At 56.7% G+C, this 68,895-nt stretch overlaps 1 protein-coding gene across 1 annotated transcript; it reads right to left on the bottom strand.

Moving 5' to 3' along the window:
• Nucleotides 1-22,731: 22,731 nt before the first annotated feature.
• LOC128916729 (fibrous sheath-interacting protein 2-like) lies at nt 22,732-64,555 on the bottom strand. The gene is made up of 5 exons (XM_054218746.1): nt 64,079-64,555; nt 63,802-63,945; nt 63,012-63,173; nt 62,761-62,850; nt 22,732-22,842 (listed from the first exon to the last, which is right to left on the bottom strand). Exons 1-5 carry the CDS (start codon nt 64,148-64,150, stop codon nt 22,732-22,734), a joined length of 579 nt encoding a protein of 192 aa, XP_054074721.1. The 5' UTR covers nt 64,151-64,555.
• Between the last annotated feature and the right edge of the window lie 4,340 nt (nt 64,556-68,895).

The following is a 68,895-nucleotide window of genomic DNA, read 5'->3' as shown; positions in this document are numbered from 1 at the left end:
CACTCAGGCTTTCGTGCTTCCCGGGGTGACACGGGGGATGCCCGCACTGTGATGGAAGGGGAAGGATGAGCGCTCTCACTAGGGAACTAATTCTTTTTTGCGTGCTCGCAAGTGCACGAGTGAAGGGCTGTAAGTGACGAAAGCTCCTGACTTCTGAGCGGCGGAAAAGCGAATTCCCGGGACAGACGAGGCTGGGGGCCAAAGGAGAGCGAGCCCCGTTCGTCGCGTTCCCTCCCGAGCTCCTGAAATAGCGCTTTATTCCCGGAGCCCGTTGCCCTGGAACTCGGAAGCTTTCCCTCCCGCCCCGGCTTCCCCGTTGCCTGCTGGCGGCCCGGGCCCTTCGCGCCGCCCGTCGGGGAGGACAAGGTCCGGGAGCTCCCCCCGGGCACGTCGGCGTTTCGCCCCGGGCCGGGCCCCCCGCTCCCGCGGCAGCCCGGGCCGAAGCCGCAGCCTCCGGCAGAGGCTCCGGCGCTGCCGCCGCCTTCCCCGGGCGACGGCCCGTCCCCGCGGCCCCGGCTCTCGCCCGCCGTCGCGGGCCCCCCCCGACACGCGGCTCGCGGGGACCGTTTCCCCCCGCTCCCGCCCCCAGCGTCGGCCGGGGCCGGTAACGGTCTCCGAGCGGAGCCGGCCGGAGCGAACCGCGGCCGGAGCGGCCTCTTCCCCCGCGGCAGCCCCGCAGCCCGCAGGAAAGCGCCGCCGCAGAGCGGCCCCGAGCGAGCCCGTCCCTCCCGCCCCGCGGCTCCCGGCGGCGCCCGTCAGGCGGCGGAGCCCGGCCGGCGAGCGGGGGCATGGCGGCGCCGGGCCCGGCCTCCCTGCAGCGCCGGCTGCAGAGCTCGCAGGAGGCGCGGCACCGGCAAGCGGTGCTGGTGCGGAAGCTGCAGGCGAAGGTGAGGAGCGGGGGCGCCTGCCCGGGGGGAGCTCCCCGAGGCCGGGCCGGGGTGCCCGCGCCGTCCGCGGACGGGACTCGGCGGCGGAGCCCTCGGGGGGCGAAGGCGCGGCCCCGGCGGGGTCCTGCCCGGGCCCTGCCCTGCGCTGCCGCGGGCGGGACGGCGCCGAGCCCGGAGCTCGGGGGAGGGAGGGAGGGAGGCCCCGGGAGCCGCCCCGTCCCGTCCCGTCCCGTCCCGTCCCGTCCGCGGTCACCCCCGAGCCGCTCGCCGGGGCTTGGCCGGGCTCGGGGGAAGCGAAGCTTCCCGGTCCCGAAGGGACTCGGTGTCGGAGCGGCAGCGCCGTGGCGCGGGCTGAGCTCGGGCTGCAGAGAGCGAGAGAAAAGCCGGTGCCGGAGGAGCCGGGTCCGTCCCCGGCTGCACTCGCTCATCTTCATGCCGTGTCTGCGCCCAGGTCCTGCAGTACCGGACCCGCTGCCGAGAGCTGGAGCAGCAGCTGGAAGCAGGAGCGGTGAGTGCGCAGGGCGCGAACTGAAGAGAGCGGCCGTAGCGTTCGGGAGCGAAAAAGCTCCCCGAGCCGTGGCAGGGGAAAGCAAGATTGTGCTCCCGGAGGGTTTCAAGAAGCGCTGCGAGTTTGCCCGCCCCTGTTCTGCCCAGTTGCCGCTCTCAGAGCAGCCAGCAGTCCCAGAAATGCAGGATTTGAGTTGTGTGCAGGGGCGCTTTATTGGCGGGGAACGTTTCGTCCTGGGTCTCGGGAGAGGGCTTTGCTGCCTGTTCTAGGACTGTCTCTGAAATAGAATGGGTGGACAGACAGTGTTTTGGAAGGCGAGAATGCTGGCGTCGGCCAGAGAGAGCTGGCTCTGTGCTTTTCGTTCTGCTTGCCGTCTAAAGCAGAGCTAGGAAAGAAAGGGTGGGAGCGTAGGAGAGCATTCCTGGTCTTCAGGTGGAAGAATTGGCCTAACCATTCGCTTTCTTCTTCAGGGATGCCTCCCAGGCAGGTGGGAAGGCACGGAGGCCCTGGAGAAAGCCCTGCTTCAGGTGAAAGAGGAGCAGCAAAGGTACAAGGAAGAAGCGTTCCCTCCTACTCGGTATCCTGGATGCTCACGGCAGGGAGGGAAAACCTGTCAGTGGTAGGCAGTCTCTGCAAGGGAAGTGTTGGGGCAAGCCCTTTGGAAAGGAGAGAGGTGCCCAACCTGTTGTGTGGGGCAGTAATAGTGGTGTGTGCTGACCGCTTCTGTTTGGAGCGGGGCGTTCCTGCGGGTGAGCTCCAAGGGTCCCTTTCCAGCCTAAACGCTGCCCTGGTGCAGTAGGTGAGGGACTGGGGGCAACGCTAGAGAAAGGTGATGCGTCCAGTGATGAGGCAGCACGAAGGGGAGGCAGCCGTCAACTGTGGGCATCGTCCGAGTTGCAGAGGAAGGGGAAACCCAACCTGTAGGTGGAAATTGAAGGCTTAAAGCAAGGAGAAGCAAACGAGTTGGCCATCAGCGAGAGATCTTAGTTCATCCTAGAAAGCGCTTTTCCTGCCTCTCAGTTTGAGAACAAAGTCAGTGTTGGGGGAGCCGGGAAATCCCGGGGATGCTGCTTGTGGATCGGGGTTGTTCAGTGACCTCATGGCTGTTCCTCCCTTTGCAAGGTGCGAGGATCTGGCCGAAGCGAACAGTCTGCTGCGGGAGCACCTGGAGAAAGCGAAAGAGGTGAATTCAGCCCTCAAAGGAGATGTTGGAAAGCTGACGGCGGATTGGATGAGGGCGCGGGAGGAGCTGGAAGCGAAGGAGCGCGAATGGCGCCAGGAACGTGAGGTGAGGCTCAGCTGCGGGAATGTCAGAGGGGGTGCCAGCGTGGCATGAGAACGCGTTTTGTTTCTGGCCCAGAGAACTTGCTGTGAGAAGGTTGTGGCTCTGTTGAGGATGTGTTGGTGTTGACGAGCAGAAGAGAGGGGTTGTCGCGGATGGAGCGATAGACTTCACTCCTAAGAGAGAAGCAGCAATATATTTATTGATATAAACCAATGATTTGACCAAGTCGATAGTAGAGGCGACAGTTTTAAGGGGGTGCTATAGCAAGGTCCACTTGGTTTTTTACTGCACAGAGGACGGGGTCAGAGAGAGCTGTCAGGGAGACCCTCCCGTTGAGTCAAGGTTCAGAAAGGACCCCTGGCTTTCTAAAGGCCTTCTGAGAGAGGAGTCTGGGTGCGGCTGGACCCAATCCTAGTCGCAGACTTGGTCAGTGGTTTGTGGCTAAAGGATTATATGTGCACAAGCAATGCTTTCTATCACAGAATGTCAAAGTTCAGCATGCTATAAACCAATTTAGCGAGGATCTGTTGCAGCCCGGAATCTCTTAACCTGGAGGAGTAATCCTGAGCAGCGTCCCTGCTCACGGGGAGATCCCGGCCGCAGCCCGCTGCCGAGCAGGAGAGCTCCAAATGCCCTTGGGCTCTTGACTAGTTATGGGGGGAAGATGACGACTTCCAGTCGTATTTGCACATTGACCACAGTACCAGTATCGCGGTGAGGTGGGCGCATTGCTCGCGTCACCCCTTGGCTGTTGTGGTGTTATGCGTCTCCCTGAGACCCCCTGTGAGCCCCGGATGCCGCCATCACGACGAGATGCGCCCATGCTGACCTCCAGGGGTGGTTATCGCTTGGGCAGGGTTATGGGAGACAAAGATCGAGTTGGTGCATGGGAGGGGGAGCTCAGCGTGGCAGGGGTGGGAGATGGAGGAGTGTCAGCAAATCGTGGTGACGGAAGAGGCCCACCTGCTGTGGCCGTGCTGCTGGGTCCTGAAGGCAAATGCTTGCTGCTGCTGGACGCTGTAGGGCAGCGACACAGGAGCGCTCGTCTTTTTGATGGGTCTTAAATCTCCGTCTAGAGCCGTGAGAGCAGAGAGGTCTGTGTGTTTTGAGATTCAGAGCAGCCAAGGGAAGAAGAAGACAGGCCTCCGTCACCGCTAGCAAATGGGACGGTGGTCTTGGAGGGGCTTGTCTTTGTCTTCCTCCACCAAGAGTGTGAGACAGCTCTGCAAGGCGAGGTGCTGACTCGGGGTCAGCTTGCTTTGCTGATGTCCCCTCCCGCAGGAGAAGGGTGGATGTTGCCTTCTTTGAAGGCAGGTGGCAGGTCTGCTGGGGCTGCTTCTGCGGTGCCTCCTCAGTCCTTGGTGCCCTGTCGGAATAGTTATTCAAGGAGAGCTGGCGATGGTGGTTGTGCTCTCTGCCAGCGGAAAGACTCGTACAGTGATGGCGGAGGCTGAACTGGCATTTCTTTTTGTCTTTGCATCTTTAGCTCTATGAGAACTACTTCAGGGGTGACCGTGACCGTCTGCTCGGGCTGTGGCATCAGATGGTCACCTTCCGCCGTCATTTCCTGGAAATGAAGACTGCCACGAACCGGTGAGTAGAAGTTGAGGCCGATCTCTGGCAGAAAAGATGTACCTTCCCTTCACACCTCTCTGAGGTTCCTTTCTCACAGTTGCCTTCTACACAAACAAGAGCAGCGTAGCCGTGATAGTGTCTGCTGCTGGTGTCAGCAGGCGACTTCAGACTCTGGGTTACTGTCAGCCATTTATCTTCCTGGATTATGAACCTTCCTTAATGCGTCGAGCGTGCCTTGGTTCTTGTGTTCTTTGTGCTTTTTCGTTACGCCGTTTTAGGCTTATTCTTCCTCCACCTTCCTGAAAAGTTTATTATGTGGCTGTTGTCGTGAGCCTCTGAGCAGTCGCTCACCAAGGTGTGTCCTGACTCCAGAGTGTCAGGGGAATGATTTGTCCCCAGCCGAGATGTCATCTTTCCTGCCAGCTTTTCCTCTTTGCGCGATTACGTGCGTGAGAAGCGAGTCAGCTGATAGAGCTGGTGGTGTGAACGTTGGCTCTTCCTTTGTTCTTCTGCAGAGATTTGTCAGAGCTGAAGGCAGAGCAAATGAGGCTTTCTGGGTCTGTAATGGCAAACTGCTCCCGTCTAAACTGCAGCGTGATGTCCTCCCAAGCCCAGGGGGAGCTGGAGAAGAAGGAGCTTCAGGACAGGTAAAGGTGTTTTAAACTTTGCTGTTAGCACCGTTCTCTTCTGGGGCTGCCTCTTGCATTCATAGATGGGCTGTGTTCACATTGCAAACACACCCGTTCTGCACAGCCTTGTTTCTGTCCCGAGTCAAACGGTTGCCTTCAACAGAAAGGACGGCAAAAATCATCTGACTGCCAGAAGCTCCTCTGGGTAAGACCAGACTGGCAAAGAGGTGGCGTATTCCAGTGCTTTTGCTGTGAACTGGTTCTTGGTGAGCAAGCAAGAGCAGCCTAAAGAGAGCTCTGTCTCTGGTACAGCCCTTTTGCTCCCCGGGGCGGTGCTAGAGGAGTTGGCAGGAATTTGCCCAGCACCATCCTAAGCACTGTAGCACCTCTGTGCTGACAGTTCCTTGCGAGACTGAGTGCAGAAGGCCTTTGGGGCAAGAAGGGCCATTTTGCAACATGCAGCGTATGAACCGGGACCCTCCTGTGATCCCATGGTTATTGGATTGGACATTCGTAGCCGTCTCCCCAGACAGCTTGCAGGGCCTTGGATTCATTCACTGCAGAAGGCAAAAGTAATTGTGGGAGTCGTAGTCTGGACTTTCAAAGTCTGTTTTAGCCCAAGAAGAACTTGTGCAAGGCTTGTATCCAACGTATGAAAGAGGAGAGAGAGAACTAAGAGGCAGGAAGCTGTTGCCAGTACCTGAACGTTTTGGAAACGTTCTGTGATGTCTGGAAGCTTGATTTACTTTCTCAATGACGAACGTTTCATCCGTGACAAAGAGTGACGCAGCTCTAGTCAGGAAATGCCGGTGGTGTTTAGGTGTAGGTCCAAAGCCGTTGGAAATCATTCCAACTGCCATATCTGGGACACAGTATGTGCTCCTGGTTTTGGAAAGGAGAATGTTTTTACATTGACAACTTGTTTGTCTTTCCCCTTCTCACAGACTGAAGGACTTAGTGGCACTTGAAGACAAACACTGCGTGTTAGAGCATGAGTTGGTAGTTGCGAGAGAGGCGCTGGAGGAATCGCACCTTGAGAGGGATGTGCTGAAGGAAGAGAAGCATGAGCTTAGAGTGGCCCTGGAGAAGGTATGGCCACCTTGTGATAGCAAGACCAGCACAGATGCTTTTTTCGTGTCAGTAGACGCCAGGGAACGTGCTGTTCTCCTCCTTGGGAAATGGTGATGAGACCACGCAGGCTCCTTGGGGTAGTTTGTGGGCACATGCTTATTGGGAGCGCTGACCTGGGAGTATGTCAGCGAGACGCAGGGGATGTGGAGTTGCTGCTGTCCTCTTCTTCAGAGTAAGTCTTGCTGTATTTGATTTCCTCTGTGCTTCTGTGATTGCAGCTGGAGGAAGAGAATGAGGCTCTGTTGTGTAAAGTGGATGAGATGGAGAGAGCAAAGATCTCTGCCCAGGAGAAGCTGAGCTTGTGTGAAAGAACAAAGAGTGAGCTCTGTGCAGAGAAAGCCCACCTGGAGCAGCTGCTGGAGAAAGCAGAGGAGCAACAAGAGGAGCTGCGGGTAGAGCTGGGGGTCCTGGCAGAGGAGAAGGAAGAAGCCCAAGAGAAACTCCTTGAGGTGAGACCAAAGACCTGGTGCTTCTGGGTGGGCATGTGGCTGCTTGGCTGGGTGAAGCTGTCCGTGTTGGCCTCCTCTTTGGCTTCTGGTAAGTTGCAGAGAGAGGACTGCATCCACGACTCTACTGTTCTCCCATGTGGCAAAAGCAGCAAACTGTGTAGCTCTGGAGCCTTTGTCTGGGGCAAAAGCCAGGGCTGCACGCAAGGACTCTCACTGCATTTTGTCCCGCTTCCAGGTTTCCCGCCAGCAAGAGTCGTCTCGCAGTGGCCTGGAGCAGTTGCGCCAGGAGTCCTCTCGCCAAGGGCACGCACTGGCCGAGGTGTGCGCAGAGAAGGAGTTGCTGGTGCGGGAGAAGGCTGCCCTGGAGGTGCGACTGGCAGCCCTGGAGCGGGAGAGACAAGGCCTTTCGGAGCAGCTGGCAGAGGCCAGGTAAGGGCAGGGAGGAGACCCTGGGCAGGACATTCTTTAATGTCTGTAATGGTAAAGGTGACAGTGGTTACACGGGGATTGATTGCATCCTGCATGCTTTTCACATGTTTTCTCTTCCATGGACAGAAAATGGAAGAATTGCAAGGAAAAAAAAAAGTCTACCTTGATTTGAAGGTTATTTTTCTGACAGCTAAAGCTGGCAAAGCTCTCCTGAGCGTTGGGCTCATGTTTATGCCCCCTTACGTGTTCCTCTGTGACGTCCACAGCAAGCCGAGTGGGCTCTGCACGGAGCCATAATTAAACCACGCAGACGTTTCCCAGAACGTGAAGTTTCTCTCTGGTCTTGGATTCTTGTTCTGTGCATTTGAACATCGATCTTTCCTTGTCACGCAGTTTGAGGTGGGATCTTCAGAATTGACGGCTATTGCTTATGGAGGTTGTGAGCAGGACGCTGCCCTTTGGGAGAAGCCAGAGGCTCCTGCAGAAAATGTGGAGGGCCTTCTGTTTGTAAGCTCACTCGTGTTAGTGTGGTGCAGGAGCTAGAGGTGGTGACACCAGCAGGAGGGAAACCTCTCTTGAATTCTCGCCAGCCTTCAGGGGTTCCTGCCCATCACTGATGTCTGTTAAAATGGACATAGTTACTTCGGCCTGCCAGAGACTGGTGTAATCGGAACTGTGTGCTTGTTCTCCTTCTTGAAGATACATCCTCCGTTGTCCATCCAGGTTTTGCTTGCTGGCACAGGCTTGGTGGGCGCAGCTACCCGTGTGTCGTGGATCAGACCCCAGCAAGTGAAGATTTGGCTATTGCAGTCCAATTCGGCTGGGCTTTCTGTGTGCTGCCAGGTGACAAGGGAAGCCTGGCCATTCCCTCGCAGGGGCCCGCATTGCTATTTTGAAGGGCAGAAATAGGCTCTCTGTGTAGGAGTTTCCACGCGAGCCTTTTTCCGTAGGCAGGGGTAGGGATCTTGCACCGCTTCTTCCTGGAACAACTCCCTGTGGGTGTCAGGAGCAAGCAGCTCCTTTCTCTCTGTATTCACGCTTTGCAGGTCAGGGAAGGAGACCCTGGAATGCAGCCTGCTGGAGGCTCAGCAGCACTTGTCTGAGCTGGAGATCAGCAGGAGTCATCTTGAAACCCAGCTTCACGCGGTGGCGCAGGCCAAGGAGGTGATCCAAGGTGAGAGCCTCCCGTTTCTGGTGACCCCGTGCCTGGGGAAGGTGGTATGAAAGCAGCTCTCTGTCCGCAGTGCTTCTGAGGAGTGAAGGAGCTGGAGACAGACCCCTCCTCCACGGAAACTCAAAGGGCGTAAGGTCAGTAAAGTCAGAGCCGCTGTTTGTGCAGACTCTGACTCTTGCCATTTGTCGTGTTTGCAGGGGAAGTGAAGTGCCTTCAGTGGGAGCTGGAAGCAGAGAGGTCTCTCCTGAAGCGGGAACGGCAAAACATGGCGCAAGAGCTCCTGCAGAAAGAAGAGCAGCATACCGACACCCTCAAAGTTCGGGAGGCCGACCACCAAGGGGAGATAAACAAGCTCCTGCAAGACGTGGTAGGAAACACTATGCTTCTGAATCCTTCAAGCAAGCTTTGTGGGCTGGCTTGAGGAGAAGAACAGCCTGAGCGTGTGAAATGGCAGCAATGGTCTGTCCCGGGCGACACGGTGCCGGGCCAGGCAGCAGAGCCAGTGGCTCGTCCTGGAAGGAGCGTGGAGACCCCCAGGACTCTGGTGGGACAGTAAATGCAGGCACGGGTTGCGTGTGGGCGTAAGAGGAGTTCAACAGAAGGTTGGGTGGTCCCCAGCCAAAGCATGGCAGCAAAGGGCTGGGATCTTCCCAGCCTCCCGCCCGCCATGGAGTAGACTCCTAACGCTGCTGCCAGCTGCAGGCGGGGGAACTTTGTTCCTTCCTTTCTGTCCTTTGGCGGCTGACAGAGGTGTTGGAGCAGACGGAACAGGCCCCTTGTTCCTGGTACGGGAGTTCGTGGCCTGTCTTGTGAGGAGGGCACGAGGGTCTGGTCCCTTTCTGGCCCTGCAGTCCGTCTGCACCTTTTCCTTGATGAAAAGGGAGCCGAGCTGTGAAAATGGAGGCTGTGAGCCTACGCTGTTCTGAGGAGCTTGGCTGAGACTTCATCAAATGACTGAATGGTTTGGGTTGGAAGAGACCTTAAAGATCTTCTAGTTCCTACCCCCATGCCAGTGGGACACCTCCCACTAGACCAGGTTGCTCCAAGCCCCGTCCAACCTGGCCTTGAACCCCTCCAGGGATGGGCCAGCCACAGCTTCTCTGGGCAACCTGGGCCAGCGTCTCACCGCTCGCACAGCAAAGACTTTCTTCCTAATATCTCATCTCAGTCTCCCTTCTTTCAGTCTAAAACCGTTCCCCCTGAGCCCCTTTAGGGACTGGAAGGGGCTCTAAGGTCTCCCCGGGGCCTGCTCTTCTCCGGGCTGAACCCCCCCAACTCTCTCAGCCTGTCCTCACAGCAGAGGGGCTCCAGGCCTCGCAGCATCTCTGTGGCCTCCTCTGTCCCCGCTCCAACAGGTCCGTGTGCTGATATTCATGGCCCCAGAGCTGGAGGCAGCACTGCAGGGGTTCTCCCCAGAGCAGAGCAGAGCAGAGGGGCAGAATCCCCTCCCTCGCTCTGCTGGCCACGCTACTGGGGATGCAGCCCAGGATACGGGGGGCTTTCTGGGCTGCAAGTGCACGTTGCCGGCTCTCATCGACCATCACCCCCAAGTCCTTCTGCTCAGGGCTCTCTCAATCCATTCTCTGCCCAGCCTGTGTTTGTGCTTGGGCCGAGAAGAAAATGTTTGCTAGTAATTCACCATTCAGCTGCTCAAACGCTTTCCGTCAAGCCCAGAACTAATGAAAGAACTACGCAGCTTGCCGTTAAAATTAATGCGAGTCCAAGAGCTGTGTGTGGGTGTTTGGTTCTCTCCTATCTAGGTAAGATTAAGCAATGTGTGGCGGTTGGGATTTGGCCTGGAAAGGAAAGGGCACAGTTGACCAAGCGAATGTACTAAACGTAGTAGAATTTTGTAAGGATGGCTGAACAGCAGCGACACTGATGGTGCTTAGAGGATGCTTTCAGAGATGGAGACTCCTGAGGTCCAGCTTTCCCAGGGTATTAGCGAGAATGGAAATGGTACCGTTGGCTGGTGAGGTTGAAGGCCTCATTGCGTTTTCAGGGTTTTCTTTTGGCGCAGGGATTTCTCCGAGGTGATGTGGAGGAGGGCCCCTGGGAAGGGAGAGTGTTGTTTTGGGCTGTGGGCCGGGAGGAGGAGGAGAAGGGATGTAGCACTGTCCTTTCCTCCATGGTCACTCTCCGCGATGTGTTGACTCTGGCCCTTCTCTCCTTTCTGTGGCACCACTCCCATCATCTGCTCTCTGAATGCCCAGCAGGCGATTGCAGAAGGGCAGCGGCTGTCCTGGCTCTCGGAGAAGAGACTCCTGTCACAGCGGCTGGAACGTCTGCAGCGAGCAGTTGCAAGGCTGGACCAGGAGAAGACGGAGCTGAAGCAATACAGTGCTGAGCTCAGGAGGACTCTGGAGGAGGTAGACCAGGCTTTCGCTGCCTCTGCGCAGCATCACGGTCCTCTGGAAGACACTGCATTTCCAGAGGCAGCACTGTGGAGTCCTGGGCTTGTTTCCTTCCCTCTCCCACTGTCCCCTGTGGCCACATGCTGTTGTCTTTTCTCTCTCTTCTGGCACCCCGTTGCCTTCACAAATGCACATTCACTGCGGTACCAGCCTTCTTGCCCCAGTGTCCCCATCCGCACCCACTGGACACTCTTGTGTCAGGAAGTCTTTCCTCCTGCTCGCTCTCTTCCGTGGGCTACTTGGAGTGCTTTTTGGCCCCAGCGTTCTGTGGTGCGATTCACAGTCTCTGAGCAGCCATCTCCTTGCCAGGATGTCCAGAGGTCCTTTTGCTCCTTGTGTGGTGGCAGGTTTCTGTGACCCTTTTTCCTATCCAACGTGCAGGTGGAACGTGAACGGAGGAGGCTGAGGAGATATTGCAGAGGTCGGGCGCTGCCAGATGCAGGCGGATCTTCTCTCTCCGAGTCTGACCAGCACAAGATGCTGGCGTCTCAGCAGGTGAGACCAGGATCTTCCTTGGTGGGAGGAGGCTCTGGCCAGATGGAGGAACGATGGCAGCAGCCCCCCAGTATAGACCGGGTGAGGAGCAGGAAAGCTCTCATCCAGAGCCGCTGTGGCTGTGCTGATGGGCACAGCTCTGCACGATGCTGTGGCCCGAGTTTTGTTTGGCCATCGGGAAGGGAGGCTGGCAGGCAGTGGGAATACCCAGTCAGACGCGTCCCTTGGCCATGGCCAGACAGCAGCGTTCCCCGAGGTCTGGTCTCTGTGGTGCCTGTGGGTCAGGCAGGGTGGGAGAGGGATTGGAGGAAACTCAGAAAACGGAATGGATGGGAAATAGAGAATCGTCTAAGGACGTTCCCCTTGAGTCTTGCTCGTCTTGTTGAGCTTTCCCATTTTCCCTTTTCACGCGCTAGCTGTCACGTTTTTAAGGCAGATGAGAGCAGAAGAGTTCCTCAGTGCCTTGTGTAACCAGTAACTCTCCTGCTGAGGAAAAAGCCTGTGGCAGTAAGGTGGCAGTAGCCCCAGTCTCTCTCTTGGAAAGGAGAGTTGGGTGACTTAATCCTGTAGGAACCTCTCTCTCTCATATCCATGTGATGTCTCGGGGTTGTACGTGTGAATGGTAAGCCAGAGAGAAAGTCAACTTGTTGATAGTGTGAGGTGAGGCCAGGGTGACTCTGGGAGCCTGTGACTTCCATTCCCCGAAGAGCAAGTGTTTGTCGGGGCTGGCGTTAGAGGGTGCGTCTTCCCCGAGAGCCGGTACCGTGGAGCTAGGGCTGGTCCTACCAGCGTGGGCTTGTCTGAGCTCGGCCTTTGGCCTCTTTCAGGTGTCCCTTCCGCAGACGCAGCTGGCGCAAGACGGAAAATAGAAGTGGGACTGGATTGAGTGCTGTGCAAAGACCGGCCAGGAACTTCAAGACGTTGAAGGCCAAAGCTGCTGCTCCGGTGGCAGAGACTCGGGAGCTGCGCTGAACCTTGTCCTGCCGAGGGGCAGCTGCAGCGTCGCGGGGTTCCCATCTTGGGCCCTTCCCTGGACTGTGTTTGTTTTCCTGTGGGCAGGGGGGGTGCATTTGTTCTGTTTAGATTTTGCAGCATGTGCTAGTGATAGTGGGGGTTTATGTTTTTGTACTAAAAACCGTTTTGTACTATTTCTGAAGGGAAAAGGGAGAGGGGTTTTTACCTTTTTTGTAATAAAAGCCATTTCGTATTGTTTATGAAGGAAAAGGGGAGTGGGGGTTTTTACCTTTTTGTAATAAAAGCCATTTTGTACTGTTTCTGAAGGAAAAAAGAGAGTGCTTGGTACATTCATGGGTCAGGAAAAGGTTAGAGTAGGGATACCAAAAGAATATGGTTAAAAAGTTCCAGGAGCGCTTTGTATAGAATTGTAGTAGAACTTTGATGGAACTTGAGCTGAACTCCTGAAATTAAACCTTAATTGGCCTAATGAGGGGGATCTCCCAAACCGTTCCAAACTTGGACTTGAATGCATGTGTCTGATGAGGGCTGGTAAGGGAACTGTAGCTCACCCATGGGCTGTATCTCATCACTGTGAACCTGGGACTGTCGGAAACGCGTGGTGTGCTGGCTGTTGTGAAACGCCCGGCCCCCGATTCTGCAGAACTGAAATAAAGACAAATATCTCAACTCAGTGTGTTGACTGGTTTTGCATGTTGGGTGAAGAACCCTGATTTAGGGACATCTCCTCCCGCCCTGGTTTTTCCCATTCCCTGCTTGCAGCTCCCTTTGGGTGAGCCCTGGCACCGGCTGCTCGAACCTGCTCCGCTGCACCGTTCTGGGCCTCCACAATAGACCTGCCTCCCCGCTGCGCAGCGAGGAGACCCAAAGGACAGGTGGCAGAGTGGTCCCCAGGGGGAGACGCCACCGTCCGTCCCCAGAGCGGCGGGAACAAGGGTTTTGTGCAGGGCTGCTTGCTCTGAGGAGAAAGAGCCCTGGAGAAAGGATCTCGACACAAGGACCGCCAGAACCCTGGCTCAACAGAGCTGGAGCAGCCCCTCCGATAGCCCGGCCACAAAGCTTCCCAAAGGAGACAAAAGCTGGGTCTTTGCCTGTCCCACGCTGCAGGAGGGAGGAAGAGGAGGGAAATCATTGCAGGGAAGATGCCCAGACAGACACAGTATGGCCTGGCCGGAAGGAAGGAAGGCACAAGCAAAGACGTGGGAGTAAACTCTTTATTGCAACGCAAGCGGGTGAGGTCTGTGTCTGCTGCCCAGGGGCTCTACACCTCGCTTGCCGCACACCTCCTCAGGTCATGGGCCACAAGCCTTCCCGCGAACCCCCTCCTTTCTGAGGCGGGCGGCTGGGGCTCGCCTCCGACAGGCTTTACACGCAGTGATCTGCGCCGGGCTCCTGTCTGGATGCTGTTGGGCACGTCTTCTCCGGCACGCTTCTGAGACTAAACTAAGGAGCAGCTTGGCATGAGGGGATGGTCAGGCGTGAGGGGATGGTCAGGAAGAGCCGCTTAAGACAGGACTGAAGTGTAATGTGTTGGGATTCTTAACTTTGGGGGGTAGGTATGTATTAAGCTGCCCCCCCTGTAAGGGGGCTCGTCCCCATCCCCACTGCGCTCCCGTTGCCATGGCCCGTGTTCCATCTGCAACTGCCAGTGCCCGGCGACGGGCACAACTCAGCCCTGCTCACCTACTGCCCACGCAGCCCTTCTGCCCTGCTCCTGGTGCCTCGGACCCAGAACCCAGCCCTTCCCCTGTGCACTTCTCCCGACACCTCATTCCTCGTCTGTGTGCTGCCATCTCGGTGGCATCATGAAAGCCCAGGGAAAGAAGACGCTTGCGCTGGCAGAGGTATGGCCCCACTCCCCGGAGGGGGGCACCCCCCAGTGGTGGGGGGGCCGGCAGCTTGTCTCGCCCTCTCCCCCCACCCCTGCAAGGCCAGGGGCTGGCAGAAGCCCTTCTGGGCTGCTCATGCCCTGCTGGGGTGCAGCATCCCTGCGCGGGGGGACACGTCCCCACACACAGCCCAGGCTGCCCCGGGCTGGTGCCGCAGGGATGCTCGGCGGGAGCAGGCGGGTGCTGGCCGGAGCCTGAGCCGGTGCCTGCGCTGCCCCTTTCCAGGCTGGAGCCGCGGGAGCTGAGCCCTGCCAGCGGAGCAGCGCCGAGCCCAAAGGCCGCCTGCACCGAGTAAGGAGCTTCTGGGCGCCCAGGCACACCACGCGTGGGCCGGGGTCTGTGTGTGGGGGCCCCGGGGTGTGTGCCCGTGGCCCCGCGGGGCAGGGAGCAGGGCTGCTCACCCCTGCCCTCTCTGCACCATCAGATCCAGAAGACTGTGCCCCACCCGAAAATGATGAAGATGCAGAAGAACAGGAGCCTCCAGCTGCAGGCGCTGGGGCGTCAGCTCTGGTGGGTGCTGGTGGCCAAGGAGCTGCCCAGGTCCAGCCAGCTCCTGCTGGGGATGTGCCCACGGCTCTCCCTGGCCGGCGAGAGGGGCAGGGGTGTGGAGAGCCCTGTCCCACGGGTCCACTCAGCTGGGCAGGGCAGGACCAATGCACTTTTCTGCTTGCCTCTTGTCTTAGGATGTTAGAACTTGCGCTGGAGGCTTCGGATGAGGCTGCCGGGAGTGTGAAGACAGAGGAAGACATGGAGGTCGAGGAGGTGGAGGAAATCGAAGAGATGGAGGTGGATGTGGAGGAGGAGGAGGCGATGGATGTGGACCCGCCATCAGGAGGACAGGCACGTGCTCCCCATGCACTGCCCGCAGGGAGGGAGGGTCTCCTGCCACCGGGATGGGGCTGGGGCTGGGGCTGGGCTGGGTGGTCCCCGCTGCAGGGACACGGCGCCCGCTGCCCTCCTGCTGGCGGCACAACGGCCCCCAGCGCGCTGCCCTGAGCCCCCCTCCGCTTTGGGCCGGGAGCGGTTTCTTAGGGCCGGGACAGGCAAGTGTAAGCCCGAGCCCAGGCGGGGCTCAGCGCTGGCGGCAGAGTCCCGCTGTCCCCAGCGTGTCCCAGGGCTGTGGCCATCGAATGCCCGTCAGGGCGAAGCCCGACCCGAAGCAGCTGCTGCCGCTGAGCCGGCTCGGGAAGCCCCAGCTCTGCTCGGCGAGGCGCTGCTCGTTAGCCAAACGGCCGTGCCGCTGGCTTTTCTTCCAGGGGCAGCAGACGTGTCGGAGTTCAAGACAACGTTCCGGAGCTACGAAGAGGAAGAGATGTATATAGTTATTATATTTCTACAGTTGTGTTTCTATAGTATTTATATAGTTGTATGTATATAGTTGTATTTATAGTTGCGTTTTGAAGTTACTGGTGTTTTTGTCAGTAGTTGTAGGTAGTTGTGTTGTTGTTAATAAAGAGTTGTGTTCCTGTTTTTCACACCCAAGCTCTGTGTGCATTTCTTGGGAGCCGCGGCGTTTGCAGAGTTGTGGTTCCAGTGTGTCGGGGATGGCGGGGCTGGGGGCGGCTGGGGGTGGTGGCACGGCCGCCCCGGGGGCAGGGGGTCCCTGTGCACAGCCGGGGCCCCAGGTGGAGGGGGCAGCGCAGGCTGCGGGGGGGAGGCTGCGGGGGGCTTTGGGGAGAGGGAGCTGGTGCAGGGGTGCGGTGGGGCCCGTGGGCGCAGGGTGTCGGGGTGCGGGGAGCCGTGGGTGCCGGCAGAGTGGCGAGGGGGGGCGATGCCGTGCGGGCCGGGGGTGCGGGATGCGGGGAGCCGCGGGGGGCCGGGGCTGCGGGCACGGGGCTGCCGCCGGGCGCTCGGGAGCCGCGGCCCCGCCCGCCCCCTCATTAGCCGCGCCTCATTAGCGCCTCATTAGCGGCGGCCGGGGAGCGCTGCCGGCCATGGGGGTTGCGGGCGGCGGCGCCCTGCCGTGCTGCTCCTGTCCCTGGGGGAGGCTGCCCGGGCGGGGGTCGGGCTGTGGGGGCCGGGCTGCGGAGGGGCCGCTGCCTGGGGTGCGGAGTCGGGGGGCGATGCGGGGTCCCCTCTCTCCGTGTGGCTGGGTCGGGGCTGTGTGTGTGTGTCCGGTGGGTGTCGGCTGGCGGAGCCGAGCTGTCCGTGCCCCCCCGGCTGTCAAGGCTCCCCTGGACACAGGGGCTTCAGCCAGGGACTCGCAGGTGTCCGGGCTGTCCCAGGGTCAGGCGCTGCAGGGAGCAGCCTGCACCCGGTCTCCAGTCGGATCCTGCTGCCCAAAGCCATCCTTCTCCCTTCCCCCCCGCATGCTGAGACCCTTCCTGCGAGAGCTTTCCTCCTTGTGGCTTGAGTTGAGCTCACCCCTGGTGTTGGTGAGTTTGTAGCGAGTGCCCCAAGATGATGGTGTTGGGAGGGCATTAACTTCAGCAGAGCTGTAACAATCCCAGATGAGCTGGGTAACGAGGGTGGTGTTGGGCGGGTTTGGGGAAAGGTCTGCTTAAAGAGCAATCGAGCAGAAGGGGCAAGGTGGGGGGCAAGTGGGAAGTCAGCAATAAAATGTTTGCGGGGATGACTGGGGGCATCTTTTTGTGCCCGGCAGTGAGTTGTGGGGAGCGCAAAGGAGTTGCGAGGAACTGCAGGGAGCAACGGAGGGAAAGCCCCGGTGCCTTGGCTCGGAGGAAAGGTGCCAGGGCAAGGCGGGGGCCGAGTGCCCGGTGGGTCAGGCTTCCCAAGGTGCTGCCGAGCCCCCCGCGGGCTGGGACGGAAGGCATCGCCCTCAGCGGTGGGGTGGAGGCTGCGGGACGCGCTCCTTGGTGCCAGCCCCGCTGGCTGGCATGTGTCAGGGCTGAGGCGGGCGGGGGGCAGCAAACTGTTTCTTCTGCCAGCAAACGTGCCGATGGGAGGTTGTCTGTGACCTGCTCTTTATTGCCCCTTCTCTACGGGACAGGCTGGCTCGGGATGAAAATTCTCTCTGGGCTGAGGCCCCGGAGATGCAGAATCCCCCCCCAGGTGGGTGTCGGGAGTGGGGTTGCTGCCCACTGGTGAAAGGAGGAGGTGAGGGGGGAGGAGGAGGGATGAGCACTCTCACCGTTGGCTGGGGAAATGACTTGTTTATTTTTTGCTCACAGGTGCAGGAATGAAGAGTTTTGGTGCCAGCGCAGCAGCCCTGTGACGGGAATGATTTGATCACCTTTGAAAGAACCCCTTGTACTAGCCAGCTGATCGACAAGGACGTGCTGGAGCTCGCGTACCGCGAGCTACAGAAGATTTGAAGAAGGGAGTGTTTTAAAAAGAAACTTTTAGCGGACTAAGACTGTTTACCGTCAAAAGATAAGCTCAGCAACAGGATGTGTAAGAGCCAGATAGCCTTGCAACGTATAACCAATTAGGAGCTCAGCTTTAGCAATATGTATGAAGCTATTATCTGTGTAACCAATGAGCCTTTTACACGCTGACTTATGTTGAGTAACTTAAAGGTATAAAAAACAACTATTGAACAATAAAGTTAGATCTAGCTTGCACCCGACTAGGTCTCCGTCTCTCAATCGCGGCAAATTGGTGACCCCGACGTGATGGGTTTATGAACCGCCTAGCTGAGCGGCTTGCTGCGAGTCCCACAGAACGTTGAATGAGCTGCTGAAAGGAAGCAGGAGCCGGCCGGCCTGAAATCCCTCCGGAGTAGAGAGGTGAGCTGTGGGAAACATGGGGAATCAAGCGTCTTCCCCGGAAAGAGACGTATATGAACTTATGAAAGGTCTTCTTAAAAAGCGTGGGAAAAATATTTCCGGGCATGACCTCAAAGCAATGCTTAAATGGGTGCAGGTAAAAATTCCCACTGTAACTGCATCTAGTATTTTTACACGGGAACTCTGGGATGACGTGGGGGTAAAACTATGGGACGCGGCAACGACCGGGAATGCTGAGGCACTACGTATGCTTCCTTGGTGGCGAACCATTTTTGAAACCTTAAAAGCACAAGAACGCCAGGGTAGTAAAGACGCCGATAATCAAAATAACCCGCCTGATGTCGACTCTGCTAAAGGGCTCCTTACGGTGGGTTTGGCTGGGCGCCCCCCGGAGGAAGATCCCTTTGACCCTGGTCCTGTGGACCCTGACAAAGAGCCACAGCTTTACCCCCCAGACCCTCATGATGTATGGGCTAATATTAAACGACAAGCTTTAAAGGAAGGAGACTTAGACATAGCTCGGACAATAGTCGCCCCTGTGATTTATCAAGGTCGGGGGGGTGGAGCACAATGGGAAGCTCTATCCTTCCCGGTAATAAAAGAACTGCGCCGCACTATCACAGAGCATGGGCTCTCTTCTCCATATTTTGCGAGCCTACTATCTTCTGTATTCGACACTTACGTGATGACTCCTCATGACTTAAAATCTCTTGTGCAGCTGTTATTAACTCCTACTCAGTACTCGTTATGGGAGTCACATTGGAGGGGGGGACTTCAAGCTCTCCTCCTGACCTATGTAGGTCATGCCAATGAAAGTCTTACTGCTCTGACTATAGAACATCTTACGGGCACAGGACGCTGGGCGAGTCCGATCGCCCAGGCGCGAGATATCCCACGAGAAGCTCTCGAGGCAGTTCGAGAGGAAGCAAGAAAGGCTTTAGGAAAAGTCCCAGACTCCCAAAAGCCGCAAAAAGCCTTTACTTCTATTACACAGGAACCACGAGAGCCCTATATGCAGTTTATCGATAGACTGAAACAAGCCTTAGAGCGTCAGATAGATAACACAGAAGCTCGTGAAATCTTGTTGTTGAAATTGGCAGTAGAAAATGCTAACGCAGATTGTAGAAAGCTTTTGAAATCTCTTCCTAACCAAAACCCTACCTTAGTCGAAATGGTGGAAGCCTGTAACAGAATTGGCACTACGGAGCACAAGTATGAAGCAATGGCAGCCGCCTTTGCAGCTATGCGCGGCCCGATGACTCCGGGTGTATGCTACGGGTGTGGTAAGCCTGGTCACTTTAAAAAGAATTGTTTGACCGCGAATACCAATGCGAGACCTCGAGCTCCGGGAATCTGTCCTAGGTGCAAAAATTATGCTAATTTTTGTCATTATGCTAATCAGTGCCGCTCTAAGTATGATTTGCAGGGTCAATTGATCCAGGGAAACCGCTCACGGAGCGCGGGGCAGCGACGCGTGCAGACACAAATGCCGCAGCCGATACCTCAAAACCCCCAGGGGGGGGCAGCAGCACCTCAAGTCTTCGTCCAGCAACAGCCGGTAGCGCCGGATTGGACTTGGCAACCTCCCACACGGTAACGTTACTCGATCCCTCAGTTCACCTATTGTCAACCAATATCTCGGGGCCCTTACCCTCTGGAACGCAAGCACTGTTGTTAGGAAGATCATCTACAACATTGTCAGGACTTTTTGTATTACCAGGGGTCATTGACTCTGACAGTACTAATGAAATCAAAATTATGGTATGGACCCCATTTCCTCCCTGCACAATACCACAAGGTAGCCGTATAGCGCAACTGATTTTAATTCCCAAAGACCCGGGTTCCCCCGTCCCCACTCAATCCCAACAGAGACAGGGAAGTTTTGGATCTACAGGGCACCCCCAAATTTTGTGGGTAGAATCTATTTCTCACAAACGACCCATATGCCAGTGTACCCTCACTCTCAAGGGACAACGACTTGTGCTGAGTGGAATCGTGGATACTGGAGCCGATGTTACAGTTATTTCTCGGGCCAAGTGGCCCCCACAATGGCCTCTTGCTAATATTTCTCAGGCTTTAGCAGGGATTGGCGGAACTGGTAGTAGCCAACAGAGTCTAGAATTGATCCAAATTGAAGGGCCGGAAGGACACGTGGCTTCTGTTAAGCCTTTTGTATTACCTGTTCCCATGATTTTGTGGGGACGAGATGTATTGTCCCAGTGGGGGGTATCCCTTCAGACACATTTTTAGGTGGGGCCATTGGGGGGCGCGACACCCTAAAATTGACTTGGAAAACCGACACCCCTGTTTGGGTTGACCAATGGCCCCTGCCGCTAGAAAAGCTTCGCGCCCTCCAAGAATTAGTCGCTGAGCAATTATCAAAGGGCCATATTGTGCCCTCTGTTAGCCCTTGGAATTCACCTATTTTTGTTATTAAAAAACAAACTGGCAAGTGGCGCCTTCTCCACGACCTCAGAAAAATTAATGACGCTATGGAAGACATGGGAGCCCTCCAACCAGGACTCCCGTCCCCCACTATGATCCCTCGACATTGGCATTTGACTGTTATTGACCTCAAAGACTGCTTTTTTAATATCCCACTGCATCCACACGATGCTCCTAAATTTGCTTTTTCAGTTCCAAGCGTCAACATGCAAGCCCCGTTGCAAAGATACCAGTGGGTTGTGCTGCCACAAGGAATGAAGAACAGCCCTACAATCTGTCAGTGGTATGTAGCTAAGGTACTTAGTCCTGTTAGGACCGCAATGTCCGGTGTCTTATTGTATCATTACATGGATGATATCCTAGTGGCCGCACAACATCACGAGGCCATGGAGGAAGCTGTAGCCCTTGTCACAACTGCTGTCAATTCAGCAGGTCTCTGTATTGCACCGGAGAAGGTTCAAAAGGTACCCCCATGGAAATATCTAGGCTGGCGCATACGGGCTCAAACTATAATTCCCCAGCCACTACAAATTCCAATAGATGTGAAAAACCTACACGATGTGCAGAAACTGCTAGGAACAATTAATTGGGTTAGACCATTATTAGGAATTTCCAATGCAGACTTGCGTCCTTTGTTTGAACTACTAAAAGGAGATACTAATCTCAATTCTCCTCGAGCTCTTGGCCCTGAGGCTGTTGACTCCCTGCAAAAGGTCGCTACCGCGATCGCCTCAAGGCAAGCACACCGCTGTGCTCCCGATTTACCTTTCTATCTAATCATTCTGAATCCTGTTCGACAGCCTTATGCCTTGATATTTCAATGGGATTCGCAGAACTCTGATCCATTGTTAATCATTGAATGGATTTTTTTACCAAATCAACCCACGAAAACTGTCCTGACACAGCATGAAATGTTCGCATCTTTACTCATTCGAGCCCGGCGACGTTTATTGACATTGTCTGGACTAGACTTTGCCTGTGTTTATTTACCTGTAGCTAAAGACTATCTGCAGTGGCTTCACCAGCAATCAGAAGCCTTTGGTATAGCACTCGCCAGCTATGCGGGACAACTTTCTTCTCACCCGCCTTCACATCGACTGTTCAGCACTACCTTTTCTATCATGCCCAAGCCTAAAAGAAGTGACCTACCTTTACAAGCCCTGACAGTATTTACGGACGGATCCGGCAAGTCACATAAGTCTGTGATCCTCTGGTGGGACGATCATAGCGGCCGGTGGGATTCAGACATAGAAATTGTGCCAGGCTCTCCCCAAATTGTAGAATTAGCAGCTGTTGTCCGAGTCTTTCGGAAATGGTCTTTACCGCTTAATATTGTTACAGATTCTGCTTATGTTACAGGAATTGTCGAACGGGCTGAAGCGTCTCTGTTACGCGAAGTTTTACCTGTTAACTTATTTTTTCTTTTGCAGGAGCTTGTTTTTCTCCTCGATTCACGCTCTCACCCCTATTTTATTATGCATATTAGATCTCACACCTCTTTGCCTGGCTTTATTGCAGAAGGCAACCGGCGAGCCGATTTGCTTACGCTGCCTGTACATGTATTGCCTGACCGCATAGCACAGGCTAAATTGAGTCATTCTTTTTTCCACCAGAATGCTGGAGGTCTCAAACGGCAGTTTGGACTTACCTCCCAACAAGCGTCTCATATTATTGCTGTATGCCCTGACTGCCAAAGACATTCTTTCCCGTCGATAGCGGGCGGAGTTAATCCCAGAGGACTGCAAAGTTTACAGCTCTGGCAAACAGACGTTACACATTATCCAGAGTTTGGTAATTTGAAATGTGTCCATTCCTCTATTGACACCTTTTCCGGCGCCTTGTTTGCCTCTTGCCACACAGGGGAGAAGGCGCGTGACGTCCGCAAACATTTGTTGCGTGCCTTTGCTACCTTGGGCATACCCTCTCAGGTAAAAACAGACAATGGTCCTGCATATGTTTCAACCGCAACAAAAGCCTTTTTTGATTCCTGGGGCGTGACCCATGTCACCGGTATTCCTCATTCCCCTACAGGTCAATCTCTAATTGAACGCTCCCACCAGTCTTTGAAGCGCTTATTGCAACAACAGAAAGGGGGAATGGGGACTGCTACTCCAGAGGAACGACTACAGAAAGCTTTGTATGTTTTTAACTTTTTGAATTGCTCTTTAATAGATAACAATCCTCCGATCGTCCGACATTTTAATGCCAATGCTTCACTTGAGGTGCGAATTAAAGCCCCGGTGTTGGTTCGAGATCCAGAAACAGGTAAGATCATGGGACCGTATCCTCTTGTTACATGGGGAAGAGGTTATGCTTGTGTCTCCACAGAAAAAGGCCCCAGGTGGATACCAGCAAAGAACGTACGACCCTTCCGTGAATCCCTACCACAATCATCGAGTGACGACTCCGATCATCTCGACTCCGGTCATCTCTTTGATCAACAGACTCCTGAACCCTCTGGGAACCCGAACGACTGATACAACACTGCCGACTCATGAGGGTCTCAGAGCACCGGAACAGGATTAGACTTTGACTCTTGTTACTGTGAAAGAACTTGGGACCATGATTGGGTGTCTGGTTTTGATAACAATAGGTATAGGACCCTTACCCCTTTGGGGCAGTCCTTTCCCTTTCCCCCCTCCTCTTCCCAAAGTAAATGTGTGGGTTACATTGGCAAATTTGACCGGACAAGACACTTTGTGTCTTGCTACTGCCTCCCCTAACAACCCCTTTTCTACGTGCCTTGTGGGTTTGCCGCTAGATGAGTGGCCACAACCAAGCAATCCGGCTATTAAAACCGTCTACAACAATTCTAGAGAGATCGTAGACAGTTGGGACGGGTATTTTCCCTACTTCCCAATCGGTGACCTAGAACCACAAGAGATTGAGCTCCTCGGATCAGTAAAAATGGATTTTTGTGTTAAATTTAACTACACAGAAAAAAATCAATCTAGAGCATGGGATGTCTCTCCTTCCCATCCCGTTTTTAAAAATGCTACTGCTTGGTGCAATTACACGGCAACAAACTTGTCTCGGTCTACCAATGCTCCCGTTCTCCTACCATCAGGGATATTTTTTATTTGCGGAGACAGAGCATGGTCCGCTATCCCTTCTCACATAAAAGGAGGTCCCTGTAGCCTCGGACGCCTTACTGTCCTGACTCCTAATACATCCATGATTTTACAGCACCGTCTTTCTCATAGGGTGAAGCGCAGCATTCATGCATATGCCCCTGACTGTGATGATAACACAGATTTTTGGTCTTTTAGTCACCGCTTTGCCGCCTCTTTACTCTTACCAGGCGTTGCTGCTAGCAAAGCCTTATCAGTCTTAGATAAACTTGGTTGTTGGCTTGCCAGACAGACTAATGCTACTAGTGGAGCGCTATCAGGCCTTTTATTAGATGTTGATAGTGTGCGCCACGCTACATTGCAAAATAGAGCTGCTATTGATTTTTTGCTTTTGGCGCAAGGCCATGGCTGTGAAGACTTTGACGGTATGTGTTGTATGAATCTCTCCGACCACTCGGAATCGATTCATGCCAGCATTCGACAGCTTAAAGATGGGGTCTCTAAACTCCGACAAGACGATAGTTGGGATTGGTTAGATAAACTTTTTGGAGGATGGGGTCTCTCAGGATGGTTACGAAGTTTGGTGAAAACGCTCGTATATGCCTCGGCTGTTTTTCTTTTTTTGTTACTCTTTTTGCCCTGTTTATTGCAATGCTTGCGGAAGTTAATCACTGACTCTATGACACGAATCCTTGTTGTGCAACAAGAGGGGGGAAGTGACGGGAATGATTTGATCACCTTTGAAAGAACCCCTTGTACTAGCCAGCTGATCGACAAGGACGTGCTGGAGCTCGCGTACCGCGAGCTACAGAAGATTTGAAGAAGGGAGTGTTTTAAAAAGAAACTTTTAGCGGACTAAGACTGTTTACCGTCAAAAGATAAGCTCAGCAACAGGATGTGTAAGAGCCAGATAGCCTTGCAACGTATAACCAATTAGGAGCTCAGCTTTAGCAATATGTATGAAGCTATTATCTGTGTAACCAATGAGCCTTTTACACGCTGACTTATGTTGAGTAACTTAAAGGTATAAAAAACAACTATTGAACAATAAAGTTAGATCTAGCTTGCACCCGACTAGGTCTCCGTCTCTCAATCGCGGCAGCCCTGGCCGGCAAAGGGCTGAGATAAGGGGCAGAGCCCCGACTGCGCTGCAGAGCCGGGGGTCCCAGGCTCATCCACCAGCGCAGCAGGAGCTTTGCTTCGCCAGGTCCAGTTCTCCCGACCCTGCTCTGCACGGGCTGCTCGCCCCCACGGGCTGCTCAGGGGAGGGGTTTAAGGCTGCAGAAGGTGGGTTCGCTCCGAGTCCTGCCAAACGGCAGAGAGCTGCTGATTCCTGGGTGTAGTGTCCCCTGACAGGAGAGGTCAAGGAGGGGACCCTTTCCACTGCACAAGGAATGCAGAAAATGTAGGCAGCCCTACAGGGAGGCCCCAAGGGTCCTTGTGCCCATCACCTGTTACTGGGAACCACTGAAAAGAGTCTGTCTCCATCCTCTTTAAACCCACCCTTTAGATACTTGTCAACATTAATAAGGTCTCCCCTCGGCCTTCTCTTCTCCAGGCTAAAGAGTCCCAGCTCTCTCAGCCTTTCCTCATAAGGGAGATGCTCCAATGCCTCCAGCGTCTTTCTTGCCCTACGCTGGACTCTCTCCAGCAGTTCCCTGTCTCTCTTGAGCTGGGGAGCCCAGAACTGGACACAGTATTCCAGTTGTGGCCTCACCAGTGCAGAGTAGAGGGGGAGAATGACCTCCCTGGACCTGCTGGCCACACTCTTCCCTACGCAGCCCAGAATTCCGTTGGCCGCCTTGGCGACAAGGGCACATTGCTTGCTCATGGATAATTTACTGTCTACCAAGACCCCCAGATCCTTTTCTCCAGAGCTGCTTTCCAGCAGGTCCACCCCTCACCTCTACTGGTGCCTGACATTCTTCCTCCCCAGGTGCAGGACCCTACACTTGTCCTTGTTGAACCTCATTAGTTTTTTCTCTGCCCAGCTCTCCAGCCTGTCTGGGTCACGCTGGATGGCAGCACGGCCCTCTGGGGTGTCAGCCACCCCACCCGCTTTGGTGTCATCGCGAACTTGCTGAGCATACGCTCTGTCCCCTCGTCCAGGCCCTTGATGAATACGTTAAACAATACTGGTCCAAGGATTGACCCCTGGGGGACACCACTGGTTACAGGCCTCCAGCTCGACCCTGCTCCATTAATGACGACCCTCTGAGTCCTGTCACACAGCCAGCTCTCAGTCCACCTCACTGTCCCCTCGTCTAGTCCACACTTCCTCAGTTTCCGAAGGAGGATGTTATGAGAGACAGTGTCAAAAGCCTTGCTGAAGCCAAGGTAGGTGACATCTGCCGCTCTGCCCTCATCCAGCCAACCAGTTATAACATCATAGAGGCCTCTGAGGTTGGTCAAGCATGATTTACCCTTGGGAAATCTGTGTTGACCACTTCCAATCACTTCCTGCTCCTGAACGTGCGTGGATATGACATCCAGAACGAGTCGCTCCATTACCTTCCCAGGGCCGGAGGTGAGACTAACTGGTCTGTAGTTCCCTGGGTGCTCCTTCCTGCCCTTTTTGAAGACTGGAGTGATATTGGCCTTCCTCCAGTCCTCAGGCACCTCTCCTCTTCTCCATGACCTTTCAAAGATGATGGAGAGTGGCCAAGCAATAACATCTGCCAGCTCTCTCAGCACTCGCGGGTGCATCTGGTCAGGGCCCACGGACTTATGGATGTCCAGTTTGGCCGAGTGGTCTCTAACCTGATCTTCCTCTACTGGGGAAAACTCTTCCCCTCTCCAGACCTTCCCCCTTGCCTCCAGGGCCTGGGATTCATGCGGGTCGGCTTTAGCAGTGAAGGCCGAAGCCAGGAAGGCATTCGGTAGCTCTGCCTTCTCTGTGTCTTCCACCACTAGGGCGCCCATCTCATTCGTTAGTGGGCCTACATTTTCCCTACTCTTCCTTTTGCTATTGATATACTGAAAGAACCTCTTGTTCTCTTTAACCGTGGTGGCCAAGACGAGTTCTGCTTGAGCTTTGGCCCTTCTGATTTTCGCCCTGCATAGCTTCACTACATCTTGCTATTTTTCATAAGTAGTCAACCCCCTTTTCCAAGGATCATAAACTTTCTTTTTTTTTTTCCCTGATGGCCAGCCTAAGCTCTCTATTTAGCCAGGCTGGTCTTCTTCCCTGTCTGCTTGTTTTCTGGGACTTGGGGATGGCCTTCTCCTGAGCTTTTAGGAGTTCCTCCTTGAAGTAAGACCAGCCTTCCTGGGCACCTTTGCCCTTCTGGACTGTCCCCCAAGGGACACTCTCAACCATGCTCCTAAGCAGGCCAAGGTTCGCCCTTCGGAAATCTTCGGGAAACGCTGTTGGGAAATGTCTAAATTATCCCTGGCACCCTCAGAGACACCCCACTCCCACAAGGAGTCAGACAAGGAGTCAGACAGCCGAAGGTGGGGGGGTTGAAGTAGGAGGCAGCTTTCAACCAGTTTTAAGCTGTGCTCCTGAAGCGGTGTTTGTGAAGATGGTTATGGGCTTGGAGGGGCTTGGTTTGTGGATTTGTTTGGCCTTAAGTGTATTACCCTTCAGGGTAACGCTTTCTGTGGCAGCTGGAAACAGTCCTTCTTGTACACCAAACCCAACCCCGTATTTGGAAGGGGCATTTCGGCTGCTGCAACGTGCGTTTTCTTCCCTGGGTGACACTCGGCCCCAAGCATACACAGCCTTTCACTTTGGCACATTCTTGTCCCCCTGGCTGAAAGATTCTGTGTTTTCACGGGTTGAATGCTTCCTCAGCCCACCACAGGCCATAATGACTGTGCCTTTACAGACCACTTCCCTTGCTCACTGCTTTCAGATTTGAGCATCGAAGCCATGGAGGGAGCAGGAGAGCAGCAGCTGGATGTAGAGCACAACCTGTTTAAGCAGCGGTGGGATGAAGGTGGCAATCGCGTGATTCCAGGGGCCAAGAGACACGGTAAGGCGCTCTTCTGCCTTTCTTGGGCGGATGCTCTGGTCGTCCTGCCATCACTGTGTGCCTGGTTTGGCTTTCACGGGAACAAGGGACAGCTGACGAGCATTTAAACACCTTTAAGGTGTTTGAAACTGAAACACCTTAAGGTTGAACCTTAAACACGTTTAAGGCACGCAAGTCTATGAAACGTGCAGATCAGTCCGACTGCTTTTATACTGGCTACTTTTGCGGGGCAAATCTTTGCCTAGTCCCTCTGAAATCATGACAAGGGCTCATGGATGCATTTCAGGAATAAAGCTCCCAAGTTAATGGTCTTTTAAGACTAGAAAGGAAGCAGCTGTTCTGGCCAAACTTGGCTTTGGTTGTGTCTTTAAATCACAGCGGGCTGACAAATGGGATGACCTGGTTAGAGGAAAGAGCCTCTCCCCAGGGAAGGTTCTGGAGACTCAAGCCTTGAAGCCTAACCTTGCCCCTTACTGCAGGTACTTTGTGTGTGTTCATGCAGACCTGAGAAATATATTGTAGTTGACTTATCGGTTACAAGTTGTAGGAAGTGGCCCTTGGCTACGTGACCCTCTCCTCTACCCTTTCTACCTGTTCTGACTCACCCTCGTTCTTCGATACAAACCAGAGAGGATTCTGGCAAAGTGTTGCAGTCTAACAGGAATACTGTCCTGACTTCTCCTTTCCAAAACTTGATCTCCTGACTTCCTTTTCTGGGAGACAGCGTCATTCTGTGTGTCAGCATAAAGGGAGTTTGTTGGTTTGCATCACTTGGATGTAACTTTCTGGTGTTGAAGCTGAAAGGCTAAACTAAGGCAAGAGCTGAATGATGGGGAGGTACGAGGATTTCTCCCGTTGCCGCGGGAGTGTGGCGATAGTGCTCTCGCTGCGGTGTCCCTTGGCAGCCTTTCTCTACTCCCAGGACAGACGAGGCCGGGGGGCAAAGGGGACTGAGCCCCGTTCGTCGCGTTCCCTCCCGAGCTCCTGAAATAGCGCTTTATTCCCGGAGCCCGTTGCCCTGGAACTCGGAAGCTTTCCCTCCCGCCCCGGCTTCCCCGTTGCCTGCTGGCGGCCCGGGCCCTTCGCGCCGCCCGTCGGGGAGGACAAGGTCCGGGAGCTCCCCCCGGGCACGTCGGCGTTTCGCCCCGGGCCGGGCCCCCCGCTCCCGCGGCAGCCCGGGCCGAAGCCGCAGCCTCCGGCAGAGGCTCCGGCGCTGCCGCCGCCTTCCCCGGGCGACGGCCCGTCCCCGCGGCCCCGGCTCTCGCCCGCCGTCGCGGGCCCCCCCCGACACGCGGCTCGCGGGGACCGTTTCCCCCCGCTCCCGCCCCCAGCGTCGGCCGGGGCCGGTAACGGTCTCCGAGCGGAGCCGGCCGGAGCGAACCGCGGCCGGAGCGGCCTCTTCCCCCGCGGCAGCCCCGCAGCCCGCAGGAAAGCGCCGCCGCAGAGCGGCCCCGAGCGAGCCCGTCCCTCCCGCCCCGCGGCTCCCGGCGGCGCCCGTCAGGCGGCGGAGCCCGGCCGGCGAGCGGGGGCATGGCGGCGCCGGGCCCGGCCTCCCTGCAGCGCCGGCTGCAGAGCTCGCAGGAGGCGCGGCACCGGCAAGCGGTGCTGGTGCGGAAGCTGCAGGCGAAGGTGAGGAGCGGGGGCGCCTGCCCGGGGGGAGCTCCCCGAGGCCGGGCCGGGGTGCCCGCGCCGTCCGCGGACGGGACTCGGCGGCGGAGCCCTCGGGGGGCGAAGGCGCGGCCCCGGCGGGGTCCTGCCCGGGCCCTGCCCTGCGCTGCCGCGGGCGGGACGGCGCCGAGCCCGGAGCTCGGGGGAGGGAGGGAGGGAGGCCCCGGGAGCCGCCCCGTCCCGTCCCGTCCGCGGTCACCCCCGAGCCGCTCGCCGGGGCTTGGCCGGGCTCGGGGGAAGCGAAGCTTCCCGGTCCCGAAGGGACTCGGTGTCGGAGCGGCAGCGCCGTGGCGCGGGCTGAGCTCGGGCTGCAGAGAGCGAGAGAAAAGCCGGTGCCGGAGGAGCCGGGTCCGTCCCCGGCTGCACTCGCTCATCTTCATGCCGTGTCTGCGCCCAGGTCCTGCAGTACCGGACCCGCTGCCGAGAGCTGGAGCAGCAGCTGGAAGCAGGAGCGGTGAGTGCGCAGGGCGCGAACTGAACAGGGGCGCTTTATTGGCGGGGAACGTTTCGTCCTGGGTCTCGGGAGAGGGCTTTGCTGCCTGTTCTAGGGCTGTCTCTGAAATAGAATGGGTGGACAGACAGTGTTTTGGAAGGCGAGAATGCTGGCGTCGGCCAGAGAGAGCTGGCTCTGTGCTTTTCGTTCTGCTTGCCGTCTAAAGCAGAGCTAGGAAAGAAAGGGTGGGAGCGTAGGAGAGCATTCCTGGGCTTCAGGTGGAAGAATTGGCCTAACCATTCGCTTTCTTCTTCAGGGATGCCTCCCAGGCAGGTGGGAAGGCACGGAGGCCCTGGAGAAAGCCCTGCTTCAGGTGAAAGAGGAGCAGCAAAGGTACAAGGAAGAAGCGTTCCCTCCTACTCGGTATCCTGGATGCTCACGGCAGGGAGGGAAAACCTGTCAGTGGTAGGCAGTCTCCGCAAGGGAAGTGTTGGGGCAAGCCCTTTGGAAAGGAGAGAGGTGCACAACCTGTTGTGTGGGGCAGTAATAGTGGTGTGTGCTGACCGCTTCTGTTTGGAGCGGGGCGTTCCTGCGGGTGAGCTCCAAGGGTCCCTTTCCAGCCTAAACGCTGCCCTGGTGCAGTAGGTGAGGGACTGGGGGCAACGCTAGAGAAAGGTGATGCGTCCAGTGATGAGGCAGCACGAAGGGGAGGCAGCCGTCAACTGTGGGCATCGTCCGAGTTGCAGAGGAAGGGGAAACCCAACCTGTAGGTGGAAATTGAAGGCTTAAAGCAAGGAGAAGCAAACGAGTTGGCCATCAGCGAGAGATCTTAGTTCATCCTAGAAAGCGCTTTTCCTGCCTCTCAGTTTGAGAACAAAGTCAGTGTTGGGGGAGCCGGGAAATCCCGGGGATGCTGCTTGTGGATCGGGGTTGTTCAGTGACCTCATGGCTGTTCCTCCCTTTGCAAGGTGCGAGGATCTGGCCGAAGCGAACAGTCTGCTGCGGGAGCACCTGGAGAAAGCGAAAGAGGTGAATTCAGCCCTCAAAGGAGATGTTGGAAAGCTGACGGCGGATTGGATGAGGGCGCGGGAGGAGCTGGAAGCGAAGGAGCGCGAATGGCGCCAGGAACGTGAGGTGAGGCTCAGCTGCGGGAATGTCAGAGGGGGTGCCAGCGTGGCATGAGAACGCGTTTTGTTTCTGGCCCAGAGAACTTGCTGTGAGAAGGTTGTGGCTCTGTTGAGGATGTGTTGGTGTTGACGAGCAGAAGAGAGGGGTTGTCGCGGATGGAGCGATAGACTTCACTCCTAAGAGAGAAGCAGCAATATATTTATTGATATAAACCAATGATTTGACCAAGTCGATAGTAGAGGCGACAGTTTTAAGGGGGTGCTATAGCAAGGTCCACTTGGTTTTTTACTGCACAGAGGACGGGGTCAGAGAGAGCTGTCAGGGAGACCCTCCCGTTGAGTCAAGGTTCAGAAAGGACCCCTGGCTTTCTAAAGGCCTTCTGAGAGAGGAGTCTGGGTGCGGCTGGACCCAATCCTAGTCGCAGACTTGGTCAATGGTTTGTGGCTAAAGGATTATATGTGCACAAGCAATGCTTTCTATCACAGAATGTCAAAGTTCAGCATGCTATAAACCAATTTAGCGAGGATCTGTTGCAGCCCGGAATCTCTTAACCTGGAGGAGTAATCCTGAGCAGCGTCCCTGCTCACGGGGAGATCCCGGCCGCAGCCCGCTGCCGAGCAGGAGAGCTCCAAATGCCCTTGGGCTCTTGACTAGTTATGGGGGGAAGATGACGACTTCCAGTCGTATTTGCACATTGACCACAGTACCAGTATCGCGGTGAGGTGGGCGCATTGCTCGCGTCACCCCTTGGCTGTTGTGGTGTTATGCGTCTCCCTGAGACCCTCTGTGAGCCCCGGATGCCGCCATCACGACGAGATGCGCCCATGCTGACCTCCAGGGGTGGTTATCGCTTGGGCAGGGTTATGGGAGACAAAGATCGAGTTGGTGCGTGGGAGGGGGAGCTCAGCGTGGCAGGGCTGGGAGATGGAGGAGTGTCAGCAAATCGTGGTGACGGAAGAGGCCCACCTGCTGTGGCCGTGCTGCTGGGTCCTGAAGGCAAATGCTTGCTGCTGCTGGACGCTGTAGGGCAGCGACACAGGAGCGCTCGTCTTTTTGATGGGTCTTAAATCTCCGTCTAGAGCCGTGAGAGCAGAGAGGTCTGTGTGTTTTGAGATTCAGAGCAGCCAAGGGAAGAAGAAGACAGGCCTCCGTCACCGCTAGCAAATGGGACGGTGGTCTTGGAGGGGCTTGTCTTTGTCTTCCTCCACCAAGAGTGTGAGACAGCTCTGCAAGGCGAGGTGCTGACTCGGGGTCAGCTTGCTTTGCTGATGTCCCCTCCCGCAGGAGAAGGGTGGATGTTGCCTTCTTTGAAGGCAGGTGGCAGGTCTGCTGGGGCTGCTTCTGCGGTGCCTCCTCAGTCCTTGGTGCCCTGTCGGAATAGTTATTCAAGGAGAGCTGGCGATGGTGGTTGTGCTCTCTGCCAGCGGAAAGACTCGTACAGTGATGGCGGAGGCTGAACTGGCATTTCTTTTTGTCTTTGCATCTTTAGCTCTATGAGAACTACTTCAGGGGTGACCGTGACCGTCTGCTCGGGCTGTGGCATCAGATGGTCACCTTCCGCCGTCATTTCCTGGAAATGAAGACTGCCACGAACCGGTGAGTAGAAGTTGAGGCCCGATCTCTGGCAGAAAAGATGTACCTTCCCTTCACACCTCTCTGAGGTTCCTTTCTCACAGTTGCCTTCTACACAAACAAGAGCAGCGTAGCCGTGATAGTGTCTGCTGCTGGTGTCAGCAGGCGACTTCAGACTCTGGGTTACTGTCAGCCGTTTATCTTCCTGGATTATGAACCTTCCTTAATGCGTCGAGCGTGCCTTGATTCTTGTGTTCTTTGTGCTTTTTCGTTACGCCGTTTTAGGCTTATTCTTCCTCCACCTTCCTGAAAAGTTTATTATGTGGCTGTTGTCGTGAGCCTCTGAGCAGTCGCTCGCCAAGGTGTGTCCTGACCCCAGAGTGTCAGGGGAATGATTTGTCCCCAGCCGAGATGTCATCTTTCCTGCCAGCTTTTCCTCTTTGCGCGATTACGTGCGTGAGAAGCGAGTCAGCTGATAGAGCTGGTGGTGTGAACGTTGGCTCTTCCTTTGTTCTTCTGCAGAGATTTGTCAGAGCTGAAGGCAGAGCAAATGAGGCTTTCTGGGTCTGTAATGGCAAAGTGCTCCCGTCTAAACTGCAGCGTGATGTCCTTACAAGCCCAGGGGGAGCTGGAGAAGAAGGAGCTTCAGGACAGGTAAAGGTGTTTTAAACTTTGCTGTTAGCACCGTTCTCTTCTGGGGCTGCCTCTTGCATTCATAGATGGGCTGTGTTCACATTGCAAACACACCCGTTCTGCACAGCCTTGTTTCTGTCCCGAGTCAAACGGTTGCCTTCAACAGAAAGGACGGCAAAAATCGTCTGACTGCCAGAAGCTCCTCTGGGTAAGAGCAGACTGGCAAAGAGGTGGCGTATTCCAGTGCTTTTGCTGTGAACTGGTTCTTGGTGAGCAAGCGAGAGCAGCCTAAAGAGAGCTCTGTCTCTGGTACAGCCCTTTTGCTCCCCGGGGCGGTGCTAGAGGAGTTGGCAGGAATTTGCCCAGCACCATCCTAAGCACTGTAGCACCTCTGTGCTGACAGTTCCTTGCGAGACTGAGTGCAGAAGGCCTTTGGGGCAAGAAGGGCCATTTTGCAACATGCAGCGTATGAACCGGGACCCTCCTGTGATCCCATGGTTATTGGATTGGACATTCGTAGCCGTCTCCCCAGACAGCTTGCAGGGCCTTGGATTCATTCACTGCAGAAGGCAAAAGTAATTGTGGGAGTCGTAGTCTGGACTTTCAAAGTCTGTTTTAGCCCAAGAAGAACTTGTGCAAGGCTTGTATCCAACGTATGAAAGAGGAGAGAGAGAACTAAGAGGCAGGAAGCTGTTGCCAGTACCTGAACGTTTTGGAAACGTTCTGTGATGTCTGGAAGCTTGATTTACTTTCTCAATGACGAACGTTTCATCCGTGACAAAGAGTGACGCAGCTCTAGTCAGGAAATGCCGGTGGTGTTTAGGTGTAGGTCCAAAGCCGTTGGAAATCATTCCAACTGCCATATCTGGGACACAGTATGTGCTCCTGGTTTTGGAAAGGAGAATGTTTTTACATTGATGACTTGTTTGTCTTTCCCCTTCTCACAGACTGAAGGACTTAGTGGCACTTGAAGACAAACACTGCGTGTTAGAGCATGAGTTGGTAGTTGCGAGAGAGGCGCTGGAGGAATCGCACCTTGAGAGGGATGTGCTGAAGGAAGAGAAGCATGAGCTTAGAGTGGCCCTGGAGAAGGTATGGCCACCTTGTGATAGCAAGACCAGCACAGATGCTTTTTTCGTGTCAGTAGACGCCAGGGAACGTGCTGTTCTCCTCCTTGGGAAATGGTGATGAGACCATGCAGGCTCCTTGGGGTAGTTTGTGGGCACGTGCTTATTGGGAGCGCTGACCTGGGAGTATGTCAGCGAGACGCAGGGGATGTGGAGTTGCTGCTCGAAGGCAGGGATTTCCCTGCCCTTGTTGTCATGTTGTTCTTTTGTCTCTTCAGGCAGAGCAGTCGGTGGCAGAGCTGACAGGGGCTCGGCATGAGCTGAGTGCTGAACTTGCTGATCTACGTGTTGCAACAGCAAACATGAGCTGTATCAATGAAGCTCTTGCGTTGGACAAAGTGCGACTGAACCAACTTGTGCTGCAGGTGAGCAGAGTTGCCAAAGGTCTTGGCAGGTGTTTGTCTCCAGCTGCTGCTTCTTCTCAGACTTCTTGCCTTCTGAGAGTGTGACTGACAGAATATGGAACTGTTCCTTTTTCTGTCCAAGCCCAACCTTCATAGGAAGTCTAGCAAGAGTGCCACAGATGCTGTTTCTGGCAGGGGAAGACAGGGACAATCATAGACTCGTAGAATTGTCTAGGTTGGAAGGGACCTTTAAAATCATTGAGTCCAAACACGAACCTAACACTGCCAAAACCCCACTAACCCATGTCCCTGAGCACCACGTCTACCCGTCTTTTGAACACCGTGTTGCTCCCTTTCCATTCTCCTACTGTTGTTTAAATGCAGTGTCCTCCTTCTTCTTGGAAAATGGTGATGAGACCACGCAGGCTCCTTGGGGTAGTTTGTGGGCACGTGCTTATTGGGAGCGCTGACCTGGGAGTATGTCAGCGAGACGCAGGGGATGTGGAGTTGCTGCTGTCCTCTTCTTCAGAGTAAGTCTTGCTGTATTTGATTTCCTCTGTGCTTCTGTGATTGCAGCTGGAGGAAGAGAATGAGGCTCTGTTGTGTAAAGTGGATGAGATGGAGAGAGCAAAGATCTCTGCCCAGGAGAAGCTGAGCTTGTGTGAAAGAACAAAGAGTGAGCTCTGTGCAGAGAAAGCCCACCTGGAGCAGCTGCTGGAGAAAGCAGAGGAGCAACAAGAGGAGCTGCGGGTAGAGCTGGGGGTCCTGGCAGAGGAGAAGGAAGAAGCCCAAGAGAAACTCCTTGAGGTGAGACCAAAGACCTGGTGCTTCTGGGTGGGCATGTGGCTGCTTGGCTGGGTGAAGCTGTCCGTGTTGGCCTCCTCTTTGGCTTCTGGTAAGTTGCAGAGAGAGGACTGCATCCACGACTCTACTGTTCTCCCATGTGGCAAAAGCAGCAAACTGTGTAGCTCTGGAGCCTTTGTCTGGGGCAAAAGCCAGGGCTGCACGCAAGGACTCTCACTGCATTTTGTCCCGCTTCCAGGTTTCCCGCCAGCAAGAGTCGTCTCGCAGTGGCCTGGAGCAGTTGCGCCAGGAGTCCTCTCGCCAAGGGCACGCACTGGCCGAGGTGTGCGCAGAGAAGGAGTTGCTGGTGCGGGAGAAGGCTGCCCTGGAGGTGCGACTGGCAGCCCTGGAGCGGGAGAGACAAGGCCTTTCGGAGCAGCTGGCAGAGGCCAGGTAAGGGCAGGGAGGAGACCCTGGGCAGGACATTCTTTAATGTCTGTAATGGTAAAGGTGACAGTGGTTACACGGGGATTGATTGCATCCTGCGTGCTTTTCACATGTTTTCGCTTCCATGGACAGACAATGGAAGAATTGCAAGGAAAAAAAAAAGTCTACCTTGATTTGAAGGTTATTTTTCTGACAGCTAAAGCTGGCAAAGCTCTCCTGAGCGTTGGGCTCATGTTTATGCCCCCTTACGTGTTCCTCTGTGACGTCCACAGCAAGCCGAGTGGGCTCTGCAGGGAGCCATAATTAAACCACGCAGACGTTTCCCAGAATGTGAAGTTTCTCTCTGGTCTTGGATTCTTGTTCTGTGCATTTGAACATCGATCTTTCCTTGTCACGTAGTTTGAGGTGGGATCTTCAGAATTGACGGCTATTGCTTATGGAGGTTGTGAGCAGGACGCTGCCCTTTGGGAGAAGCCAGAGGCTCCTGCAGAAAATGTGGAGGGCCTTCTGTTTCTAAGCTAACTGGTGTTAGTGTGGTGCAGGAGCTAGAGCTGGTGACACCAGCAGGAGGGAAACCTCTCTTGAATTCTCGCCAGCCTTCAGGGGTTCCTGCCCATCACTGATGTCTGTTAAAATGGACATAGTTACTTTGGCCTGCCAGAGACTGGTGTAATCGGAACTGTGTGCTTGTTCTCCTTCTTGAAGATACATCCTCCGTTGTCCATCCACGTTTTGCTTGCTGGCACAGGCTTGGTGGGCGCAGCTACCCGTGTGTCGTGGATCAGACCCCAGCAAGTGAAGATTTGGCTATTGCAGTCCAATTCGGCTGGGCTTTCTGTGTCCTGCCAGGTGACAAGGGAAGCCTGGCCATTCCCTCGCAGGGGCCCGCATTGCTATTTTGAAGGGCAGAAATAGGCTCTCTGTGTAGGAGTTTCCACGCGAGCCTTTTTCCGTAGGCAGGGGTAGGGATCTTGCACCGCTTCTTCCTGGAACAACTCCCTGTGGGTGTCAGGAGCAAGCAGCTCCTTTCTCTCTGTATTCACGCTTTGCAGGTCAGGGAAGGAGACCCTGGAATGCAGCCTGCTGGAGGCTCAGCAGCACTTGTCTGAGCTGGAGATCACCAGGAGTCATCTTGAAACCCAGCTTCGCGCGGTGGCGCAGGCCAAGGAGGTGATCCAAGGTGAGAGCCTCCCGTTTCTGGTGACCCCGTGCCTGGGGAAGGTGGTATGAAAGCAGCTCTCTGTCCGCAGTGCTTCTGAGGAGTGAAGGAGCTGGAGACAGACCCCTCCTCCACGGAAACTCAAAGGGCGTAAGGTCAGTAAAGTCAGAGCCGCTGTTTGTGCAGACTCTGACTCTTGCCATTTGTCGTGTTTCCAGGGGAAGTGAAGTGCCTTCAGTGGGAGCTGGAAGCAGAGAGGTCTCTCCTGAAGCGGGAACGGCAAAACATGGCGCAAGAGCTCCTGCAGAAAGAAGAGCAGCATACCGACACCCTCAAAGTTCGGGAGGCCGACCACCAAGGGGAGATAAACAAGCTCCTGCAAGACGTGGTAGGAAACACTATGCTTCTGAATCCTTCAAGCAAGCTTTGTGGGCTGGCTTGAGGAGAAGAACAGCCTGAGCGTGTGAAATGGCAGCAATGGTCTGTCCCGGGCGACACGGTGCCGGGCCAGGCAGCAGAGCCAGTGGCTCGTCCTGGAAGGAGCGTGGAGACCCCCAGGACTCTGGTGGGACAGTAAATGCAGGCACGGGTTGCGTGTGGGCGTAAGAGGAGTTCAACAGAAGGTTGGGTGGTCCCCAGCCAAAGCATGGCAGCAAAGGGCTGGGATCTTCCCAGCCTCCCGCCCGCCATGGAGTAGACTCCTAACGCTGCTGCCAGCTGCAGGCGGGGGAACTTTGTTCCTTCCTTTCTGTCCTTTGGCGGCTGACAGAGGTGTTGGAGCAGACGGAACAGGCCCCTTGTTCCTGGTACGGGAGTTCGTGGCCTGTCTTGTGAGGAGGGCACGAGGGTCTGGTCCCTTTCTGGCCCTGCAGTCCGTCTGCACCTTTTCCTTGATGAAAAGGGAGCCGAGCTGTGAAAATGGAGGCTGTGAGCCTACGCTGTTCTGAGGAGCTTGGCTGAGACTTCATCAAATGACTGAATGGTTTGGGTTGGAAGAGACCTTAAAGATCTTCTAGTTCCTACCCCCATGCCAGTGGGACACCTCCCACTAGACCAGGTTGCTCCAAGCCCCGTCCAACCTGGCCTTGAACCCCTCCAGGGATGGGCCAGCCACAGCTTCTCTGGGCAACCTGGGCCAGCGTCTCACCGCTCGCACAGCAAAGACTTTCTTCCTAATATCTCATCTCAGTCTCCCTTCTTTCAGTCTAAAACCGTTCCCCCTGAGCCCCTTTAGGGACTGGAAGGGGCTCTAAGGTCTCCCCGGGGCCTGCTCTTCTCCGGGCTGAACCCCCCCAACTCTCTCAGCCTGTCCTCACAGCAGAGGGGCTCCAGGCCTCGCAGCATCTCTGTGGCCTCCTCTGTCCCCGCTCCAACAGGTCCGTGTGCTGATATTCATGGCCCCAGAGCTGGAGGCAGCACTGCAGGGGTTCTCCCCAGAGCAGAGCAGAGCAGAGGGGCAGAATCCCCTCCCTCGCTCTGCTGGCCACGCTACTGGGGATGCAGCCCAGGATACGGGGGGCTTTCTGGGCTGCAAGTGCACGTTGCCGGCTCTCATCGACCATCACCCCCAAGTCCTTCTGCTCAGGGCTCTCTCAATCCATTCTCTGCCCAGCCTGTGTTTGTGCTTGGGCCGAGAAGAAAATGTTTGCTAGTAATTCACCATTCAGCTGCTCAAACGCTTTCCGTCAAGCCCAGAACTAATGAAAGAACTACGCAGCTTGCCGTTAAAATTAATGCGAGTCCAAGAGCTGTGTGTGGGTGTTTGGTTCTCTCCTATCTAGGTAAGATTAAGCAATGTGTGGCGGTTGGGATTTGGCCTGGAAAGGAAAGGGCACAGTTGACCAAGCGAATGTACTAAACGTAGTAGAATTTTGTAAGGATGGCTGAACAGCAGCGACACTGATGGTGCTTAGAGGATGCTTTCAGAGATGGAGACTCCTGAGGTCCAGCTTTCCCAGGGTATTAGCGAGAATGGAAATGGTACCGTTGGCTGGTGAGGTTGAAGGCCTCATTGCGTTTTCAGGGTTTTCTTTTGGCGCAGGGATTTCTCCGAGGTGATGTGGAGGAGGGCCCCTGGGAAGGGAGAGTGTTGTTTTGGGCTGTGGGCCAGGAGGAGGAGGAGAAGGGACGTAGCACTGTCCTTTCCTCCATGGTCACTCTCCGCGATGTGCTGACTCTGGCCCTTAACATCTGGCGATGTTAGTGATTTTTTTGAGTGTATTTAGAGAAAACTCCCTTGCTGGAATGGCTTCTGTGAGCCACTGGTCAGCAGTTCAGCAGCTCAGCTAATCCCCCCAATTCTATTCGACTAAGACGGCAGGAATGGGCTTGGTGGTAATGAACGCTAATGGTAACGGAGTTGGTAAAGGTTCCAGGGGCCTGTTGGTGGAATTTGTGGGAAACAGGTAACCTGTTAATCCCTTTGGAGTTGCGATTTAAGTTCCTCCTAAAGCCGCGACCTGATTAGATTGTGCGAGTTTGGGGTAAAAACTGAAGGTAAGCATTAAAAACGCACAGTTCAAAAGATTTGAGGATGGCGAGGAAGACTAAAGGCTGGTCTTGTCGGAATGATTTTTCTCTCGGTCGTTTTTTTTTCCTGCCTTCCAGGCAGAATTGCAAGGGGGTTTGGGTGTTTTGGCTGATGAAAGAGTAAAATGGGCGCCCAGCCGTGGGAAGAAGAGCAAAGTGTGGGAAAAGGGGGGACGAGGGAAGTGCCGTTGAGGAGTGGGCGTGTGGTTGGTGCAAGGCCCGTTGTGCACAGGCCCTGGCAGTTGCCATTGAGCTTCTGCCGGTGGCTCGGCCAGTCCTCAAGGGCGGGTTTTTTGAGGCCAAGTTGGCCAGAAATGTGCAGAAATGCCCGGCCGAGCGCTGTCACGGAGCGTTGCCGGCCTCCCGCGTTCTACACAACATTCCGAAGCACTTGGTGCTTGGCGGTGGTGGCTCTTGCAGCTTGCTGCTCGTCTCAGAGGGAACGTGACCACTTGGGAGAGGTTTTGAGGAGGAAGAAACCCCCAATTTTCTTGCCCGATGGGGCCCAAGAGGACTCAGGAGGCAGAACGGTACCGTGGTGGTGCTGGAGAAGTTGTTAGAGGAGAGCGATTAGCGCTTTCCTGGGAAATAGCGGCCGTCTTTCTTACAGCTCCTCCCGTATGTGCGCGTTTCTCCTGCCGGAGCTGTTCCCCGCTCGCCTTCCTCACCTCCTCTTCCTCACGCTTTCAGGCGCATCAACATTGGAAGCCAATTCCAAGCGGAGCTTCCAGACCTCCAGGACCCATCCCGTTTGGAAGAGGAGGAGGAGGGAGCGTCACTAGTGTGGAAGCCCTGGGGTGACGTGGAAACCAACCCAGAGACGCAGGAGAAAGGTGTTTGGCTTTTTTTTTTCCTACCTCTTTTCTTCCACTTTGACCCCAGCCAGGGATAGGAGGGGTTGAAAATGCCACCTTTTTGGGCTTGTCTCCCTCCTTTTCTTGCCCACCTTCACGTTGGAGGGAAGGAGATGGCTGGGTTTTGGTGGGAGAGTGACTAAAGACTAACGGGCGACGCTCTCGGCAGCGTCTTGCATGAAAAAGGGGCGTTTGGAGCCCTCCCAGCTCAAGTGCGGCCCTCGGGAGAGGGGAGGTTTCTCTCTGAGCCTTTAAACAGAGCTATTTGGGGTACCGGACTTCTTTCTCTGCCTTTTCCTCGTCTGCGGTCTCTGCTGCGCTCGTCCTGTTTTCCCTCCCTCTCCTATGGCCCCTTTTCTGGAGGAAAACTTGACTTTTTGTGGGTTTTTGTTGCGTTTGTAGTTAGAAACCTGCTCCATTTGGCGTCTCCCAAGGGCGGGCCGGGGGGCCGGGTCAACGCGGAGCTGGCTCTGCATTGCCTGCACGAGGCTCAAGGCGACGTGCTGGTAAGAAGCGGCAATTTCTAATGAAGAACGGACTTTGTTCCTGCTTTGAGCTGGGAGTCGCTCCGAGTTTTGTATTGCGCGGGCGGGAGTCTCTTTGCCGAAGGCGCAGGAGGTTCTTGGGTGCTGCCTGACGCGGCGTTAACGTCTCGTGGGCTTCCCGAGCCCTCTCCAGGTGCATCATTAAGAATTTGTTGTGATTCTGGGAGGATTTGGAGAATAGAATTACTCCCGAATGAAGGGATATTGGCTAAAACCCGAGGTGTGTCCTCGATGAGCTCCGAGCGGGTCTGCTTTGCTCCCTCTTCTTCGAAGAAGGGATTTAACACCCCTGGGCTGGGCATCTGCTGGGGCGTCGCCAGGAGGAGGGAGAATTTCCCTTTTGGCTCCTCCTCCGGAGGAATTTAACTCTTTTTTCCCTATGAAATGTGGCAGGAGGTGGCGGAGATGCTCCGTGCTGGGCCGCCTCGGAGACCCGAGTCCCATCCCCTGGCTGATTATCATTACACAGGTAAAGGAGGAGAACAACTCCCGCCGTTCCCTTTGCTCTGATTGAATTGAGGCTTCCAAATGTTCTTTTGGGGTGGGGAAAAGAGTAGTTCTAATCCCTTTCCGGGGCTTTTGGAGGCGGGGGATGCCTATTGTAATAGTTTGGCTGTCGCTGGTTAATTCCTAGGCTCGGATACTTGGACACCAGTGGAGGAGCAATTGTTTAAAGAGGCTTTTTACATGCATAAGAAGAATTTTCGCCTCATACAGAAGCAGGTAAAGCCGTTAGAGGGAGGCGCAGCTCGTTAGTGTGGGCAATTTCAACCCAGAAAGTCGTATGTTGAGTTGCGTGTTGGAATGCTGTTCTTAGGACCCTTCTTCATGCTAAAAAACCACTGGTACGAGACAAGTTTTTGCCCTCATGTGTGATGGCAAGGGACTATTTAATCTCTCTGGGAGAAAACAGCAGAGATGTTAAAAGAATAGCGACAGTTTTTGTTGTGAAACAGAGAATTCTGCCCTGAAATCGCTTCTTGATGGCGTTTTTCAGCAGGTGACGGTTTCTTTTCTGTCCGAGCTCCCCCGGACATTGCGTTGCGAGAAGCGCAGGAGAGACTCCTGGTCGATCTGCCCCTTGCGTATTTTACTGCCGCATTTCCCTTATTAAGTGGCTCCTGGTTTTTCCTCCCGGCAGATCCAGACTAAAAACGTGTCTCAGTGTGTTGAATATTATTATACCTGGAAGAAAAAAACCCGTTTTGGCTGCACTCGGCCTCGCCTGACACAGAAGAAGCGCCCGAGATGCCCGGAGGAGGAGGACAAGGCTGAAGACGAGGTAGAAAAGCTGCTGGGGGAGGGATTTTTGTGCCAGCTTCCGCTCCTCCATGAAGCCATCTGGGAAAACATTCCTTAAAAACCAGCGGATTTGGTTCACAGAAATATTTGTAACTTTGTGGTGGTAGAAACGGGGTGACGGTGTCGCTTCGGTGCTTCGGAATTCCATGTTTTCAACCCATTGGGATAGATTTTTGTTGCGGAAGGCGCTGTTCTGCTAAAAATAAAGAAATAATACGGGTTTTCCTTCAAGGTCTGGTCCTCCCAGAGGAATTAAAGTGGGTTTTTTTGACTATTTAGTGTTCAGAGTCCACCCGGGCAGGGTTGGGCTGATAAAATGCGGTACCTCCGGCGCAAAAAATCCGATTCCTTTGCCACCCGCAGCTGTTTCAAGCTATTTTTTACCTGATTTACAGGCTCTTTGCAGTGCAAAGAAGAGGCAGCGCGTCATCCCAAAGGAAAATCCAAAGGTGGGGAGTCAGGAAGAGAAGCCCCGCGACAACGGCAGCTCCTCCATCAATGCCGGCGCTTCCTGGTGCTGGGACGGCAGCGCCGGAGATCCGGGATTTTTCCCCTGCGGCGAGTGTGGAAGGTCAGCTCTTCCTTTTTCTTCTCAAAAGCGTCTGTTTTGGGGCTCCAAAAGCAGCTGTGGGGGCAGCGGGGGAGGGCAGCTGGAGGATTCCCCTTGCCCCAGGGCCGCTTGGCGGTTTTCATTGACTTTCAACCCCCAAAAATGTGTGTTTTCGGAGTCGGGGAGACCCTCCACCGAGCCCTGAGGTTCAGACCGGTGGCCCTCCCTTGCGCAAGAATCCCGGCGCTTCTCCTTTTTGACCAAAATGTTCCGTGAGGATTTGGGGCCTGAGGCTTCCCCGCTCCGCTCGCTCGCGCCGAGCAAAATGCCTCGCGTTTCAGTTCAGCCTCATTTAAGCGATGGCCCAATTAATTCTAATATTTTAATTGCCCACGATCTGTCTTGTTGAAGCACCGACGTCGGAAACTCTGTCGTACCACGCAGCAAAGCATAAGAGTTCCCAAAAGGAGGAATAACGGAGCTTGGTCTCACAAATTTACAAAAACCGCCAAAGACTTAAAACTGCCTTTCTTTTCTAACTTTCAGGGTGTTTGAGAAGATCCAGGGGAGAAACGCCCACATGAGATTCCATCGCCCCAAAGCTGTTGTTTAAAAGGGCCCCGGGAGCTCTTCGAAAGGGTGGCGAAGCCACAAAAGCCCCCGCATTCCGCTGACCTCCTCCCATAACACCTGGGAACTGACACCAAACCAACCACGAGGCCAGTTTTTACCATTTTTCTTAAAAACGCCCAGCTTTTTCTCCGCATCCGGGCAGCGGCTGGGCTTTGAGGATTCAAGAAGACGCGGTCGCCCCCGCTCTAAAAAGAGAGGGAATGGGGGAAATGGCCCCAAAAGGGTCATCCTATTTAACAACGTGTTTCCCTGCTGGTGGTGCGCAGCGTTTAAGATCTGGACTGCAGCGCCCTTTTGGTAGAGATAAGGTTAGTTTTCGTGTGTGGATTTTCATTTACTTCTTAAATTTGGTTGGCGAGTTTTCAAGTTCTTGCCCCGCTCCAGCTTTTTGCGCGATCATTAAAGGCTTTAAAAGTTGTTGCGCTGGTTCCGGGGCAGCAGAATCGGGGTGGTTAAAGGTGTTGGGTGGCCGTGAGGCGTCTCGGTCCTATTTCAAGCACCCGTTGCGTGTTTATTTTATTAATTGGTGCTTATTTGCATAAATTAACGTGGCGTTTGGGAAGGAACGTGGAGAGTTTGATTAGTTGAAGGGAGGAAATGGAAAGAAAGGCGTCTTGTCTCTACCGACGGTATAAAAAAGGCTGATTTTTTTGTTTTGTTTTGTTTCTGGGCCACCACATTTTCATGGCTTTGTTTAATTTTTGCTGAATCTTCGTGTCCAGTAGAGGGGAAAAAAAAAAAAAAAATCTCTATTTTGGTTCTGTTTTTCTCTGGAAAGGACCAATGCTCAGGTCTGGGCCTCCATCAGCTCCTTTCCCCAGAGCAGAAGGCGGGTGGCAACGTTCTTCTTTGGCTTCTCAAGGCTCGTATTTTTCCAAAGAAACCTCACAGTTGTTGGGGGATACGGCGGGTCCGTAGACCCCTTGACAGAAGAGACAGAGATTGCAGTGTACCCATAAGAAGGCCGCGAGTTGTGTCATGTAAGGACAATGGAAGAAAAAGGAGAAAGAAGAAGATTGCTTCAGAGAACAAGGAGGAACTAGGCTGTGAGAAAGCCGGATTTTGAGCAATGTGAACAGGATTTCAATAACCAGTCGCATTGTAGCTACGAGCGCGTGTGCTATGTAACCGAACCAATTGAAAGCGTAGAAAGAACGCGTGAACGGAGCGTGAACAAGAATAGCTATATAAGAAAGCCAAGTTTACAATAAAGAGAGAGCTTAACTTAACTCTTCAAGGAGAGTCTTGTCGTTTGTCCGTCCCGACTGAAACGACAAGTGTACATCTCAAAACTGTTGCAAGGTTCCCCTTGGGCCGAGGGTTTGGTCTGTGTCCTTACCAGGAGTATCAACGCTAGCGTGCTTCAGATCCCAAGTCAGAGAAAACAAGGGTCTGGGACTGGTGAAAATATCGTTGGTGGGACAGAATTTGGAACGTCGTCCCTTGGCTCAATAAGACCCAAGGGATTTCCAACAACTAGGAGAGACTCTGACAGCTGGCTGTATGAGAAGGAATATGACACGACCCGGAAAGCAGGAGCCGGGGTCTCCCTCCAGCTGTGCCAGCGCAAACGGCCTTGGGCTGCGCTGGAAGGGACCTGCCCAGGCCCTGGGAATTCCCGATGCTGCAGCCGTGGGCAAGGGCTGCTCACCTGCCCCCGCGCTGCCCGGCCTCCGAGGGTCCCAGCGTCGTCAGAGCCCACGCAGAGGGCATGGCCCGTCCCAGCAGAGCTGGGTGCTCTCGAGGAGCTGCCTTGGCTCAGGTGCCACCAGCAGGAAAGGCTCCAGCCCTGCCCACAGACTGCCATGACCCTCTTGGTGTCAGCGGGAGCTGTCGATTGCTTTTCGGAGTTGTAGCCGGGTTTGCTGTGGGGCTTTGCCTTTGGGTCTATGTTATGGCTGCTCACCTCCAAACCCGTAAGAGCTGTTGTACGATGAGAGCGTAAGGAATGGAGGAGGGTGAGGGGTGGGCGGCTCAAAGGCCTGCAGGGCGCTGCCTGGAGCCTGGGCTGGCACTTGCACGTGAGGACGGGCTGGGTTTTTCCTTGGCATTTCCATCCGTCCAGACCTCTTTGGGAAGGACGGGCACCACTTGCCCCCGCGTCCCACAGACAGCCTGCAATGCCCTGGGCAAACCCAACTGCTTAAAGAGCCGACAAACGGGCTTCCACCAGCTGCTGTGAGCATTCCTGCCCTGGCAATAACCCACCAGGACTGTCAAGGGCTGTTGTAACTCCATCTGCTGCCGTGGCAGAGATGGGCAATGCTCTTCCTGCCTTAGAGCTGGAGGGGGCACAAGCAGCCCGGGTAGCCCTGCCACACACCATGGTCTCAACTGGTGTGCTGGTCACTGGCGAAAGGTCCCTGGGCACTGGTGAGCACCGCGTGCTGTACAGATGCAGAGCGAGAGCAGAGACCAGCCAGGGATGGCCATGAGATGTGAGGTGAACATCAGCTCCTGCAGGAAATAGCTGGAGAAGAACGTTCCGGAGGGGTGTGTGTGACTGCCAGGGAGGAGGGGATGGTTAGGAAGAGCCACTGAAGACAGGAATGAAGTGTAATGTGTTGGGATTCTTGACTTTGGGGGGTAGGTACGTGTTAAGCTGCCCCCCCTTTAAGGGGGCTCGCCCCCATCCCCACTGCGCTCCCGTTGCCATGGCCCGTGTTCCATCTGCAACTGCCAGTGCCTGGCGACGGGCACAACGCATCCCCTCTGCCCTGCGCCCGACAGCCCTTCTCTCCTGCTCCCCACACAGCCCTGCTCTCCTGCTCCTCACAGCTCCGACCCTCCACCCAGCCCTTCCCTTCCCATCCCGCCTGCTCCATTACCTTTCCCAAAGCGTTGTGATAATGAAGGCGATGAAGACCAAGATGCTTGCACTGGCAGAGGTACGTCCCTGCTCCCTGGAGGTGGGCACCCAGCAGTGGTGGGGGGGCCAGCAGCTTGGCTCGCCCTCTCCCCCCACCCCTGCAAGGCCAGGGGCTGGCAGAAGCCCTTCTGGGCTGCTCATGCCCTGCTGGGGTGCAGCATCCCTGCGCGGGGGGACACGTCCCCACACACAGCCCAGGCTGCCCCGGGCTGGTGCCGCAGGGATGCTCGGCGGGAGCAGGCGGGTGCTGGCCGGAGCCTGAGCCGGTGCCTGCGCTGCCCCTTTCCAGGCTGGAGCCGTGGGAGCTGAGCCCTGCCAGCGGAGCAGCGCCGAGCCCAAAGGCCGCCTGCACCGAGTAAGGAGCTTCTGGGCGCCCAGGCACACCACGCGTGGGCCGGGGTCTGTGTGTGGGGGCCCCGGGGTGTGTGCCCGGGGCCCCGCGGGGCAGGGAGCAGGGCTGCTCACCCCTGCCCTCTCTGCACCAGCAGATCCAGAAGACTGTGCCCCACCCGAAAATGATGAAGATGCAGAAGAACAGGAGCCTCCAGCTGCAGGCGCTGGGGCGTCAGCTCTGGTGGGTGCTGGTGGCCAAGGAGCTGCCCAGGTCCAGCCAGCTCCTGCTGGGGATGTGCCCACGGCTCTCCCTGGCCGGCGAGAGGGGCAGGGGTGTGGAGAGCCCTGTCCCACGGCTCCACTCAGCTGCGCAGGGCAGGAGCAATGCACTTTTCTGCTTGCCTCTTGTCTTAGGATGTTAGAACTCGCGCTGGAGGCTTCGGACGAGGCTGCCGGGAGTGTGAAGACAGAGGAAGACATGGAGGTCGAGGAGGTGGAGGAAATCGAAGAGATGGAGGTGGACGTGGAGGAGGAGGAGGCGATGGATGTGGACCCGCCATCAGGAGGACAGGCACGTGCTCCCCATGCACTGCCCGCAGGGAGGGAGGGTCTCCTGCCACCGGGATGGGGCTGGGGCTGGGGCTGGGGCTGGGCTGGGTGGTCCCCGCTGCAGGGACACGGCGCCCGCTGCCCTCCTGCTGGCGGCACAATGGCCCCCAGCGCGCTGCCCTGAGCCCCCCTCCGCTTTGGGCCGGGAGCGGTTTCTTAGGGCCGGGACAGGCAAGTGTAAGCCCGAGCCCAGGCGGGGCTCAGCGCTGGCGGCAGAGTCCCGCTGTCCCCAGCGTGTCCCAGGGCTGTGGCCATCGAATGCCCGTCAGGGCGAAGCCCGACCCGAAGCAGCTGCTGCCGCTGAGCCGGCTCGGGAAGCCCCAGCTCTGCTTGGCGAGGCGCTGCTCGTTAGCCAAACGGCCGTGCCGCTGGCTTTTCTTCCAGGGGCAGCAGACGTGTGGGAGTTCAAGACAACGTTCCGGAGCTACGAAGAGGAAGAGATGTATATAGTTATTATATTTCTACAGTTGTGTTTCTATAGTATTTATATAGTTGTATGTATATAGTTGTATTTATAGTTGCGTTTTGAAGTTACTGGTGTTTTTGTCAGTAGTTGTAGGTAGTTGTGTTGTTGTTAATAAAGAGTTGTGTTCCTGTTTTTCACACCCAAGCTCTGTGTGCATTTCTTGGGAGCCGCGGCGTTTGCAGAGTTGTGGTTCCAGTGTGTCGGGGATGGCGGGGCTGGGGGCGGCTGGGGGTGGTGGCACGGCCGCCCCGGGGGCAGGGGGTCCCTGTGCACAGCCGGGGCCCCAGGTGGAGGGGGCAGCGCAGGCTGCGGGGGGGAGGCTGCGGGGGGCTTTGGGGAGAGGGAGCTGGTTGCAGGGCTGCCGTGGGCGCAGGCTGTCGGGGTGCGGGGAGCCGTGGGTGGGGACCCTCCCTGGGGTGCGGAGGCGGGGGGCGATGCGGTGTCCCCTCTCTCTGGGGCTGGGTTGGGGCTGTGCGTGGGTGTCTGGCGGCTGGCAGTGCCGAGCTTTCCGTGCCCCCCTGGCTGTCCCTGCCCTCAGCAATAGCTCCAGCCCCCAGCCTTGTCCTGCCACCCCCTGCATGCCCGCAGCCGGGAGGAATGGGGCTGTCGGGACCTTCTGCCCCCCAGGAAAGGCTCCCCTGGACATGTGGGTTTCAGCCAGTGACTCACAGGTGGCCGGACTGTCCCAGGGTCAGGCGCTGCAGGGAGCAGCCTGCACCCGGTCTCCAGTCGGATGCTGCTGCCCAAAGCCATCCTTCTCCCTTCCCCCCCGCATGCTGAGACCCTTCCTGCGAGAGCCTTCGTGCTTTTGGCTTGAGTTGAGCTCACCCCTGGTGTTGGTGAGTTTGTAGCGAGTGCCCCAAGACGATGGTGTTGGGAGGACATTAACTGTGTCAGGGCTGCAGTAATAGTAGAAGAGCTGGGTAAGGAGGGTGGTGTTGGGCGGGTTTGGGGAAAGGTCTGCTTAAACAGGACATGGGTGGAATCAGGTTTCTGGGGGCAAGTAGAAGGGTGGTAATAAAATACTGGTGTGGATAAACGGGGCCATCTCTTTGTCCCCAGCAGTGAGTTGTGGGGAGCGCAAAGGGTTTACAAGGGAATGCAGAGAGCAATTAAGGGAAACTCCAGGAGAGATTCTCAAGGAGGATTATCTCAAGGAGAATGGAAACTCATGTTTTTTTAATATTTTGTTTATTTTGTGCTTGCATTCTCCTGCCAGCAAACATGCCGATGGGAGGTTGTCTGTGACCTGCTCTTTATTGCCCCTTCTCCACGGGACAGGCTGGCTCGGGATGAAAATTCTCTCTGGGCTGAGGCCCCAGAGATGCAGAATCCCCCCCAGGCTGGTGTCAGCAGTGGGGTAGGTGCCCACGGGCAAAAGCCACTGGGCTGGAACCGGTGGGAAACCCGACGCGGTGCCAGCCCACGAGGGCAGAGACCCTCCTGGCACAATCTGCCTGGCGTGTGGCTGTGCCTGTTCCCTCTGTTCCCGCTGGGACTGTGGCTGCCCCAGCTCCTGCTGTGGCCTGAGCTGTGCTGGGAGCAGCGCCAGGAGGGCAAAGGCAGAGCCCCAGGTGGGCAGGACCAGTGGCCAGAAAGAGCCAAAGGGCCACCACGCAGCCAGGCTCACCTGCAAAGTGCTGCCTCCTGCGGCCGGCATCTCTGGCGCTTTGGTCCAAATGTGGTGCCTTATGGAAACGGTAGAGAGCAAACCTCCAAGCTGGAGAGTAGACACCATCAGCTTCCTCACAAAGCTTTTGGAGCGGATCCAGCAGCAGCTGAGGCTTTTGTGCCTCTCAGTGTGACACAGGGGACACCACACCGTGACGGAGGAGGAGGAATGAGTGCTGCTGTCACCGTTGGCTCGGTAAATATTTTTGGATTTTTTTTTTTTGCTCAGGACTGAAAAAATTGAGAGTTACGGGCTCTGAAACCTTGTGACTTGAATGGTGAATAAGTGAATTCCCCTGGTAGACTGGTCTGGGCAAAAGCCAGGTGTGTTTCTTTGTGGTACTTCTTCAGGAGCCCATGAAGCCAAGTCTAGAGTATGTTGTCCTGGCCATGGCGCCATGCTCCCGTCCAGCCAGCTCCCTCTGCAAGGCCTCTCGTCCCTCCAGAGAGCCAAGGGCACCTCCCAGCTGGGTATCACCCGCAAACGTGGGTGTGGGGGGTAAAGGGGAAGCTCTGTCTCCTGGGGGACACCCCATCCTCCCCTCTGTCCCCATGCCATGGCCAGCCCTTGGCCTCCTGCTCCCTCGGCTTTGTGAGGGCCCCGAAGCCGAAGGAGAGCCGCTTGGGAAAGCTTTGGGCTTTGGGGGGACCGAGTCCAAGCTCTGTCTCCTGGGGGATGCCCGAATGTCTCCCTGGTCCAAGCAAACGTAGGGTTGGCTTTGGGTTTGGGTGTTTTGGCCTTTTCCTCCCCTCGGGAGTTGGGGCCCTTCTGGGGCCCTCAAAGCTCCTGCCCTGAAGGACAACAACGGCCCGGGCACAGGGACGGGCCAGGGGACACCTTCGGTGACACCTCGACTGGACTGAGCCACACAGGAATGACTTCTCTTCCAATGCTTGGAAAACCTGCACTTTTAGAAGACTCTAGTGACTGAAGTTGTGACAATATTGACTTCCTAGCCAGCTAGGCTTTGTGGGATTCAAAGTCTGGGTGTTTTTGAGCCTTGGCAGGTGCAGGGATGAGGAACAGGGAGAGCCGGGCACTTGATCCAGGCTGGACAACAGGATTATTTCATACCATGAACGCCACATGCAATATAAATTAGAAAGTTTGCTGCGTAGTTTCTCTCTCTCCCTTGATGCTGGCGGTCCAGAGAACTCCTTGCCCCGGTGCCGGAGCCCTGAGCCCTTCCCTTCCTCCCGAAGCCGCAGCGCTCGCAGTGTCCCACATTTGCTGGGAGTCCCCTGTGGGGAGTGCACGGCTTCTGCTGATGGAACGGGCTGGAAATGACCCTTGTCTATCTTACATTGGTATCGGGATCAATACTGGTTCTTTCGTGTTATTGTTAATCATTTGGTCTTCTCCTATTAAATCTATTTTTATTTCAACCCTCGTGTTGCCTTGCTTTTCCCGATTCCCGTTTCCAGGTGGGGAGGGGTCATCAGGTGATCGAATAGTTACCTAAACGACAATAACTTGTTATGGGTTTTCTCAAACCATGACACCACCGCAGCAGCCCTGGCCGGCGAACGGCCGAGATAAGGGGCAGAGCCCCGACTGCGCTGCAGAGCCGGGGGTCCCAGGCTCATCCACCGGCGCAGCAGGAGCTTTGCTTCGCCAGGTCCAGTTCTCCTGACCCTGCTCTGCCCGGGCTGCTCGGCTCCCGGAAAGCAGGAGCCGGGGCCTCCCTCCAGCTGTGCCAGCGCAAACGGCCTTGGGCTGCGCTGGAAGGGACCTGCCCAGGCCCTGGGAATTCCCGATGCTGCAGCCGTGGGCAAGGGCTGCTCACCTGCCCCCGCGCTGCCCGGCCTCCGAGGGTCCCAGCGTCGTCAGAGCCCACGCAGAGGGCATGGCCCGTCCCAGCAGAGCTGGGTGCTCTCGAGGAGCTGCCTTGGCTCAGGTGCCACCAGCAGGAAAGGCTCCAGCCCTGCCCACAGACTGCCATGACCCTCTTGGTGTCAGCGGGAGCTGTCGATTGCTTTTCGGAGTTGTAGCCGGGTTTGCTGTGGGGCTTTGCTTTTGGGTCTATGTTATGGCTGCTCACCTCCAAACCCGTAAGAGCTGTTGTACGATGAGAGCGTAAGGAATGGAGGAGGGTGAGGGGTGGGCGGCTCAAAGGCCTGCAGGGCGCTGCCTGGAGCCTGGGCTGGCACTTGCACGTGAGGACGGGCTGGGTTTTTCCTTGGCATTTCCATCCGTCCAGACCTCTTTGGGAAGGACGGGCACCACTTGCCCCCGCGTCCCACAGACAGCCTGCAATGCCCTGGGCAAACCCAACTGCTTAAAGAGCCGACAAACGGGCTTCCACCAGCTGCTGTGAGCATTCCTGCCCTGGCAATAACCCACCAGGACTGTCAAGGGCTGTCGTAACTCCATCTGCTGCCGTGGCAGAGATGGGCAATGCTCTTCCTGCCTTAGAGCTGGAGGGGGCACAAGCAGCCCGGGTAGCCCTGCCACACACCATGGTCTCAACTGGTGTGCTGGTCACTGGCGAAAGGTCCCTGGGCACTGGTGAGCACCGCGTGCTGTACAGATGCAGAGCGAGAGCAGAGACCAGCCAGGGATGGCCATGAGATGTGAGGTGAACATCAGCTCCTGCAGGAAATAGCTGGAGAGGAACTTTTCTGTGGGTCGTGGGTGACTGCCAGGGAGGAGGGGATGGTTAGGAAGAGCCGCTGAAGACAGGGATGAAGTGTAATGTGTTGGGATTCTTAACTCTGGGGGGTAGGTACGTGTTAAGCTGCCCCCCCTTTAAGGGGGCTCGCCCCCATCCCCACTGCGCTCCCGTTGCCATGGCCCGTGTTCCATCTGCAACTGCCAGTGCCTGGCGACGGGCACAACACATCCCCTCTGCCCTGCGCCCGACAGCCCTTCTCTCCTGCTCCCCACACAGCCCTGCTCTCCTGCTCCTCACAGCTCCGACCCTCCACCCAGCCCTTCCCTTCCCATCCCGCCTGCTCCATTACCTTTCCCAAAGCGTTGTGATAATGAAGGTGACGAAGACCAAGATGCTTGCACTGGCAGAGGTACGTCCCTGCTCCCTGGAGGTGGGCACCCAGCAGTGGTGGGGGGGCCAGCAGCTTGGCTCGCCCTCTCCCCCCACCCCTGCAAGGCCAGGGGCTGGCAGAAGCCCTTCTGGGCTGCTCATGCCCTGCTGGGGTGCAGCATCCCTGCGCGGGGGGACACGTCCCCACACACAGCCCAGGCTGCCCCGGGCTGGTGCCGCAGGGATGCTCGGCGGGAGCAGGCGGGTGCTGGCCGGAGCCTGAGCCGGTGCCTGCGCTGCCCCTTTCCAGGCTGGAGCCGTGGGAGCTGAGCCCTGCCAGCGGAGCAGCGCCGAGCCCAAAGGCCGCCTGCACCGAGTAAGGAGCTTCTGGGCGCCCAGGCACACCACGCGTGGGCCGGGGTCTGTGTGTGGGGGCCCCGGGGTGTGTGCCCGGGGCCCCGCGGGGCAGGGAGCAGGGCTGCTCACCCCTGCTCTCTCTGCTCTGCCAGATCCACAAGACCATGAGAAACACCAAAATGATGAAGATGCAGAAGAACAGGAGCCTCCAGCTGCAGGCGCTGGGGCGTCAGCTCTGGTGGGTGCTGGTGGCCAAGGAGCTGCCCAGGTCCAGCCAGCTCCTGCTGGGGATGTGCCCACGGCTCTCCCTGGCCAGCGAGAGGGGCAGGGGTGTGGAGAGCCCTGTCCCACGGGTCCACTCAGCTGGGCAGGGCAGGAGCAATGCACTTTTCTGCTTGCCTCTTGTCTTAGGATGTTAGAACTTGCGCTGGAGGCTTCGGAGGATGCTTCCAGGAGTGTGAAGACAGAGGAAGACATGGAGGTTGACGAGAAGGAGGAAGTGGAAGAGATGGAGGTGGATGTGGAGGAGGAGGAGGCGATGGATGTGGACCCGCCATCAGGAGGACAGGCACGTGCTCCCCATGCACTGCCCGCAGGGAGGGAGGGTCTCCTGCCACCGGGATGGGGCTGGGGCTGGGGCTGGGCTGGGTGGTCCCCGCTGCAGGGACACGGCGCCCGCTGCCCTCCTGCTGGCGGCACAACGGCCCCCAGCGCGCTGCCCTGAGCCCCCCTCCGCTTTGGGCCGGGAGCGGTTTCTTAGGGCCGGGACAGGCAAGTGTAAGCCCGAGCCCAGGCGGGGCTCAGCGCTGGCGGCAGAGTCCCGCTGTCCCCAGCGTGTCCCAGGGCTGTGGCCATCGAATGCCCGTCAGGGCGAAGCCCGACCCGAAGCAGCTGCTGCCGCTGAGCCGGCTCGGGAAGCCCCAGCTCTGCTCGGCGAGGCGCTGCTCGTTAGCCAAACGGCCGTGCCGCTGGCTTTTCTTCCAGGGGCAGCAGACCAGTGGGAGTTCCAGACAACGTACTGGAGCTACGAAGAGGAAGAGATGTATATAGTTGTATTTCTATAGTTGTTATATTTCTATAGTTTTTATGTTGTTGTATTTCTCTAGTTGTTGTATTTCTCTAGTTGTGTTTTGTAGTTACTGGTGGTTTTGTCAGTAGTTGTAGGTAGTTGTGTTGTTGTTAATAAAGAGTTGTGTTCATGTTTTTCACACCCAAGTTCTCTTTGCCTTTGTTTGGGCACCCGCGGCGTTTGCAGAGTTGTGGTTCCAGTGTCTCGGGGATGGCAGGGCTGGAGGCGGCTGGGGGTGGTGGCACGGCCGCCCCGGGGGCAGGGGGTCCCTGTGCACAGATGGGGTGCGGGTGACGGAGGGGACGTCCCTGGGCACCAGCGGGGTTCATGGGCTGCTGGGGAGTGGTTTCCCCAAGAGCAAAGGGGTCCCCAGCCAAGCATGGACTCTGCCATGACTGACCCCTGCCACGATGCCATCAAAGCAGGCAGGAAACCTGCTGCTGCCCTTGCTGCTGGAGGGAAATGAAAGGGAGGGACGGGGCACAAGCCAGGATGGGGCTGTAGAGCTGTAAAACGCAAACTGATCACCCGAGGGCCATGACATCCTTGGGAATGGCTGGTACAAGGCTCAGGGGAGAAGGTTTTGGAGCTGCAGGGGCTGATGTTTAAGGCTTTGAACCTCCCCACGCTCAGGTCTTTGCTTCTGGTCCTGCCGTGCTTTACCCGGGGCCGTGCCCAGAGCCGAAGCCCCTGGGGCCGTGCCCAGAGCCGAAGCCCGGAGCAAAGCCCTCCTTGTCCTGTGTCACGTCCCACTCCCAGGAAAGAGGGGGAGTAAGTGACTTCAGATTCATAAATTCTCAACAGTGCGCACTAAGGTGAGATAAATCTCAAGGTCCATATAGAAATATTTATTAGCTTCCCCAAACGGTTAGTATAGGTTTTAACAAGTCCACAATAATTGGTTAGGTATAAGACAAATTATGGCAAGTGGTGGGGTATGCACTGTGTTACTTAACAACAGGTACAGGACAACTTATGGCAAGCGGTACTTAAGGTCATACTTAAGGTCATTACTTAACAGCTGTAAGAGTAAAGAGAAACTGAGAGACAGAGAAAGGAAAAGACAGAGATAAAGAGATCACCGTTCCTGGTTCCAGCGTCTTTTTCAGGGGATCTTCCCAGGTATGATCTTCTTTCTTGGGAAGGATCTTCCCAGGCATTATCTTCTTCTTTTGTTTCTTCTTTGTTCCCCCTTAGGGGCACTTATTTTCCCCTTTTCTGTTTGCTGAATGAGCATGGTCCAACCCCTCTTGCTGAGGACAGCCTCGTCCCAGGCTTCTCCCTTCTCCCAGGTGAGGTGTAGCTTGGTTTGGGTGGAGAGACGAGTGTCATAGTCATACGTGTTTAGCGTGATCCCTATAATCCTCATTAGCATACGCAGGGTGTGCGCTTTCATATGCATTTCGCGGATAATGATGCAAAGGTCACTTATCGGATGCAATGGCCTGGAGAACTGAGAACTAGCGAGCTCACCACACGAGTGGCAGAACAATCCTGTCTTCACAAGACAGTCCTCCCACGCTTTCAGGTGCCAGAAGTGTTGGCCTTACCAGTTCCTTGAAGGCCGGTCCTGCATTATTTATTTCCTTGCGAGCGTTTGAGGCATTCCACTGAAGGCTTGGAGGGCCTTCTGCCCCTCGGCAGGGAATTTCCAGCCCGTCTCTTACACCCTGCCGGCATTCCTGCTGCTGGCAGCGGCCTCGGCCCCTGGTCCCCACTCGGGGCGAGCCGTGGAGGGGGCAGCGCAGGCTGCGGGGGGCTTTGGGGAGAGGGAGCCGGTGCAGGGGTGCGGTGGGGCCCGTGGGCGCAGGGTGTCGGGGTGCGGGGAGCCGTGGGTGCCGGCAGAGTGGCGAGGGGGGGCGATGCCGTGCGGGCCGGGGGTGCGGGATGCGGGGAGCCGCGGGGGGCCGGGGCTGCGGGCACGGGGCTGCCGCCGGGCGCTCGGGAGCCGCGGCCCCGCCCGCCCCCTCATTAGCCGCGCCTCATTAGCGCCTCATTAGCGGCGGCCGGGGAGCGCTGCCGGCCATGGGGGTTGCGGGCGGCGGCGCCCTGCCGTGCTGCTCCTGTCCCTGGGGGAGGCTGCCCGGGCGGGGGTCGGGCTGTGGGGGCCGGGCTGCGGAGGGGCCGCTGCCTGGGGTGCGGAGTCGGGGGGCGATGCGGGGTCCCCTCTCTCCGTGTGGCTGGGTCGGGGCTGTGTGTGTGTGTCCGGTGGGTGTCGGCTGGCGGAGCCGAGCTGTCCGTGCCCCCCCGGCTGTCAAGGCTCCCCTGGACACAGGGGCTTCAGCCAGGGACTCGCAGGTGTCCGGGCTGTCCCAGGGTCAGGCGCTGCAGGGAGCAGCCTGCACCCGGTCTCCAGTCGGATCCTGCTGCCCAAAGCCATCCTTCTCCCTTCCCCCCCGCATGCTGAGACCCTTCCTGCGAGAGCTTTCCTCCTTGTGGCTTGAGTTGAGCTCACCCCTGGTGTTGGTGAGTTTGTAGCGAGTGCCCCAAGATGATGGTGTTGGGAGGGCATTAACTTCAGCAGAGCTGTAACAATCCCAGATGAGCTGGGTAACGAGGGTGGTGTTGGGCGGGTTTGGGGAAAGGTCTGCTTAAAGAGCGATCGAGCAGAAGGGGCAAGGTGGGGGGCAAGTGGGAAGTCAGCAATAAAATGTTTGCGGGGATGACTGGGGGCATCTTTTTGTGCCCGGCAGTGAGTTGTGGGGAGCGCAAAGGAGTTGTGAGGAACTGCAGGGAGCAACGGAGGGAAAGCCCCGGTGCCTTGGCTCGGAGGAAAGGTGCCAGGGCAAGGCGGGGGCCGAGTGCCCGGTGGGTCAGGCTTCCCAAGGTGCTGCCGAGCCCCCCGCGGGCTGGGACGGAAGGCATCGCCCTCAGCGGTGGGGTGGAGGCTGCGGGACGCGCTCCTTGGTGCCAGCCCCGCTGGCTGGCATGTGTCAGGGCTGAGGCGGGCGGGGGGCAGCAAACTGTTTCTTCTGCCAGCAAACGTGCCGATGGGAGGTTGTCTGTGACCTGCTCTTTATTGCCCCCTCAGCCTTCTCTTCTCCAGGCTAAAGAGTCCCAGCTCTCTCAGCCTTTCCTCATAAGGGAGATGCTCCAATGCCTCCATCGTCTTTCTTGCCCTACGCTGGACTCTCTCCAGCAGTTCCCTGTCTCTCTTGAACTGGGGAGCCCAGAACTGGACACAGTATTCCAGTTGTGGCCTCACCAGTGCAGAGTAGAGGGGGAGAATGACCTCCCTGGACCTGCTGGCCACACTCTTCCCTATGCAGCCCAGAATTCCGTTGACCGCCTTGGCGACAAGGGCACATTGCTTGCTCATGGATTATTTACCGTCCACCAAGACCCCCAGATCCTTTTCTCCAGAGCTGCTTTCCAGCAGGTCCACCCCTCACCTCTACTGGTGCCTGACATTCTTCCTCCCCAGGTGCAGGACCCTACACTTGTCCTTGTTGAACCTCATTAGTTTTTTCTCTGCCCAGCTCTCCAGCCTGTCTAGGTCACGCTGGATGGCAGCACGGCCCTCTGGGGTGTCAGCCACCCCACCCGCTTCGGTGTCATCGCGAACTTGCTGAGCATATGCTCTGTCCCCTCGTCCAGGCCCTTGATGAATACGTTAAACAATACTGGTCCAAGGATTGACCCCTGGGGGACACCACTGGTTACAGGCCTCCAGCTCGACCCTGCTCCATTAATGACGACCCTCTGAGTCCTGTCACACAGCCAGCTCTCAGTCCACCTCACTGTCCCCTCGTCTAGTCCACACTTCCTCAGTTTCCGAAGGAGGATGTTATGAGAGACAGTGTCAAAAGCCTTGCTGAAGCCAAGGTAGGTGACATCTGCCGCTCTGCCCTCATCCAGCCAACCAGTTATAACATCATAGAGGCCTCTGAGGTTGGTCAAGCATGATTTACCCTTGGGAAATCTGTGTTGACCACTTCCAATCACTTCCTGCTCCTGAACGTGCGTGGATATGACATCCAGAACGAGTCGCTCCATTACCTTCCCAGGGCCGGAGGTGAGACTAACTGGTCTGTAGTTCCCTGGGTGCTCCTTCCTGCCCTTTTTGAAGACTGGAGTGATATTGGCCTTCCTCCAGTCCTCAGGCACCTCTCCTCTTCTCCATGACCTTTCAAAGATGATGGAGAGTGGCCAAGCAATAACATCTGCCAGCTCTCTTGGCACTCGCGGGTGCATCTCATCAGGGCCCATGGACTTATGGATGTCCAGTTTGGCCGAGTGGTCTCTAACCTGATCTTCCTCTACCGGGGAAAACTCTTCCCCTCTCCAGACCTTCCCCCTTGCCTCCAGGGCCTGGGATTCATGCGGGTCGGCTTTAGCAGTGAAGGCCGAAGCCAGGAAGGCATTCGGTAGCTCTGCCTTCTCTGTGTCTTCCACCACTAGGGCGCCCATCTCATTCGTTAGTGGGCCTACATTTTCCCTACTCTTCCTTTTGCTATTGATATACTGAAAGAACCTCTTGTTCTCTTTAACTGTGGTGGCCAAGACGAGTTCTGCTTGAGCTTTGGCCCTTCTGATTTTCGCCCTGCATAGCTTCACTACATCTTGCTATTTTTCATAAGTAGTCAACCCCCTTTTCCAAGGATCATAAACTTTCTTTTTTTTTTTCCCTGATGGCCAGCCTAAGCTCTCTATTTAGCCAGGCTGGTCTTCTTCCCTGTCTGCTTGTTTTCTGGGACTTGGGGATGGCCTTCTCCTGAGCTTTTAGGAGTTCCTCCTTGAAGTAAGACCAGCCTTCCTGGGCACCTTTGCCCTTCTGGACTGTCCCCCAAGGGACGCTCTCAACCATGCTCCTAAGCAGGGCAAAGTTCGCCCTTCGGAAATCTTCGGGAACCACTGTCGGGAAACGTCTAAATTATCCCTGGCACCCTCAGAGACACCCCACTCCCACAAGGAGTCAGACAGCCGAAGGTGGGGGGGTTGAGGTAGGAGGCAGATTTCAACCAGTTTTAAGCTGTGCTCCTGAAGCGGTGTTTGTGAAGATGGTTATGGGCTTGGAGGGGCTTGGTTTGTGGATTTGTTTGGCCTTAAGTGTATTACCCTTCAGGGTAACGCTTTCTGTGGCAGCTGGAAACAGTCCTTCTTGTACACCAAACCCAACCCCGTATTTGGAAGGGGCATTTCGGCTGCTGCAACGTGCGTTTTCTTCCCTGGGTGACACTCGGCCCCAAGCATACACAGCCTTTCACTTTGGCACATTCTTGTCCCCCTGGCTGAAAGATTCTGTGTTTTCACGGGTTGAATGCTTCCTCAGCCCACCACAGGCCATAATGACTGTGCCTTTACAGACCACTTCCCTTGCTCACTGCTTTCAGATTTGAGCATCGAAGCCATGGAGGGAGCAGGAGAGCAGCAGCTGGATGTAGAGCACAACCTGTTTAAGCAGCGGTGGGATGAAGGTGGCAATCGCGTGACTCCAGGGGCCGAGAGACACGGTAAGGCGCTCTTCTGCCTTTCTTGGGCGGATGCTCTGGTCGTCCTGCCATCACTGTGTGCCTGGTTTGGCTTTCACGGGAACAAGGGACAGCTGACGAGCATTTAAACACCTTTAAGGTGTTTGAAACTGAAACACCTTAAGGTTGAACCTTAAACACGTTTAAGGCACGCAAGTCTATGAAACGTGCAGATCAGTCCGACTGCTTTTATACTGGCTACTTTTGCGGGGCAAATCTTTGCCTAGTCCCTCTGAAATCATGACAAGGGCTCATGGATGCATTTCAGGAATAAAGCTCCCAAGTTAATGGTCTTTTAAGACTAGAAAGGAAGCAGCTGTTCTGGCCAAACTTGGCTTTGGTTGTGTCTTTAAATCACAGCGGGCTGACAAATGGGATGACCTGGTTGGAGGAAAGAGCTAAAGGCTAAACTAAGGCATGAGCTGAATGATGGGGAGGTACGAGGATTTCTCCCGTTGCTGCGGGAGTGTGGTGATAGTGCTCTCGCTGCGGTGTCCCTTGGCAGCCTTTCTCTATTCCCAGGTTGTGGCATTGCAAATTTAATGCCTGGGGACAAGGCTTTGGTTGTGTCTTTAAATCACAGAGGGCTGACAAATGGGATGACCTGGTTAGAGGAAAGAGCCTCTCCCCAGGGAAGGTTCTGGAGACTCAAGCCTTGAAGCCTAACCTTGCCCCTTACTGCAGGTACTTTGTGTGTGTTCATGCAGACCTGAGAAATATATTGTAGTTGACTTATCGCTTACAAGTTGTAGGAAGTGGCCCTTGGCTACGTGACCCTCTCCTCTACCCTTTCTACCTGTTCTGACTCACCCTCGTTCTTCGATACAAACCAGAGAGGATTCTGGCACAGTGTTGCAGTCTAACAGGAATACTGTCCTGACTTCTCCTTTCCAAAACTTGATCTCCTGACTACCTTTTCTGGGAGACAGCGTCATTCTGTGTGTCAGCATAAAGGGAGTTTGTTGGTTTGCATCACTTGGATGTAACTTTCTGGTGTTGAAGCTGAAAGGCTAAACTAAGGCAAGAGCTGAATGATGGGGAGGTACGAGGATTTCTCCCGTTGCCGCGGGAGTGTGGCGATAGTGCTTTCGCTGCGGTGTCCCTTGGCAGCCTTTCTCTACTCCCAGGACAGACGAGGCCGGGGGGCAAAGGGGACTGAGCCCCGTTTGTCGTGTTTCCCCCCTGAGCCCATGAAATAGCGCTTTATTCCCGGAGCCCGTTGCCCTGGAACTCGGAAGCTTTCCCTCCCGCCCCGGCTTCCCCGTTGCCTGCTGGCGGCCCGGGCCCTTCGCGCCGCCCGTCGGGGAGGACAAGGTCCGGGAGCTCCCCCCGGGCACGTCGGCGTTTCGCCCCGGGCCGGGCCCCCCGCTCCCGCGGCAGCCCGGGCCGAAGCCGCAGCCTCCGGCAGAGGCTCCGGCGCTGCCGCCGCCTTCCCCGGGCGACGGCCCGTCCCCGCGGCCCCGGCTCTCGCCCGCCGTCGCGGGCCCCCCCCGACACGCGGCTCGCGGGGACCGTTTCCCCCCGCTCCCGCCCCCAGCGTCGGCCGGGGCCGGTAACGGTCTCCGAGCGGAGCCGGCCGGAGCGAACCGCGGCCGGAGCGGCCTCTTCCCCCGCGGCAGCCCCGCAGCCCGCAGGAAAGCGCCGCCGCAGAGCGGCCCCGAGCGAGCCCGTCCCTCCCGCCCCGCGGCTCCCGGCGGCGCCCGTCAGGCGGCGGAGCCCGGCCGGCGAGCGGGGGCATGGCGGCGCCGGGCCCGGCCTCCCTGCAGCGCCGGCTGCAGAGCTCGCAGGAGGCGCGGCACCGGCAAGCGGTGCTGGTGCGGAAGCTGCAGGCGAAGGTGAGGAGCGGGGGCGCCTGCCCGGGGGGAGCTCCCCGAGGCCGGGCCGGGGTGCCCGCGCCGTCCGCGGACGGGACTCGGCGGCGGAGCCCTCGGGGGGCGAAGGCGCGGCCCCGGCGGGGTCCTGCCCGGGCCCTGCCCTGCGCTGCCGCGGGCGGGACGGCGCCGAGCCCGGAGCTCGGGGGAGGGAGGGAGGGAGGCCCCGGGAGCCGTCCCGTCCCGTCCCGCCCCGTCCCGTCCCGTCCGCGGTCACCCCCGAGCCGCTCGCCGGGGCTTGGCCGGGCTCGGGGGAAGCGAAGCTTCCCGGTCCCGAAGGGACTCGGTGTCGGAGCGGCAGCGCCGTGGCGCGGGCTGAGCTCGGGCTGCAGAGAGCGAGAGAAAAGCCGGTGCCGGAGGAGCCGGGTCCGTCCCCGGCTGCACTCGCTCATCTTCATGCCGTGTCTGCGCCCAGGTCCTGCAGTACCGGACCCGCTGCCGAGAGCTGGAGCAGCAGCTGGAAGCAGGAGCGGTGAGTGCGCAGGGCGCGAACTGAAGAGAGCGGCCGTAGCGTTCGGGAGCGAAAAAGCTCCCCGAGCCGTGGCAGGGGAAAGCAAGATTGTGCTCCCGGAGGGTTTCAAGAAGCGCTGCGAGTTTGCCTGCCCGTGTTTTGTCCAGTTGCCGCTCTCAGAGCAGCCAGCAGTCCCAGAAATGCAGGATTGGAGTTCGGGGCAGGAGTGCTTTATTGGCGGGGAACGTTTTTTCCCGGCTCTCAGGAGAGCGCTTTGCTCCCTGTTCCGTTTTAGGGCTGTCTGTGAAATAGAATGGGGTGAAACACAGCGTTTTGGAAGGCAAGAATGCTGGCTCTGTGCTTTTTGTTCTGCTTGCCGGCTAAAGCAGAGCTAGGAAACGAAGGGTAGGAGCGTAGGAGAGCATTGCCAGGCTTCAGCTGGAAGAACTGGACTAAACATTCGCTTTCTTCTGCAGGGCTGCCTCGCAGGCAGATGGGAAGAAGCCACAGAAGCCCTGGAGAAAGGCCTGCTTCAGGTGGAAGAGGAGCAGCAAAGGTACAAGGGAGAAGCGTTCCCCCCTACTCGGTGCCCTGGAGAAAGGATCTCGACACAAAGACCGCCAGAACCCCGGCTCAACAGAGCTGGAGCAGCCCCTCCGATAGCCCGGCCACAAAGCTTCCCAAAGGAGACAAAAGCTGGGTCTTCGCCTGACCCAGGGATTGAGAGGGAGGAAGAGGAGGGAAATCATTGCAGGGAAGATGCCCAGACAGACACAGTATGGCCTGGCCGGAAGGAAGGAAGGCACAAGCAAAGACGTGGGAGTAAACTCTTTATTGCAACGCAAGCGGGTGAGGTCTGTGTCTGCTGCCCAGGGGCTCTACACCTCGCTTGCCGCACACCTCCTCAGGTCATGGGCCACAAGCCTTCCCGCGAACCCCCTCCTTTCTGAGGCGGGCGGCTGGGGCTCGCCTCCGACAGGCTTTACACGCAGTGATCTGCGCCGGGCTCCTGTCTGGGCAGGGGGCTTGGGACCTGCTGGAGGGACGGGCTGTCGGGACCACTGCGCGCCCATGGAGGGGAGGGCGTCCTTAGCGGGACAGCACGGCTTTCCCTCTCGTGGTGCGCGTGGTTTTGTGACACGCCTTCCAAAACTCAGTTCGGGGGACAGGGCAGGCCCACATTGACAGAACCGCTCCGACGCAGAGTCGACCGTGCAACGTGACCTGGTCCTCACACTCAAAGTGCTGGCTAAAGGTGTCTCAGAGTCAGCATCGCTACTGACCCTCCCGGCCAGCTTGGCACCTTCCCGTCCCCACTCGTATTGGGAGAAGATGTGGCCTTCCTCCAGATCTGCTTTCGCTCTTCTGCGTCGCCCTGATTTCAGGGAGCTCTTGGGTGGGGGTGGGCAAGCTGGTCTTCGAGGCTGCAGCAGCCGCTCGCCCAGGCAAGAAGTGTTGATGGCTCCCGGTCGTTTGGGGGCATCCTTCAACTTGGTCATGTGTTGCCGAAGCCTTTCCTGAGGAGGAGACACCAGGTTGTGGCTCGCTGTTGCCTGGACAAGCGCTCGCAGCCCTGCGTGCTGAGGCTTCCCGCGGGCGCAGGCCAGGGCTCCGCTTCAGCCGTGCGACGAGGGCAGAAGAGAAGGGCTTCCCTCGGCACTCTGCGTGGCTGCACGTCGCCTTCCTGCCCGTGCCCACCCCAGCACCCTGCGCAGGCTCAGCTCCGAGCCCCATAGTCCTTTCCCTGCCCCACTGCCTGGCCCCCCAGCACAGCCCTCCCCTCTTCTGCACCGACCGCCTCCCCAGCAGGCAGCAAGTGAAGCCCCAGCCCTCGGCACCGTGCCGCTGACCGGTGCCCACCAACGCTCGGCTTTGCCTACCTCTTCTTGCCTGGACATCTGCTCGGCGCGCAGCTTGAGCGTGGTCAGGTACTGCCTGTACTCGTTGAACTCCTTCAGAGTGCAGACCACCTATGGAGAGAGGAGGGGAGAAACCCCCAAGAACAGTCAAGCCAGCAGACTGCCTTCCCCGAAACAGCCCCAGCCCAGCCGAGGGGAGCTGCTCCTCTGCAGGAGGGGCATCCCTGCTCCCAGGGAACCGCTTCTATCGGCCCCATGACGTCCAAACCTACTCTGCCATCACGGGTGACCAGGCCCTGCCTCCGCAGCCTCTGGAAGTTGTTTTTGCGGTTGTGATAGTCCTGCAGATACGGGTCGTGCAGGCTGTTGTACTCCGTGCGCAGCAGGCGACAGTGGGGATCTCCCAGGTCGTAAAAGCCTGAGGGCCGTTGAAGCTGTAAGAACAATGTTCCAGAGTATGAACGGGCCAGGAGAGAGCAGCAGGGAGGAACGCACTCCTGAGCTCCTCACGCACACAGGGTGGCATTTCCAAACCTGCGAGGTATAGCCTAATTCCTGTCTTACTTCCCACCCCGAGGAAAGATCTCTCTACTTCGGAGACCCTCCAACGGAGGAGAAACCCTGTGCCTACATCCTCCTGTCTGGTGGCTATCCCCTCTGGCTGTAGGAATGCAAGAGCTGCACCCACTGCTGCACCTGTGAGGAGCTCAGCTGAAATGTTGCCTACAGCCACGTCTTCTCCTCTGGCAATTCACTCTGATGGCACCAGTGGGCTTGTGCTCCCCAGAGGTGCCAAGCTGTCCCTGTGGAAAGGCAAAGGGAGTTTGAAGGCCTGACACCAACGCTCTTCTCCATCCGGCTCTAGGCAGCGTGCAGCTCTGCTATGGGCACGTCCTCCTTTCTCTCGGCACCACGGCGCCAGGAGCTTCCCTCGACTGCCAAGCCCTGTCCGACTGAAGGGCTGCAGCCCCCGCCGTAGCGCAGGTGGCCACAAGGACTTCTCCGAAGGACGGGGACCCCGTAAAAGGGGAGAGCTTTTCTACCCCTTCCTACTGCCCTTACCTTTTCCCCCAGCTTTGCTCGGCAGTAGACAGGCTTGGAGCCGCGCACCACAGGGATCTTCACCCCGAGCGGGAGGTCCACCAGCAGCTCAGGGTCCCTCAGCACAATGGAGCCTTCTCCCAGGTGCTGTCTTATGTGCCCGAGCTAGGAAGACAGAGACACTCAGGCGCTAGCTCAGGAAGCCTCCCGCACGGCGCTTGCAAAAAGGGCACGTGCCGAGGCCCCGGAGCAACCCCCGTGTCCCAGGCTGAGCCCTCTCCATCGGCCCACTGCTCACATCTCTCCTCATTTGCAGTGCTCTCGCCAGCGCGTCTGCCTTTCGGACGCCAGCAGTGAGACCGTGCTCCATGGCTCCTTCCAAGACTTCTCCTGGAACTGTGACCTTGCGCTGGCACCTCTCGCTACAGAGGCACCCAGCTGTAGTCACCCCCGCCAGTCCCCAGCCAGCGGCTATATAGAGCACTCGCGCATTGTTGCGTCGTCGCGTTGCCGCATTGTGACTCACTGCGTCGCCGCGCCGTCATCCTGTTGTATCACTGTGCTGCCATGCCACCGCCCGGCTGCTGCGCACCGGCCTGGGGGGACCTGCCTGCAGGCCCGTTTGGACAGACCTGTGTCCACCCGCTCTTGCTGGCCCAGCTTGGAGAGGTCATCTCCACCGGCCCCTTCCCACCTCAGCTCCTCTGTGATTCGGGGAAGCAAAGCAGGCATCCTCGCCAACCGGCAGGAACTGCAAGGAGCTGCCGCACCACAGATGCTGGGTTTTGGCTCAGCTTTACCCCCTTTTCCGTTTTAGAGCTCTTCCCTCTTTGGCCGCTGGTATTTTCTGGTGCTGACGTGGCTGCACAGAGGGTCCGAGGGGCTGGCTGCTCACAGCGGCAGCCGAGCTGCTCAGGAGCAGATCCAGCTGCTTGCAGCCAGCGCTTCCCTCTCTGCGCTGGCCGTCTGGCAGGGGACAGGAGGGAGCTCTGGTTTGGCCAGCCGGGAGAGAAGGACGCCTGGGAGAGAGGGGCCGGCTGTGGAGGCGTGGGGTGAGCGCTGGTGGTCCTGAAGGGCTGGAACTGTCCTGGGAACCAGGCTGGGATGGAGAGAAAGACGGAGGGAGGTGAGGCCCTAGCTTGAGCCGCTGCCCACAGCCTGCAACACAGAGCAGTTCATGTGGCAAGGCCTTCCAGAAGTTGGAGCTCAAGAATTTCTGCACAGCATGTCCCTCGTTCCGTGTGTCCCAGGGCTGTGGCCACCCCTCGAGGTGCCTGCTGTGGGCTACCTGCAGCTGGGGTTACTTTCTCTCTGCAGATGGGCAGCGTTAGACCAAAGACGTGAGAGGTTTTGCGGGCAGGCCGGGCTCTGGTTCCTGCTATTGGGGAATTTTTACGGTACCCCTCGAGGTGAATTAAACACCTTTGTGCTTGGTTATAAAAAGCCAAGAATTAAGGAACAATGCATTGGGCAGAGTCCTGCCATGATAAGCAGTTCTACGTGGAGTCTGCAATCACAGAATCACGGAATGTGTTGGGTTGGAAGGGACCTTTAAAGGCCATCTAGTCCAAGCCCCCTGCAGTGAGCAGGGACATCTTGAACTCCATCAGGTTGCTCAGAGCCTCATCCAGCCTGGCCTTGAATATCTCCGGGGATGGGGCCTCCACCACTTCTCTGGGCAACCTGGGCCAGGGCCTCACCACCCTCACAGCACAGAATTTCTTCCCGATATCTCATCTAAATCTCCCCTCTTCCAGTTTCAAACCGTTCCCCCTCGTCCTATGGTTCCCCTCCCTGATCAAGAGTCCCTCCCCATCTCTCCTGGAGCCCCTTTAGGGACTGGAAGGGGCTCTAGGGTCTTCCCGGAGCCTTCCCTTCTCCAGGCTGAACACCCCCATCTCTCTAAGCTTGGGGGAGAGAACAGCAAGGGTCAAAGGGAGAAAACTTGTGGGTTGAGACAAAAACAGTTTGATCGGCAAAGCAGAAGCAACACAAGGAATTCATCCACTGCTTCCCATGGGCAGGCGGGCGTCCGGCCGTCTCCAGGAAAGCAGGGCTCCACCCCACGTAACGGATACTCGGGAAGACGAAGGCCGTCACCCTGTGCGTCCCCCCCTTCCTCCTTCTTCCCCCAGCTTTATAGTGCTGAGCACGACGTCGTATGGTGTGGGCTGTGCCTTTGGTGAGTTGGGGTCAGCTCTCCTGGCTGTGTCCCCTCCCAACTTCTTGTGCACCCCCAGCCTCCTTGCTGGCGGGGCGGGGAGAGGAGCAGAAAGGGCCTTGGTGCTGGGTAAGATCAATTGCAAGAGTCGAGACTTTTCCTCTTCAGCTGGGACTTGCTCCTTGCTGGAAGCTGCAGCTTTGGTTCACCATGCAAACCCTCAGCGTGAGGGTTCAGCTGGCTCAAAGACGAGCAAGCTCCCTTTGCAACAGCATATTCCTCTCTACGTCCCCTCCACCAGCCGCAGCATAACTCATGGGCAGAGGGTTTGGACTACTGACAGCTAGACCTGAGCAGACGTCTCAAATGCTCGGGACTAGCGCAGGCCTCCTCTCCCCGCGGCACAGTCTCCCGAATGTCCGGGTGCAGGCTCTCCACGCCAGGGCTGGATTCCAGATGGACCCTTCCCCAGTGTTGGCCTACAGGCGTCTTTCACACAGCACTGAGGGGCTGCTAATGATGCTAAAGTTTCAGCCAAGCTTCGTAGACATGCTGGGTAGCAGACAGGGAGGGCGGCTCTTTGAGGAAAACCTGATGTAAACCAGGCGCTTTGCCCTGGGGCACAACCAGAGGAGTTATCAGGACACCCGAGAGCGGGAAGGGAAGGTGCAGCACCTGCTCCGTACCGAAGCAACAGCAGATACCTGCCTCGCACGGGACTTTACCTTGAACCCGGGCCCAGCGGGAAGCCCCTTTTTGAGAGCAAAGCGCTCAGCACGTGGAAAAGCCAAGCCTCCCATGCAATGTATTGCCTCAAAGACCCAAGTCCCCCACAGAAAAACCTGGACCCTTCCCACCCCCGCTCCATCTGCCCACCACCGGGACACCGCCCTCAACACACGGAGACCCGACACCGGCCCCACACCTGCCGCCGGCCCCGGACCCCCCCGATCCGCTCCCGCCCCGCGCCCCCGCGGCCCGCGCCCCCCGGAACGGCTCCGCGCCCGCGGGACGGCCGCGCGGGGCGCCGCGGGGACACGCCCCCTCGTTTGCATCTCACGCCACGCGCGGCCAATCACACGCGCGCTCCTCGCCCCGCAGTCGCGAGGCCCCGCCCCCGCGGGAGGCCCCGCCCCCCGGGCAGCGGCCTTGCTCCCAGCGCGCCTGAGGCCTTGCGCCGCCTCCGGCGGTTCCTCGGTGCACCTTGCGAATAAAAGCTCGGCTTTCGTCTCAATTTACTCATTTTCATACAACTTTTTGTTTTGGGGTGCAATAGTTAGTGCCACTTACCAGAAACGGCCAATTATAACACGGTTGGCAAACATATTTCGCGCCCCAAACTGAACTGCACCAACAGCACGCTGACTTATTTTACCACAAATGTGAGGACGCAGGAAAAAGTAAAGCTTTTCTGCCGGCACTTGCCTAAACTTAGCTTTTAGCTTTTTACAGAAGCTTCTTCACTTCCGCATAGTTTCCTTGCCTGACACGGTCACGCAGCTGAGATTCCGGGGAATCGCCTTTTATACTTCCAAGCCGGACCGGGCGGGGAGTCGGAAGAGGGAGGGCACGAGCCATCTTCTCTCCTCAACAGAACTAGGAAAAGAAGCGAAATCTAATGAAGCTGCAAAACGCCGCAGCTCAAAGGCTTCGAAAATGAGGGGCTGTTTGCGGGCACGGCCTGGTCAAGGGGAAACGTGGTGCCGAGGAGAAAAAGGGAGAGGTGACGCCGGGGACAACAGAAACACCCCGAAAGCCTGTCAGGGGCGTAGGCGCCTCCGGCTGGATGTTACGGTTTGAAGAACCCACAACAATTGATTGTCATTCAGAAAATTATTCTCTCACTCGATGACCCCTCCCCACCCGGGAAGGGGAGTCGGGAAAAACCAGGAAACCCGAGGGCTGAACCTGAAACAGATTTAATAGAATCGGACTGGATAATTGACATTAATAGCACTAAAGAACCCAATATTGATCCCGATACCGATATAAAATACATGAGGATTATACGCAGCCCCTTCTCCCAGCAGGAAGCTGCAGCCGCGGCAGGGGACAGCAAACGCGGGACACTGCGAGTGCTGCGGCCTCGGGAGGAAGGGAAGGGAGCGGCAGATCTACGAGCAGAGGCCTGCGTACGGCCAAGGACACAGCGAGCAGAGCACACCGAAACAGGGACGCAGATGGCGATACGGATGGACTGAAGAGGAACTGGTTCGATCTAACCATGGAACAAGAAAACAGCTTCGCCTGCTTCTCTTGGTGGGAGCTGACTAAGGCGACCGGGTTAGTGATCCGAAATATGTGTTTACTTGCCCAGCAGGTGCACGGAAAGTTTGAGAGCTTTAGAGCTCGGGTATAAAAGCCGAGGCTTGAGAAGCAATAAGCAATTTCGTGCTCATCACAGCCGGAGTCCACCACAATGGTTTCCTGCGTTGGATTTAAAGGATGCTTTCTTTTGTATCCCGCCAGAAGAAGGAAGTCAGGAGTTGTTTGCCTTTGAGTGGGAAAGTCCCACTAAGGGACGGAAAACACAATTCTGTTGGACTGTACTACCGCAACGATTTAAGGATTGTCCCGCGATTTTCGGCAATCAGCTGGCTAAAGAATTAGAGAACTGGCAGAAGGAAAGTGTGACGGTGACCTTGTTACGGTAGGTGGATGATGTTCTTCTGGGGACACAGACAAAACCCCATTTTGTGCAATATACAGTTGATCCCTTGAATTTTCTAGGAGCAGCTGGATATCGAGTATCTCAGGAGAAGGCTCGAGTGGTGCAACAAAATGTTGTCTGTCTGGGTTTTATGATCACACAGGGAGAAGGGAGCCTGGGAATGGAGCGGGAAGAAGCAATCCGTCCAATACCTGAACCAAGCTCTAAACAGGAGCTGAGAGCATTTTTGGGAATGGCTGGATGTGGATCATTAATTTCGGCTTGTTCGCGGAAACCCTCGTAT

This window comes from Rissa tridactyla, chromosome 12 (assembly GCF_028500815.1).
Source record: "Rissa tridactyla isolate bRisTri1 chromosome 12, bRisTri1.patW.cur.20221130, whole genome shotgun sequence".
Classification (NCBI taxonomy): domain Eukaryota; kingdom Metazoa; phylum Chordata; class Aves; order Charadriiformes; family Laridae; genus Rissa; species Rissa tridactyla.
Note: the sequence above shows the minus strand (reverse complement) of the source record. Positions and strands in the feature narration are given on the sequence as shown.

Excerpts from the sequence above, each read along its gene's own strand:
- LOC128916729 (XM_054218746.1), bottom strand. The coding sequence starts at position 64,150 with ATGGAGCACGGTCTCACTGCTGGCGTCCGAAAGGCAGACGCGCTGGCG. Across the intron at positions 63,946-64,078 it reads CACTGCAAATGAGGAGAGAT|CTCGGGCACATAAGACAGCA; the intron begins GTGAGCAGTGGG and ends CTGTCTTCCTAG. Across the intron at positions 63,174-63,801 it reads GAGCAAAGCTGGGGGAAAAG|CTTCAACGGCCCTCAGGCTT; the intron begins GTAAGGGCAGTA and ends TTGTTCTTACAG.